The sequence below is a fragment of the Pleurodeles waltl genome, chromosome 9, assembly GCF_031143425.1.
Source record: "Pleurodeles waltl isolate 20211129_DDA chromosome 9, aPleWal1.hap1.20221129, whole genome shotgun sequence".
Taxonomy (NCBI): domain Eukaryota; kingdom Metazoa; phylum Chordata; class Amphibia; order Caudata; family Salamandridae; genus Pleurodeles; species Pleurodeles waltl.
Genome location: NC_090448.1, coordinates 586,918,812 through 586,990,900, shown reverse-complemented (window position 1 = coordinate 586,990,900; position 72,089 = coordinate 586,918,812).

Here is a 72,089-nt window from a genome sequence, read left to right as displayed (position 1 = left end):
AGCTGAGCCAATTAATAACAGGCTGGAGGGAAGGATTGTTTCCCAGAATCATTACCTCTACTGTCTCACCTTTAAATTTTAGACAATAACTTGCCATCCTGTTAGCCTCTTTTTCCAGACAGGGAACTAATAGTTGATTTCCCGAATTACAGCCATTTACAAGGGTACCAACTAACTGAGTATCATCCACATAAGAGACTAGGAATGGCCCACATTCTTGTGCAATATTGGCTTGCGGATGCATGTAGATATTAAACATAGTGGGATTCAATGATGAGACCTGTGGAACCCTGCACTTGGAAGGCAGGATATTTTGAATGTTCTGCCTTTCACAAAAGATGACAGCCATTCCAAGGCTTTATCTTGGATGCCAATTCCTTTGAACCTTTTTACCAGGATTGTATGACCTATAGTGTCAAACACTGTGCTTAGACCTAAAAGAAAGATAGCCGCTGTCCCTCCTTGGTCAAGTAAGTTTTTAAGGTCTTCCGTCACTACTAGGAGTGCTGATTCTGTGATTCGCTGTGCACGAAAATCCATATGAGTAGAGTGTAAAAGATGGTTGTCTTCTAGAAAGCATGGCAGCTTATGATTAACTTGCTTTTCTAGTAGTTTCCCTGTCCGTGGTAACAGGGAAATAGGTTGATAATTGCCCGGTAAAGTGGGGTCAAGATGGGCCTTCTTGAACAGAGGTCTAATCACTGCAGGTTTCCACTTTTTTGGGACTGTCCCTGTCCCTAATGACAAATTCATCAAGGTGACTGTAGATGGAAGTAGCACTTGCAAGCCCTTGGATAACATGTTCAATGGAGCTTAGTCTAGGAGTGATCCGGATATACCCCTGCTAATAAGTGCACAGGTATTCTCATTGTTTACCTCTTGGAAGTGTGATAGAACAACAATGGCAGGAGTGGGAAGGGAATACTCTTTTAGATCTATATGTACAGCTGCATTTGTCGCCATTGATTCATAGATATCCATGACTTTCTTTTGAGAGAAAACCACTAATTCATGACACCGGATTGGGGAGGGTGGCAGGAGGATGACGCCCTGTTTAGCAAACATAATTCGACAATCCTAAACAGCTCCTTCAGGGAGTTGGATGCTTGGCTGATCTTTTCCTCCTAGAACAGGGCTTTTTTAATTTAAGTATGGCAGTGTCTGGTAGCCTGTTTGTATTTGTTCTTTAACTTAGGATCATAATCTTTCCTCCATCTCCTTTCGAGTTTCTTGCCATGTTTCCTCAAAAAGACGAGGTGGCTATTGAACCAGGGGGCTCTTTTAGTATTAGACTTAGTTCCTATTCTTGTTATTGGGATGAACTCTTCTAATGATTGCTCAATCTACTGTTCCCACTGACTATAAGCTTTTTCTACATCCTTTTTAAATGTTGGTCTTGAGGCCTTTAAGGCATTCATCCAGTACATGGAAGAGAGCTTGGACCAAGGGCAAGCAGGCCGTGAGGCAGTGTTATGTGTGGGTCTTCTCAATGGTTTGTCTAGTCAGAATGGAATTAAGTTGGGGTCCGACCATGGTAAGGGGACAGGCTTTTTTACACAAATCTTCAAATCAATACTAATAATGAGGTCCAGGATATGTCCTTTCTTGTGTGTGGGGGCATCTACTTTTTGAATAAGTTGGATGCCCTATGGGGTCCAGTAATAATCTCTTAGAGGCGGAATTGTTTATCTTGTCTAGGTGTATATTGAGATCGCCTAGGATGGTAATATGGATTTTCCTCACCACTAAACTAGCTAATATCTCAATTAGGGCTCCCATAATTGTGGTACTGGTGCCTGGGGGTCTGTAGATTAGTACTTCAGGGAATGTATGAGTGCAGATGAGCAAGATTTCGAATAGAATATTCTCACAGGCAGGGATTGATAATGGAGATGTTAAACATCTATATTCATCTTTTAAAATAATGGCAATCCCACTACCTATTTTACCTATGCGATCAAGCCTACGTATATAGTAGCCCAGTCGAAGGGCCATCACAATATCAGGGTCAACATTTTCACTAAGCAAGGTTTCAGTAACGAATGCAACATTCATTCATTCCCCTTCTAGTGGTGATCTGATTTCTATCTTATGTTTAGGAAGTGAGCTAGTCTTAATTACTCCCATCCTCCAGTATTCCTCAATTGTTGGAGAATCACCTATCCCTTCCTTGGGCTCTGTGTTGGATGCACATAACTAGGTAAGAACACTTTACTGCCATCCACTGACATTTCTTTCTTCATGATGGTTGTAAATGATTGGACTACATGCATGTGCATGTGCATGACAGCATGAGCGGTGTATGCATCTTGTATGAGTCATTTAAGGATCTTGTAAGCACTGTGTATAGTACCACAGATCTTTCAACCTACATCTGCCTTTGCCAAACTGTAGTCTGGATTCCATATCCTAACTCATGCTGCCCTTCAGGTTGCCACACACACCACTTGCCAAATTGGAGATGGACACATGATGTACTGTCATGCATGGAAGTGATAGAAATGGAGTGATATGTAGGTTCTGTATGCTCAGCCTTCAGATTCTGGGGCCTCTCAAATGTGTCTCCCAGTAAGGGACATAGTCCAGGTTGGGGTTGAGTCACTGGCAATGCAACTGTGGCACTGTGCCCACTCCCCGTACACCAGCAGATCTTAGCATGTGGACAATATGATGCTCTAATGGCAAAACTTGCCCTGAATGCCTCAGGCCATTAGGAATGGGAACTGAGGTACATCCCAGAAGTAGTCCATTTGTGCAGTATTAATCATTGTCAGTGTGTGTCTTTGCCTCTTGACAGGCACCTTACTCCCACAGCTGTATTGTCACCTTCGCATAAGTCATATTTGACTTGCACAGACTATTTGCACTCATGACAGTCCCACAGTGCAGAAAGTGGTTTGATTCCTCGGAGGCCGTGATATGTGAGTCAGCACCTTGGTCACATAGTAGAAATTGTACAATGCATGCACTGTGTGTTGGATGCAATCTCTGTAGGATAGACACATATGTCCAAAGGAGTGTCCTGTGGTACAGGTACATACCACAGAACTCACCCCCTGAAGTGGCAGTAGTCTACATTTAGTAGGTCACATGTCCACACATGCATAAGGAATACACTTTCTGTACCCACCATGCCAGCCCCTTCATTGTCACTCAAGTGTAAGGGTGAAGTGTGTACTATGGCAGTTGTCTGTAAGGACTGTATGCAGTAAAAATCTTGCAGAATGTGAATATGTTAGTCCATTCAGGCCTAATGAGTTTACCCCTCAGAGGCTATATATGTGTTTAGTGATTCATTGTGGCTCACATCACAGTACATGTTGCTGGAGTGTGGGCTGCCTGATGTCAGTAGGCCTGGTTAATCATTGTAGGCCCTCAGCAGGGTAGTATTTTAGTCTGCATATGGATATATATGTCTGTGGTCATATCCCTGTGCTTATTGGTGTGTGTGCTTTTCACTTGTGGTCTGTTAACCAATAGAACAGTTCTACTTTTTTGTTTCTGACATGAGTGTTACTCAACCATTTGTTCCAAAACCTGATTCTAATCTCTAGATTTGTCTTTGGCATCCATGCAGGTAAATGCCCATCAGAACAATGCGATATGGAGAGCCATCGCCCGGAAGGTGCGGACCTTGGGGGTCCACAGCCAGTGGAGCACCCACTGTCACTAGAGGTGGGGGAGGACCTGAGATGCTGGGCCCGGAAGATTGTTGAGTTCCAGTTGGGGTTGTGCTCCCAAGGTGGATGTGGTGCACATTGGGGCATGACCCACCCAATAGCCCGCATTCTGGCGGTAGCCTATCCAGACCTTGATGGCTTTTGAGGGGAGCACGGCAGCCACCAGGGGGTGAGTGCAGGGCATAAGCCTGCCAAGTTAATGTGTTAGATTCTGACATCTCCCCCTGATTATTAGGGATGTGTCATGTGTGACACAGTAGATGAGTGACTGTTTGTGTAGATGTGTCATGTGGTGCATACTGATATGCCTTGCCTATTGGACCAGAGACCTAGGACACAACTGCGTACAATCCACAAAGAATTTGCTGTCCAGGGACAACATATGGCTGTGTACATTGATCAATCAAGTACAGTTTGGTGTTGTAGTGGGTGTAAATTCTATGCAACAGACCACTACTCCCAGGCCAAAAGAAAGGAAGTGATGGATCACTGTCCTCAGCCATGTGTCTGATCAAATGAGTATTTTGGCATCTGTCACCCAGAGGCTACTTGTCTTCAGTGTGTGATGGGTGCTTGTGCCTCACTACTGTCTTTAATGTTAAGATGGCCATCATACATGTGACAGAGCACACATTGTTTTTTGGGTCAGCTACAGATCAATACTTTCCCTTGGTAAGTGTGGAATGTCCATTGACATGATATGTGTGCCATCACTGTTACCAAGATTCCTTGTGCCTACATGTTAGCATGTGTCCCTTTCTCTTTTGACAAAATGTGTATGCTGCTCTTTCATGCATGGTCTACCTGTGTTCATGGGAGGATTCATATATTCCCTCACATATTTTGCATGCCAACCGGTGTGGTGAATTGAACATTTTCAATGGGAGTGCATTTCATGTGGTGCCACAGACAGGAGAATGTCACCATTGATAGTTGGCTCACACATTACCTCAACCATCACTGCATATAATTTGGCATTTACAACTGCAATAGCAATGAGGGACAAGGTGCCTGTGACTAGATTTTTTACCCACAATGTGAAATTCCAGGCCATTGATGTGGCATTGTGTAGCAAAGTGCACTGCACATGTGTAATGGGGGAGGTTTGTAACCTGACTGTTGGCATGCATCATGGAGTGACTTGCAGTTATGTTGAAATCACTTGTGGTTGGGTACAACTATTCATCCATAAACATCTGAGGTTGCACGGCCAAAATGGAGTCAGTGATGTAGCTTCCCATTGGGCAACATGTTGAGGGCCTTCTATAGGTACTTTAAAATCTCTGTGCCTCTCCGACATACAAAGGATTAATGGTGCCAATGGATGCAATCAGAGTATGCAATTGTAAGAGGTGTAAGACATTAGTGGTGATTTCCCTAAGGCTTGCTGATTCATTGTGTTGTGGATCTTAAGGACATATCTCCCTGTTAATTTGCACATGATGTGTACAGTGCACATCTTCATGCCAAATGCGCGCCTATCTGAGCAACATTAAGACTACCTCATTGGGTCCATTGGGACAAATTTAACTTGGTGAGGTGTGCATTGCTTATATTTTTCCAGTGTGATATGAATAATTCTATGTCACCTTCTCCAGGCTCCTGTACTGTTGTCAGCAACATGATATGTTCTGGGAGCATCATTTCCCATTGTTGTGTTATTGTGTATGTTACAAATACATGTCAGTCAGTCAAAGAACTTTATTCGGCAATTGCCATAAAAGTACATACAAAGACACATATTCGAATATGTAAATAGTATAAAACACAAAAACTGTAAAAACAATTTCTAAAAACACCATGTAAACATCCGATCTAAAAAACCCTTAGCATGTAACAGATAAGGATACTAAAACGTAATTAAGAATCGCTAAAACACAAAATTTACAGATATTATCTCAGAATAGAAATCTCTCACAAAAATATAGAGATTAGAATGGAGTAGACCTTTTCCTAATACTTAGAGAAGCTGTGACAAAATTTAGTACATGGTGACAAGTTTGGATGTCTGGCAATCTCTGAAAATATAATAGAGCTTCCTTATAATGGATAGGTCTAAGATGACATAAAATGGGTAAAATAAAAGCCTTTCTAGTAGCAGCATATAGAGAACAAAAGAGAAAAAAATGTGAGGTACTCTGCTTTGATTTGGAATCGCAGGGTGGTAAATCCTTTTTCCAAAAACATGGTTTGGGAAAGGCTACCTTAAAATGAATCAAATTAAATCTAAAAAATGTTAAAAGAGAGGATATTTTAGAACTTGAAAACCAGATCAGATAAGGTTCAAGACATGGGACAGTTACAATCCGGATATAGGGATCGAAAGATTTCAGTTTCAGGGAGCTATAAAATCTCAACTCTGATATGTGCTCAAAATAAGTTGACTTCAAGACAGACCTAGAGTTTGTGGTTAACAATTGGGGTTCTTCAAACATGAACCTAAGCCCTAGCTTCTTAAAGGAGTTTCGCAGGAACACAAGCCAGGGAATCCTGTTGGAGTTGTCCAATTGTAAGCACTCAGAAATGCAGTTTTCGAACAGGTTTTGCTGCAGGGTTCAACCAGCATCTGATCCAGAGCAGTAAAGGACCAATAGAGACCCTGTCCTCCAAAAAACGTTGACCAATTTCCTCATGACTTATGATGTACATTTTGGAACCGTCAACAGTCTATGCAGGAATTTATTTTCGGCACTTTGGAGAGAGGGTATTTTGTTGAAGCCCCAAACTCCTGCCCCGTATAGGGTTGCTGCAGCAAACTTGGAGTTATAAAGTGTTTTCATCTGTGCGGGGGGTCTGTGACCTAATTTACTAGTAAAGCGAAAAATCGCTTCATTATTCCTTGTCAGCTGTTGGAACTTGAAATTGATGTGAGTCTTCCAGGACAAAGAGAAACTCATATACATACCTAAATAACATTTTTTTTTAACCTTATTTAAAATATGTCCTCCCATAATAAATTGTTTAGACTTTGTATTACGTGGGCAACATGTCATAACAAAAGTCTTAGGGTAATTTACTTTCAAATCAAAGTCCAACATAAAATTGTAAAATAGGTCCAAGAGTCCCTGTAAACCATTAGCAGTACGAGCAATTAAAACTGCATCATCAGCATATAATAAAACTGGAGGCGGTCTCTGGCCCATCTTTGGTACAACCTTTCCATGTTTTTACCAACAAATCATAAAGCCCATTTATATATATCAAGAAAAGAAAAGGCGCTAGAATACATCCCTGTCTTACGCCCCTTGTTGAAGGAATAGGAGAAGTTCTCTGACCATATAACCCAGTCTGAACTGAAACCATTAAATCTGTATGTAGGTGTTTAATAAGCTCCAAGAGGGACTTATCGCAACCTAAAGCTCCCAGAATTTGCCATAACTTCGACCTATTAACCATATCAAAAGCACTAGTTAAATCAATAAATGCCATATGAATAGACTCTTTTTTGGCAGTCACATATTTACTAAGTATCAGGGGCCAGATGTAGGAAACTGTTTGCGACTCGCAAACGGCAAAATTTGCTGTTTGCGAGTCACATAACGCAGTTTCCTATGCAGAAATGCATTTTGCTAATCGGAACCGACTATTTGCGATTCGCAGTGGGATGCAATTCCATTTGCGACCGCGTACGCGGTCGCAAATGGAGTCGCAGTTACCATCCACTTCAAGTGGATGCTAACCCACTCGCAAATTGGAAGGGGTCCCCATGGGACCCCTTCCACTTGGTGAATGGACCCAAAAATATTTTTTCAGGGCAGGGAGTGGTCCAAGGGACCACTCCCTGCCCTGAAAAAATACCGAAACTAAAGGTTTCGTTTTTTTTTTTAAGTGCAGCTCATTTTCCTTTAAGGAAAACGGGCTACACTTAAAAAAAAAAAAACTGCTTTATTGAAAGCAGTCACGAACATGGAGGTCTGCTGACGACAGCAGGCCTCCATGTTTGCGAGTGCCTATACTCGCTATGGGGCCGCAATTTGCGACCCTCCTCATGAATATTCATGAGGTGGGTCATTGCGACCCCATAGCGAGTCGCAGTCGGTGTCTGAGACACCGTACTGCATTCCAAATTGCGAGTTGCAATTTGCGAGTCGCTGGGACTCGCAAATTGCAAGTCGCAATTTGGAAGTTTGCTACATCTGGCCCCAGATGCAGATTTAAAACCTGCTCAACTGTCCCTACACCGGGTCTAAAACCAAATTGAATTGGAGATAAAATCAGAGCCTCAGTCACCCAATCTTCTAAACGGGATAAGATCACACTTCCTAATATCTTTGCCGTTGAATCAATAAGAGAAATTGGTCTATAGCAGGAAGAGTCTTGTCTGTTTCCTTTTTTGAAGATGGGAACAATAATAGCCAATTTCCATGAAATAGGTACGTCACTATTTACCGCGCTATTCAACACATTTGTAACTAAAGGACCCCAAAGATCAATTTTCAGATTTAAAAAGATCAGCGGGATCCCCGTCAGGGCCAGGAGCCTTTCCCTGCCTTAGTCGATTAATTAAGTTCATCCCAAGCCTTAGACCTAATTTCTGATTTCCTTTTTTCAAGAGCAGCCTTATAATCGGCTCTAGCTAGTTTAACTAGTTGGCGGGAGGGGGGAACTGCTTTAAGAGCATCTTTAAGTTTTTTATAAGCAGAACATCACACAGAATCAAACCATCTATGAACCACTGGCCCCTTCAAGGGCCTGTCCACCACCAAGGCTCGTGAGATATCAGTACATAAAGATTCAAATTCATGGACTATACATTCAGGATCTAACTGCTGAGACAGACACACATTAATAGAGTCAGACCTAGTGCTTACAATTTCCTGATTAAATAATTTAGGATTTATTTTGTCCCATTTTAAGCGTAAACCGCAATTTGGATTATAAACAGTACTAGCTCTCAAATTTTTATTCTTAGGAACCTGGTTAATATTTAAATCCAGATTAATGCTGAGGGGATTATGGTCACTGGCGCAGTGAGGTGTGATCTTAAATTCTTGAATTAGATGATAATCAGAGGAGCCAATAAGTATATAATCAATGATGCTCCCCTTTGGTTTCCCTGTGAAGGTTGGTATATTACAGGCGTCAGCAGGCAGTTTCTCCGAAACGTGTACCAAATCAAACTTACATATAAAATAGTATAGGGCATCTCCTTCAGCAGTGTGAGTGAAATGGATTGATGACTCTCTGCCCTCATCAGGAAGGCACACAGTTCCGTGAGTTCCTTGCTACACAAAGGAGTGTTAAAATCGCCCACCCATAGTATAATTAGATTGCTGTCCTGTAAAACATTTGATGAATCAATGAAGTCTGCTACCTCCTCCAGGCATCCCATAAGGAGACCCCCGGGGATATTATTATAAAAATTTAAAATCAGAATATCTTTTTGTCCGCTGATAGATACTAAAACAACCATAAAATAAGGGGAAGACCAGATTAAGGACACGTTTAATCGAGGGAGATGTAAGGATATAAGAACTAAAAGGCCGCCACGTGCTCTCCCCATTGGGGAGGTTATAGCCTGCTGACACAAGGAAGTAAAACCATTCAGAAGGAACGTATCCTTAGACCAAGTCTCCTGTAGACAAAATATGTCATAGGAAGAAATAAAGCTCCTCCAATCCGAATTGTCAGTTTTAGACCGCAGCCCCGCTTTGTTCCAACTAAGCAGAGTTAGTGGTCTAATCCCAGGACATGGTGTTGGAACTCTAGTATTTGTAGGAGTTGACAAATCCAATACAGACTTTCCTGCGTCCCCGGTACATTCATTGTAAACATTCCCAGCTATTGATCTCGCCATATTAATAGGGCAGGGGTAAACCATGGCCGTCAGTCAGTCGTTCTCGTCAAGATAATTAAGAGCCAAAAACCGATTGCTAGTGGGTACGTTTACCTGCAATTGGGACCTTACTGGGTCAGGTGTGTGGGTTCTTAAGTTAGTAGCAGAGCGGAGTGGTAGGAGCGCAGGGTCATAAAATTGACACAGGGGATGTATTTGGATCCTATTACATGACCTATTGCATTGTTCGGAGTTGGTAAAAAAATAGTCCACTGAACAGGACTTTGCAAAATTTAAAACAACATAATGTCCCTCCTCCATTTTCTTTGAATATCCAACCCTCCTCACTCTGCAGGCCATAAGAATCTTAATATGATGAAAATTTGGTTTAATATTAGATTTCAACCAGTGACCTGCTTTCCTGATTAGGGATTGGGTATCTTCTATTTTAGAACTCGCCTAAGGGGGAACATTTGATAGAACCAATACATACGGATTGCAATCTGGAGGTAGATGTAAAGAGTCTGCATGGTTTGTAGATTTATTTTGACCCGTAGCATGCAAACTAGGGGAACAAACTTCCCTGGTCAACCCCTGTGCAGAATCGTCAGCTATGTTTCCTTGGCCAGAAACGGCCTGTAGATTAAGCGAGGGATTACTAGCTCCTTGAGGTAACAAAGTAGATAGGGGGTTGGTTTGATGAACTGGGTCTTGGCTGTGAGATTTTCCCGTACTTACTAATCCTGGCTTAAGTAAATGAGATAAAGTACTAGTCACGTTATTACAAAAGCAATTAAGCTTCCTAGTAATCATTGTGATAAATTTCACCTCAAAGGTTGCACAAAAGGATTTGAGTATGGAATCTATAACACTTGTAAAATCTTCAGGGGCATCCTTTCTCAGAAAACGTTCAGGAGTGGATGCCAGGGAAACTGGATCTTTAGCACTTAAAACCGAAAGGGTGGATGTTCTCTTTTTAGGGCCCAAGGCATTTTTTGTATTTTTAGACTTTTTCCCAGCTCTCCTCTTCTTCAGAGGAGGAGAATCAACCTGAGAACAAGAGCTTTCCAGAGGTGGATTAACAACAGGGGTAGGAGAATTGTTTAAATCTATGGGAGGAAGTATATTGTGGCCCAACTGTATAATACTAGAAGGTAGGGCCGGTAATAAGGGCCCAGTTCTTGAATTAGTGTTTATATGAACAATAGGTTCCAAAGGGGGCTGCTGAACAGTGCTTTGGACAGCCCCAATCCTTTCTTATACTTGCTCTATTTCAGATTCAATGGCCCCCATCACAGAGGATAAATAGCTAGTAATGGAGGACTGGAGAGAGCTGGGCCCACCTTCCCCCTTTTGCAAGTAAATCTTTCTCTTCTCCATTATAAATAACAGTCTCCCACAGCAACTTTATTAGCTTCCAAAGGAAATTACAGCAAAACGGGAGGAAGAAACGTTAGAGGGGGGGCCCAGCCCAGCCTCTTCCGGTCGATGACGGGTGAGGGAATGGGCCCGCCCTTGGCCCGGGCTTGGCCCCGGCACCGCCCGCGAGCGACCCGCGAGGCGGGAGCGCTCTGATGGATTAAAAGGGCTCCTGCCCTTTCAATAACTGCGCCTCCTCTGCCTGCTCCCAGTCCGCATCCCACAAAGCGGGAGCGCTGTGATGGATTTAAAGGGCTCCTGCCCTTACAGTAACTGCCGCCTCCTCCGCCTCCTCCCAGCGTGCTTCCCGTGAGGCGGGAGTGCTGTGATGAATTTAAAGGGCTCCTGCCCTTACAGAAACTGCCGCCTCCTCCCAGCGTGCGTCCCGTGAGGCGGGAGCGCTGTGATGGATTTAAAGGGCTCCTGCCCTTTCAGTAACTGCCGCCTCCTCCGCCTCCTCCCAGCGCGTGTCCCGCGAGGCGGGAGCGCTCTGATGGATTTAAAGGGCTCCTACCCTTTCAATAACTGCAGCCTCCTCCGCCTCCTCCCAGCACGCGTCCCGCGAGGCGGGAGCGCTGTGATGGATTTAAAGGGCTCCTGCCCTTACATAAACTGCCACCTCCTCCACCTCCTCCCAATACATGTCTGCATGACCTTGTTTGGGATCTGTGGGAATGAATTTGGCTTTGGCCTATTGTTGTATAACAACACGTAATTGAGGTATGCTCCATGAGGCAAAGTGCTGAAGGTAATGTGGTCTCCTACTCATTTAATGGTTACTGTGTTACACAATGTCAGCCATCCAACTACAGTTGTCTGAGATCCTCATTTTCTCATGGGAAACTGTTGAAGGTTCAGATGACATGCATGCATATGGGTATGGTACATGTAAAGGCAACTTTGGGGGCGTTTGTTGCTGGGGTCTACTTGACATCATGACAGTGTTTGCTAATCAGAGCTGTTGTTCAAGTGTGATCAGTAACATGTGCTGATTTTTTTTTCTCTTTGTATTTTCAGCATCATCCCAGGCAAGCAAAGGAATCAGGGTACAGCCAAGTGGGGAAGAATATGGCCATGGTACCTCCAGTCAAGACACCACCGACACAGGGAAACCTAGTGGCCCAGAGGGTGAGGGGAGTGCCATGGAGGAGATCGGATCTACATTTCCATCAATCGGATTCTGTTTTCAGTGGCTACTCCCCGAGGTGGTGGACCCATTGGGACGTACTCCTGTACCATCTTTGTCCGCTATTCCCAGTTCTAGCACTATCCTCCCCGTTGCTCCCCACCCACTTGGCCATGCCTGCTCACCCAAGAGGGTGGGCGTCTCCTTTGCCCCAGACACGTCCACCCCAGCCCCTGTTACCCTTGCTGCCTTGAGTGAGGAGGCTGTTGACCTCCTGAGGAACATCTCTGTGGGTCAGAATGTCATTGTGAATGCAATTCAGGGGTCGGCCAGCCAAATTCAGCAGACCAATGCTTTCCTGGAAGGCCTTCATAGTGCCATGTTTGGCCTACAGAGATCTTTTAAGACTCGGGCCTACCCACTGACTGCAGCCAGTCACCCCTACATTCTGCCCCCTCCACCTCCCTCTCCTAAATCCAAATCCCCCATTCCACTACCTACCTCAAGCACACAGACACATCTGCATGTACCTACCTCAACACACACAAGCAGCACACATAAACACAAACACCACAAGACACACAGCATGCAGCCACTCAACATAAACCCACACACACATCAGCCACCACGCCAGCAGACACCCCTACCACCCCCACTGACCCACACACCACATCAAGCATAACCACAGGCACCACCACAACAGGCAGTGACACATTCACCCCATCCACCATACCCACTGTCACCACCTCACAGACACAGATTCATCCACAACATCATCATACTTACTGAAATCACCCCAACAGACACACAGACATCCACCCTATCCATCATACCTGCAGACACCACCCCAACAGACACACAGATATCCACCACTACCAGCATATGTGCAGACACCACCCCAAGAGACACACACACATCCACCATTCCATCACCCAGCACCTCCACCTCCAAAACACACAAAAGCTCACACTCACACATGCAACAGACACTCAACAGACACCATCCAAACAAAAACACACACACACCTAAGACATCTACACCCAAACATCTGACAGCCTCTTCTTTAACCCCCAAATCGCCAACCCTTTCTGATGACTGTCTTTGTGTTCCAAAGTAGAGTTTCCTTTTTGAAAATGCCCATTCCCCTGTTCCCTCCACCCCATCCTAAACCCAAAAGGCCTTGAACCACAATCCAACCCATCCCTTCCACAACCAAGTCCACCCCTGTCACACTTGACCCCCAGGCAGGTACCCATCCCCCTCACCCCAAGAAGAATTCCACACCTCCCAAGAAAGAGTCCACTGCTCCCAAAACCAAACCACCAATCCCAAATCCATCCCCCTCTAGGGAGGATCCCTGAGGTACCTGCCTTCCCACCTGATGCCCCTTCTTGTGGAGGTTTTCTGGCAGTAATAGGAGTCAAGTGTAGGCACAGTACTGTACAATTACTTTATGATGGACTGGCCAATAGCCTTTGCTCATAATCGTTTTGTTTCAAATAAACTCAAATAGTTGTTTTGCTGGGCAGTGCTGGTGTCACCCAGGGCAAGATGTTGACTGTATGGATATGTGGTTATTAATGCAATTGGGGTGTCATTGCATTGTGTTCTGTTTGGTATGTTGAGTATTTCATCTTGTGTGGTCCAATGTCAGCATGTATGGTGTAGACTTGTCCCCCTGATATGGACTGTAGATTTGTCTCATGTGTGGCAGCTTGGGGTTTCTTTGTCTGCATATGGAGGGTGTTCAATTGTGCTACCTTTGCTTGCATTTGACTGTGCATGTATCCATTTTGCTGGGTGTACCTTGCAGCTGCTTAATCTAGATTTATGCCCCATGCAGCTGCTGTTGTATTAGCTTTCTTGACTTGCACTGCCACATTCTGCAGATAGGCATGTCACTTAGCTCTAGTATTGTTTGTCCCTGAGATACATGTAGGGCTAGTTCCTTTGTAAATGTTGTTTTAGGGTCATGTGCAAAGTGTGATGTGTCCCAGTGCAGCATCCTTCCCTTAGTGATCCTGATGCTCCCATCCCTGTTGTGCAGTTATTGTTTGCTTTGTGGGCTTTGGATGTTTGTCTCCCTGACTATCCTATTGTCCTTCCATTGTGTTGCAATGTAAGTGATGTGTGGATCCATACCAGGGCTGTTTAATGGGAGTGGTGTTTGTGTTCCATGCCACATTCATACTTATGTGTGTTGACTTTGACGACAGACCATGGCATGCGTGCAATGTGAGGGTGTCAGTTTTATTTGTAGATGTAATGTTGCTGTGTTGTTGCTGTTGTGTGAAAACAATGTTGTGTATCCTTCACTGTCCCTAAGATGTGCACACATACATTTTTTGTGTAGTGTTGCAGTGCAGCATGAATGACTTGCCCAAAGGGGGCATTTACTGGCTGTGAATGTGTCCTTCTTTGTGAATGATTCCCACAGTGTACTCAATGACAAGTGTACTTGATGCTCGTAGCATGATCCCAATATCATGTGGATGACGGCGCAATGATCTGTTATTGAGCTTAATGACTCAAGTAGGTGTGTGTACTTATGGTCAGTTGCATCCATGGCAGTGTGGATTGTGTGCACCTTCAATGAGCAGCAGCAGCAGGACGTGTATGATAGGCTCCTTGGCAGCACCGTATGTGTACCACTGCCTGCAGGTGAGTTGCACCCTCTATACTCTCCGTTTTCGCTTGCTGAGTCGTGGTGGTTGGACCACCACAGTCACATTGCCAATGTGCAACCTCATAATGTATCCGGCGGGAACACTGTCTCCGCTGGACCGTTTGTGCTGTCTCGTCACCCTGGTGGTTTGTGCTGACTAGTGATGCTAGTGGGACCTCAGAGGTCTTTGCTCCACAGGCCCACATGACCCGTAATACAGTAGTTCGACCGCCAAGCCAAAGGCAGTCGGACCGCCACCATGGTGGTGCATTTTTGGACGTAATCTGTGGCCAAGTGGAAACAATATAATTTAAATGTTCATCTTTAGTCAAAATTTGACAATTTATGTATAAGGTGCTCTTCATACTTGATTAGGTTGTGGTACATTCCAAAAATATTATTTTTTATGTCCATCATCTTGGGCCACCTTATTGCTCTGCTGGTATGGTAATTGATCCCTCTGGGTCTTACTAACCCTCTCTCATGCATCCTACAAAATACTCAAGGGATATCCACATTCAGAGAATCTCCTGATCATGTTTATGATGTTCTTGTTAAACTCTTCATCAGTTGAGCAAATCCATCTGGCCCTTAGCATTTGGCTATAGGGCATACTCCCTTCTGAAACTGCAGGATAGCCACTATTAGCATGCAAGATTGAAATTGTGGCTGTTGGTTTCCTGTGTATTTTTGTGATCAATCTGTTATCCAGTACATTCAGCTCAACATCTATAAAGTCACAGTGTGATTACTGTACATGTTAGTGAAGGGGATGTTAAGATCATTCAAATTAAATTTATCTATGAAACTTTGCAATTCTGCTTCACCACCCTCCCGAAGAACAAAAAGATCATTGATGAAACATGTCCATAATACCACATTCCTCACATATTGATCATTGTCCTCAGCCCATGATATTTCCTTCTCCCATTGCCCTGCCCTGTTGCTGTAAATAGCACATTGTGGGTAAGGCAAAATGTTCCAAATGTTCTATAGGTCTATCTTTAAGGAAGTACTCCCATGCTCGTATCCCTTGCTCATGATCAATTGAGGTATCTATAGTGACACCACATCAAGTGTCACCATGATATATTCTTGCTTTCAAGGGATCCCGTCTAGCTCCCTTAAAAAATTGGTGGAATGCTTCAAGTAAGATGGCATGCTTGTGACATATTTTTGTACGAATAGATCTAGATATCTTGAGCTGTTTTCTAAGAGGGACCCAATAGAGCTTACAATGGGCCAACCAGGTGGTATAGTTACATTTTTGTGGATTTTAGGGAAGAAGTATATAATTACCATTTTCAAATGTTCCATCTTCAAGTACTGATTTTCAACCCATTCCAACAGATTAGATTTGCCCCAGAATTTCAATTTTGAAAATTCCATCTCAATCCCTTACGTAGGCTTCTGTGAGAGACAAATGTAGTGTGATGTACTACTGAATTGCCTCTTTGCTTCTGTTAGATAGCTTTTCTGATCCATCAGCCCAATATTTCCTCCTTTGTCAGAGGGCTTGACAAATAAAGAGGTATTTCCTCTTTGGTCTGCAGTGTCCTTCGAATCCCTTGTTGTAAATTTTCTCAACTTTCTATTATTTTGCCACCTCTTTCTCAAGCCGTTGATATCTTCTACCACTTATTCATGGAAAAGGTCAATTGTGTTGCTCCGTGGTGAATGTGAACAAATTTCGGTCTTAGGTTTGCATCCACTTTCCACTGAAATATTTGTTGTGAACCCCATCTCATTTAGAGCAACCATGTCCAGAGTTTTCCTTTGTGGTTGCCGTTCCTCATATTCATTCTCCTCCAATTCCAGGCTACTCCTAATATGTACGGTGGGCACCTCATTTGTTTGGGATTGTAAAATTCTCAGGGTTCAGTGATATTTCATCAGCTGAATCACCAATTTGCAATAAACTTGGTACATCCTTTATCGTGAATATTGAGATTTAAGGTTCAACATTTGTTCCAGTGGGTACCTTCTTAGGCTTCATTTTGTAACAGTTATTCAATTTTAATTTCCTCACATATTTATATAGTTCAGTCCTGTATCTGTGATATTGCCAGACGTAGAGCAGAATGTTAATCCTAAATTGAGTATTCTCTCTTGATTGGGGCAAGATTTGTAGATGAGATATTCACAACCAAAGGCCTGCCCTCTGGGACCCATCATTACACAATGTTCTTTGTTTTGGCCCCTGTTCCTGCCTCACCCTCTTCCTGTTGCCCCCTCCTTGTTCTGCACCATCTTTTATAAAGTTTAGTTGTCCTGTACCTTCCCCTACTTGAGTGTATTAATGCGCAGCCAACAGAGTTCTTTTTGAAAATCCCCCTTCTTCATGGAAGACTAATGAGCACTTCATCCCAGGTCAGAACTGAGCTCACTGTCACTGACTTATCACTAGTGGGCTTATCCATCTTCTCTTTGGCCCTTAAACTATCATACTGCTTTTTGAAGGTATAAATGCAACCATACTGATAATCCAACCAATCCCTTGTAGATTTTCTCGCTTTTCTCTCCTTTATCTCATTATCACATTCTTGTGAATTCTTCTTCATCTTAGCCAACAACTGATTTTATACACACATATATATATATATATATATATATATATAATCATTACATAGTAAATTATAATATAAATTAAAATTATTATTTTAATAGTTTTACATTCTAGATGTGTAAATAAACATACACACATACATGTGTATGTGCGTTTGTTGAGATAACTATCAATATATATATTTTATACTATATAAATATATAGCATTTACAGTTTATGTCTATTGTATGTTAGTATATTTAATATTTACTATTTTAATATATATCTTAAAAGCAATATTTTTGTATAACTTTTTCAATACTACTTTAAAATTATATTTTATCGCTATTTTTGTATTTGCAATTATAAGTATAGGAAAACTATACTTTTGTGCTCAATATTTTTGCCACAATATTTTTGTATCACGATATTTAGGGTTTTGATATTTTGTCAGTGAACCACATATCCTTTGAGCCATCATCTTCCATTAATGAGTTAATTGAACAATGGGATGAGCAATGGGAAATTTCATACCTGATGGGTAAACCACATCATCACTTTTCTAATACAGTCTTCCAACTTGTATCTATAGTGGTGAGCCGGAGACTTAAAGCTTTAAATGGGCAAACTCGTTCTGACTGGGAAAGATACTCACTTTTATGGGGGGGCTCCTCTTCAAGTGTCATAGATTACGTTCTTCTTGATGTAAGGCTTTGGCCACTACTTAATGATGTGAAGGTTGTACCTTGCACTGAAAGGGATCATAATCCACTGGGTACTTCCTAAATAGGCGATGCTCTTAAGAGACCCCTAGTTGTTTTTCATACCCAGGTCCCTGAGCCTCTTCTAGCTAACAACTAACAGAGGGTCCCTTGGCCCTGAATACTGTCAAACCATATGTTCAAGGCAGAGATTTATCAGTGGTTTATATTTCTACTGACTGACTATGAGGAAACCCCAGTTTCTGCAGTTCCAATTTTAGATATACATGGATGTCTTTTTTAACAAATTGCAGAGTATCTTTTATTTAAAAAGAAAACTGCCCACATTAAAGCAACTAGTGCAAAGAATCCCACATGGTTCAATGAACAGTGCAAATTGACTAAAGCGATGTTGAAAGCGACGTCAAAGAGTGTGTGCGCATGGATATCGAGGAAGCACGATCTAAATATAAAGCAGCTCTAACAAGAGCCAGGTGTGAATGGGAGGAAATGAATTGTCAGGATCTGCTATGGGCCATCAAATTAAATGATAACAGATCCTTTTGGCCTATACTTTCATACAGGAGCCTAGATAGTAGAAGGACTCACTGATATCACATTGAACCAGATAAGTGGGTAGACCACTTCTCTGTACAGCATGGTCTTGAAACCTTATGTACCTGACCTTCCCATGTGGAAGTAGGAGACTTTATTAGGGAGGTATCAAATCGAACTTTTTGGGAGATTTCTGAGCCATTGTTTCTTAGTTTTGAGAACACTCTCCTTACAATTAATAAACTTAGGCCAGCCAAAGCTCATGGGCCAGATCAAATACCACACAACGTGTTTAAATTGGAACCACAGATTTGGGTCAGTTACGACAATCTTTTGGCTAATGCAATAGCAGCTGGGGGAGACAGACCTGAGACTTGGAGGGGGGCAGAAATAATTCCAGTTTTTAAGAAGGGTGATGCCTTCAGGCCTAATAGACAATCTGTAGAAAGTTGGAAAACAGATGTTGGATAAATTGCAAAGCTGGAACAATAATGAACAGGTTCTGTCCCGACTCCAAGCTGACTTTCAAGCAAAAACAAAAGTTCAGATTTGCTCACATTTATTGGAAGAATGTGTTACTTAGCCATCAAAAACTATGTGTGACCTTCATTGATCTGTGGCCACATTTGATCTCATTCCCCTGTAGAACATTTGGAGGGTGCTGTTGGGAATGGGGGCACTCTGTAACCTGGTTAGCATTATTGCTAGACTTCAGGACAAAAACTACGCCCAGCTTTGTTGGGGCAGTAGGGGTGAACTGACTCCTCACATTCTTGTTCTTCATGGAGTTCTTTAGGGATGTGTTTGCATCCCTATCCAGTTTAGTTTTACAATGACGTTCCAGTCAAGGCATCAATGGCATGTACAAATGGCTCCTCTGTCTTAAATAGTAAAAGAAATCCAATACTTCTCAAGGCAAATGATTTGTTACTAATCTCAAAGACCCCCAGATTGACAAGTTTCTTGAATTTTGTATGGCTAGGGGTCTTGAATTAAAGGCATTAAAAATGAAGAATATGGTTTTTGGCAAAAATACGTCCTGATGCAGCACTGTAAAAGTCACCCATGAACCCATTGAAAGGGCTTTTTTTTTGGACTACCTAGGAGTCAAACCTTCTGATAAGTTTAAATGGGAACCCCAAATTAACAGGAGAACTCTGTTAACAGCCCAGAGAGCTAATGCCATACTTCACTCGCATAAGAGGACTTATTCCCATTCAATCTCACCTGCCCTCATAGCATACCATGCTAAAGCACAAAGTGCAGCTCTCTGTGGATCTGAGGTTTGGGGTTACGTTGATGCCACCGTGCTGGCGACAGCCGAGAATAACTTTGTAAGATCATTCGTCCCAGTTCCTACCAGCACTCCTCTTATTCCATTTTTTGTTTACCTAAGTGTCAAACATGTGTCAGATGAGGCACAGTTCAAGCCTTTAGTGTACTGGATTTGTATGTGATCAACCTCTGAGCTACTAGAATACAGAGACTTTATAGGGAACTTCATGAAAATGGGTAATGCCCTGAAGGCTCCTTGTTTGCGCTTTGTTTTTTGGCTGGTTAAAGAAGCTAGGTCTACTTAAACTGAGGGAGGATCCAAGGAAAATCAGCAAGTCAGAGATTCCCTTTTTAAAATCAGCATAGTGGTCTATGTGTATGACCACCAAGCTACAATAGGAAACCATGGCAAATTCACTAATCAGTTCTTAGATTTTAAAGTAACCCTGTATTTTGAAATAGTTATGGATACCATCACTCCATACCTTTCTAAAAGTTTATATATGAGGTTTAGGCTGGGTAGTTAGCCTTTGAGGACATTTATTAGTAAGTGGGGGAAGAACAGATTTCTAATATATGTCCAACTTGTAATTTGACCTCTGAAACTGTGGAATATTTTCTGTTCTTATGCATAGGAAATCATGGTCTGTGCAGGAAGTGGATGCAACTGATATGTTTGAATTTGGGGATTAATCAGTATTTAGAAGCCCAGCGAATCCTAACTATGGATACTTCTGGCCCAGTTGTATACTTGGGTAGCCATTTTTTATTTGTCTTGTTTAAATGAGAGAAGTTCTAGATCAAAACCTCTTTTTAAATTGTGATGTTTTTGAGGAATTAGCACTTTTATCTTATTTGGTATGTTGTGTTAGATTTTCTGTTACGGTCAGATCATCTAACAAATTAATTGCTGGGTTGATATGATGTAAAAAAAATGTATACATGTTTGTACTCATCCATTTTTATAATATGTAGTATTGTTATGTTTTTGTTTTAGAGTATATTATACTCCTTTTATAATCTCTGCAGTCTATGAATCATGCACTTTACTGAGATTTGCTGTGTCATATTTCACTTGGCAAATAATCTGATTTGAAACCTAAGGAGAGAGTATCTTGCTTACATGCAGTGGTTGCAGCGTTACTTGTTTTTTGCTATTATGTCACTATTGATTTTTGCTGTGAAGTCTATCACAATGCTAAGTGCAGTAAGAATTGGATTTTGATGATTGAATGCTTATTTTCTTTTATTTAATATCTACTTGGATGTTCACGTTGATGGTTTTAAAAAAAACAAATAAAGTATTTTTGATGAAGATGACATGCCCGCTTCCAATTCCCTAACTTGTCACAATAATGACATGGATTCGATCTCTTCAATGTTGCTACATTAATCCCAGTACTCAGGTCAATTGGAACATCGCAGCCTCTACCTTGTGCAGATAACCATTTCCACCTTGCATTCCAGGAGCACTCCATTGGTACACACCGTGCATAGCGCCAACACACCCTACATATGCTGGATTCTGACTTCCTTTCAGTGCTGCTTTCATCTGGGCAAACACAAGCTTCTCTTTCAATAATTTCTGTTTGATTTCCAATTCATCACTACAGTATTTCGCATACATCAAGTTCTTAACAACTGACTTATTCTGCCAACAAATCAAATATGCTGAATCATCAAACTAATCTCAGGGCTCAATCCTGTCACAAACAGAGATACAAACTTTCCTAAATCCTTGGCTTTAATACTCTCCATCCCACTGTGCTGGGTAAGCACTTGCATGAATCTCTCATAAAAAGTGTGCAGAGATTCCTTAGGATCTTAGGTCGTTCTGTCAATCTTCCCCAAAGCAATGTCTTTCAGTGGTATCTTCATTTTCAAAAGGTAATCAATTGTTGGTACTTTTGCATCACCAAAGGCAATGGGGCATGGAATATGGGATTTCTCTGAGGTTCTTTCTCTGGACCATGTTGTAGCCACTTTACACTCTGACCACAAGTCACTCAGTACCACAATGTTGAAAAAGGTATTCAATCCACCCACAGTACTTGTGAGATCTTCATAAACCGATCAACTTGGGTATACCACTCTACAGATTTTTTTTCTCTCAGTTCAGGGAAATCATTCATGAATGATGCAAGATTACTCCTATTCCATGGCACATGAATGTAAGCTCCACTGGGCACTTCTCTCAATTAAAAATTTGAAGTGCTATCTCTGTCCATTAAACAGGGGGGTGGGGGTGGCTCCCCTTTTTATTTTTTCCGATCTTTCTTCTTAGCCCATCTGCCTTCCCACTAGTCCAACTCACTGCATTTCTGGGTGCTACCAATAAATTCCATAATTTGCATTTTCATCCCTGACATCCTCATACTAATAATGACATTTGCATCACAACATTCACAATAGCTTTTCTGCAATGATTTGGTTCAGCTTAAATGTATATCATAACTTCAAGGTAATTCAGACTGCTTACCTTGAGCTTGACCCGCACATTAAGCGACATATATATATATATATATATATATATATATATATATATATGTATATATATATGAGCGCATTCTCTAGATAGGGATCTAATCCAGAATGATTGAGATTACCTAATATCATCTCATCCAGTTCTAATTTCATTTTGACCACATCTACTGTGTTCTCCCTTCCAGACTGAATTTCTCTGCTCAATCCTGAACCCTCACCTTCTTGTGGGACCACTGAAAAACCTAATCAAACCATCTACTTCTCATGAATGAACACCATTTTGGACTCCATAAGTATTAGGGCCCATATTTATACTTTTTGACGCAAAACTACGCAGACGCAGTTTTGTGTCTAAAATATTACCGCCGGCTAACGACATTTCTGTGCGCCAAGCGGGCATCAAATTTATACTTTGACGCACGGCGGTGCAAACCACAGGTGTGAGTTATTTTCTTTGACGCACACCACAGCGTCATGTCGTAAAGAAAAACAACGTTAACGCGGCGGAAATGACTGTGAGACGATTTACGACACCGCACACGGGATATGAGGCGTTTTTTTACGCAATAGCATCAAAATACGCCGCAAACACAGCAAGTACTGAAGAGGAGAGCCAAAATGGATCCCAGATGCATGCACAGACCCCAGGGACATGACAACAGACCAGGAACCAGCCAGGAGGACCCACACAAGACCCAGGACAGGGAGAAGAAGAAAATAAAGTGTTGCTTCAGTGCAGAGGAACAGGAAATTCTGGTTAAAGAGGTGACGGAACTCCAGCACCAACTGTTTGTCACCTCAAAGTTGCCAATCAGTAGGAGAGAGGCAATATGGCAACAAATTGTTGACAAGAATAACAGTGTGGCAGAAGTACGCAGAACAGTCATTGAGTGCAAGAAACGATGGCATGACTGCAAGCACAGGACCAAGGAATAGATGGCCAGGAACAAGAAGGCAGCACTGCAGACTGGAGGTGGGAGTCCAGCACCACAGGAGCCCCTGGACCACATGGAGGAGATGGTCGCAGCCATCATCCCTGAGGAGATCATCACAGGGATTCAAGGACAGGACAGCGCAGACTACCAGGAGACAACGCACATGCAGGGTAAGTCGCATGGGGAATTAAAATGCACTAATGTGAACTGCAAGCAGGGGGGGATACCTACTACACAATGCATGTAAGTCATCATATTCAGGGAGCGGCATGGGTAAAGGGGCACAGCACTGGGCCATGGCCTGTTCAGAGGAAACCTGGGGCACACCACTACACAACACCAACAACCTTCCCATGGGTGTATGCTGCCATGCCAACTATGTTGCAAAGGTAAATCCAGGCCAGGAGGGAAGGGCACAACGTCAAACTGGCATCCTGTAACACGTCAGCCACTATACTCCCTAGATTAACTAGGGCCCAATTAACAACCTCTAGCCATACCGACAACTGGAATGTAACATTGACAACAGTTGCCACTACCACCTCCGCTGTGTGTTCTGTTCAAGTAGGTAATGGCAGGAATGTCCCCATGGATCAAACACACCCAAATTAGAGGGTTCAGGATGACAACGTCAACAATCCCCTGAAACAAGACAAATGTTCCAGTCCTGTCAAATGTGAATGTTCATAGTAGCCGCAAACATCAGCCAATGTCATCGACATTAGGAGGTACACAGCACTAATGTCATACCCATGCTGCATATGTCAGGGTCCATCCTGTGCCTGGGTCACAATGCAACATCCCAAATGTCATACTGCTCAGACAACATCATTGAGGGAGAGCACACATGTAACTGGTTACAGAAATACACCTGCACAGTCAGAGGAGGAAATAGGACACTGCTACGACTATCAGGGCAATCCAATGTACCACACATTCCCTAACATCAGCAGTACACATTACCAATGCTGACATCCATACTGTGCCATTACAATGCTATCTATAGTATACCCTACATTGCTACTACATATAGGTGGATGTGAAAGATCAGAGACTGGGGCAGGTCCAGATTGTTAAGTGTGCTGCTAGTGCCATCAGAACACCCACAGCCAGTGAAAGGCCTCACGATGAGAATGGAAGTAGACAGAGGGTTAAGTAGGACAAGAAGGTGGCAAATCACTATTTGGCCAGAACCAACACCTAGAGGAGATGATGCTGACAAGTCCACAAACTGACCACAATATATGTGACATGCAGGTGGGGCATAGGACTGGGAGAATGGCCATCTGAAAGACAGGATCAATGAACAGGAACCAAGATCACAATGTGTAAATCATCACAAGGCAGGCATGTCACATTACAAAGCCCACAACACTGACACACTAATTGCAACGTATTTCATTGCAGAGGACGATGGATCTCCTGCGGATATGCCTGTCCAGGACTACTGTGATGACATGGATGACGAGCTGACAAACATCAACCAGCAGACCCTCCAAGAGGTCCTTGAAACCCTCCAGACCCCACCTTCAGTCACAAGGGGGAGCACAGATACAGCAGCCATCCCAGAGGGCCCACCACCACCCCAATTGTACGACCTGCCAGCTCCAATACAGCTGAGGACTCTGATGACACTGGCACCAGCTTTGAGAGAACTGTAGCAGGAGTACAGCGGGAGCTGGCCAAGGAGGTGTGGGTGGGGATGCTAACTATGGCAGCCAGCCTACAGGGGGTGCGTTCGTGCATGATGTCAACTGAAGAACAGGCAGCAGCTATGCAAGGGCGCACAACTATCTTGCAGGAAGTAGAAAAAAGGCTGAAGGAAATCAGCACAGCTGTAATACAGTTGACCCAACACCTATAACAGCAATCCTGTCAACGCCTGCTGCCTACCATCGTGATGTGGCTGCTATTCTTAAGAACCAGCAGATCCTCCTTGCAGCAGTACTGCCCTTAAGACCCCCACAGGTAGCAGCTACCGGGATGTCTGACTCCATGTCTACACACACACTGAGGTGTGTGTTGCCCCTTCACAACCACCACCACCAAGGGCAGAGGAGGAAATACACACATCAGAAGATGAAGACCAGGAACAGATCACCTTCACACGTAAGAGTACCCAGTAGCACTAGTCCCTGCCACATGGCCACCTATTACCAAGGTCCTGCACTTTGTAACATGCCAGTCTTGCAACAACTGTACTCAAGCACTGTTCTGCAAACCACGGTTTATCTTGTCAGCCTGCCCTGTGGTTGTCTCTCACTAACTCATTGGCAAGTCCTGTCCCTCTGCACTGTCTGACACTTCACCCCAGCATGTCCAATGACATGTCCTTTTGCACTTGTGTAGGATCACAATGAACGATGTCACAATAATGGACTCACAATCATGGACAATGTACATATAGCACTACAGCACTTTTCAATAAATAGCACTTACACAACCACTTTATCTCTGTGTAATGTGACACATCAACCGTGCAGTAGATCAGTGAATTTTGCCTCCAGTTATCATAGATTGTCAATACAACTGTCCTGAAATAATGTGGGCTGATAACTATGCACACTGGCCTGGATTCTACCATACTGTGCCCTTCCTGAGGGTTATTTCTGAGGAAAAGAGAAAGTCTATACCATAATGCTGTGTTGGACAGAATAATGCTTCCTCAAGGGATGTCAAAACCAGAAAAAAGTGCCTTCAAATTGTTGCTTCAATGCAAAACTAACGTATGTGACATTTCCCACAAATTTAAGCTAACACACACCAAACTGCATGAATGGATGTGTATGCGTTTACATCCAAATAAGTAATCATGTGGAACAGTGTAACAAATGATCTATGTGAGTGATGTACACTATACTACAAGAGAGCTTACTACCACACACCTTATAAGGATTTCCTTGGACATCAGACTGCAGTCAGACTTAACAAAGTGTCCTCAATACTAAGGGGGTCATTACAACCCTGGCGGACGGTGGTAAAGCTGCGGAAATACCGCAAACAGGCCGCCAGACAAAAAAAGGGAATTACGACCCTGGTGGAAACCGCCAACAAAGACAGCCACTTTAACACTTCGCCCACCACGGCGGTACAGACAAACAGCGTGGTGGTCAACGCCAACAGACAGGTGGGAGACAATGTACCGCCCACAGTATCATAACCTACCAATCCGCCACATTTTCCGGGGTGGATTCACCGTGGATAAAAACACGGTGGAAACAGCTTTTGCTATGGGAAAACGCTCACCTGAACACACTCCACGAGGAACAACGACTCCATGGAGCCGGAACTCCAAATACTACCTGCCCTTGTCTTTCTGCTCCTCTACGAACAACAGCGATGTAGGCGCAGAACATACCGGTGAGTACTGCATCTACGACACGGGGGAGGCAAAAGTTAGGAGGACACCCACTAAACACCCCCCCCACCCTCGCATATCACAACATACACACCAATGCAGTCAAAAATATCACATGAACAACCCACAATTCCCCCGGAAGAATGCAAAGACAAAGCGAATTGCGGTCAAACATTGTAATGTGCCAATATACATGTCATATAAAAATATACTGAATCATATATCGAAATCTGTCATAATTATATATACAATACAAGAAGTAGTGCAGATATGTACACAACAATGTCCGTGCACCAACAGTCCAAAAATGCATGGGCGAGGCCCACAATAGATACCTGACCAAAATCCAAGAGAACACTGCCGGGGCATCAGATAGAAACACTACAGGCACCTCAGGGGGAAGGGAAGGGGGGGCACCTCAGCAACATGAATGCGAAGCCAGATCCACGACGGGTCTCCATGCCCATTGATGTATCCTGGGGAGTGCAAAGCCACAGTCTCTCAAGTCTCTACAGTGGGTGGGTTGCCCACTGTGCCATCCTGGGGAGTGCAAAGCCACAGTCTCTCAAGTCTCTACAGTGGGTGGGTTGCCCACTGTGCCATCCTGGGGAGTGCAAAGCCACAGTCTCTCAAGTCTCTACAGTGGGTGGTTTGCCCACTGTGCCATCCTGGGGAGTGCAAAGCCACAGTCTCTCTAGTCTCTACAGTGGGTGGTTTGCTCACTGTGCCATCCTGGGGAGTGCAAAGCCACAGTCTCACAAGTCTCTACAGTGGGTGGTTTGCCCACTGTGCCATCCTGGGGAGTGCAAAGCCACATTATCGCAAGTAGATGCAGTTCTCAACTGGTACTGGGTGGGACTGGTGCCTAGACTGGATGAGTCTCCCCGTGAAAGTTCATGTCCTGTCACTGTCCCAGCTGCACATGGGATAAGGATGCCTGATGTGGCGGTACATTCATACCCACACAGTGTTTGCCCTGTTCAGCGGTATTCACCACGGCGGTCTTTGCCCTGTTCAGCGGTCTTCACCATGGCGGTCTTGGCCTTGTTCAGCGGTGCTTAGCCATGGCAGTCGTTGCCCTGTTCAGTGGTGCTTTGACATGGCGGTCTTTACCCTGTTCATCGGTCTTCACCATGGCGGTCTTGGCCTTGTTCAGCGGTGCTTAGCCATGGCAGTCTTTGCCCTGTTCAGCGGTGCTTTGACATGGCGGTCTTTGCCCTGTTCAGTGGTCTTCACCATGGCGGTCTTTGCCCTGTTCAGCGGTCTACAACATGGCGGTCTTGGCCTTTTTCAGCGGTGCTTAGCCATGGCAGTCTTTGCCCTGTTTAGCGGTGCTTTGACATGGCGGTCTTGGCCTTGTTCAGCAGTGCTTTGACATGGCGGTTCGGATACTGACATTGGTGTGTGGCATGACGAACTCCACACTGGACATTGGTGTGTGGCATGACGAACTCCACACTGGACATTGGTGTGTGGCTTGATGTTCCATCATCGCCCAGCGGGGCTGTGGGAACCTGGTCCCTCCTGGGCACTGACTCCGGCGGTGGTCTCCTGACCAGTAACGATACTTGTGCCCTCCTGGGCACTGACTCCAGCGGTGGTCTCCTGACCAGTAACGATACTTGGGCCCTCCTGGGCACGGGCACTGACTCCGGCGGTGGTCTCCTGACCGGTAACGATACTTGGGCCCTCCTGGGCACTGACTCCGGCGGTGGTCTCCTGACCGGTAACGATACTTGGGCCCTCCTGGGCACTGACTCCGGCGGTGGTCTCCTGACCGGTAACGATACTTGTGCCCTCCTGGGCACTGACTCCGGCGATGGTCTCCTGACCGGTAACGATACTTGTGCCCTCCTGGGCACTGACTCCGGCGGTGGTCTCCTGACCGGTAACGATACTTGTGCTCTCCTGGGCACTGACTCCGGCGGTGGTCTCCTGACCAGTAACGATACTTGTGCCCTCCTGGGCACTGACTCCGGCGGTGGTCTCCTGACCAATAACGATACTTGGGCACTCCTGGGCACTGACTCCGGCGGTGGTCTCCTGACCAGTAACGACGGTGCTGGCGGTTGTGTCTGGACCGCCGGAAATGATGGCGCACTTCTCCGCCGTGACACTCACAACAGGCTGGGCAGACTTCCTCGGGACCTTCCCCACCTTCTTTGGAGTTACAGCTGACTCACCAATTGCCTTCGATCCCATTTCACTTGTTGTCCCACCAGCAGTCTTGACACGGTCCCGTCGTCCACTCTCCAATTTTGGAGCCTTTACAAGGGGTGGGCTGCCAGTGCCTTGGCTCCGGGTCCTACTGCCTGCCCTGGTGGACGGTGGACTCCAAAAACCTGGAACACGCACCACTGGCACTGGAGGCGCTACGACGGGACTGATGAACTGGAGGGGGGGTGGGGGCAAACAGGTCAATTTGACAGAGGGACAGTTTCTGACGGACACTGGGATGGGTAGCTGGAGGGGGTCTGGGAGTGGAGGTAGAGGAGGTGGTTGTAGGAGGTGTCACTTTAGGTGTTTTGGGTGCAGGTGCAGGTACTGGAGGCTGTCGTGAGGTGGATGGATGTTGGGTGAGTGATTGCCGGCATTTGGGTACTTTGGGAGGGGGCGTCACAGACACACTGGGAGAGGACACAGGGGACGTGTAAATGGCAGTGGAGGTGGTGAGTGCAGGTGAGCGGCTTGTGGTGCTGGGTGTCCTGGTGCGAGTCCTAGTGCCTGTAGATGCGTTGCATGCAGATGTGTGTGTAGACGACACTGGAAGGGAGGAGGGAGAAGAGGAGGAGGGGGACACAGTGGAGACAGTGGATGTTGCTGTGTCTGTATGGGTGTGATGCTTGTGTGAGTGCCTGTGTTGTGTGTGGTGCCTATGTTTGCTTGAGCTACCTTTGGGTGTTGAGGTGTGTGCCTGATGGTCTGTAGGTGTGCTTGGGATGGGATGGGGTACAGGGGATTGGGTCTGGGTGGAGGAAGTCGGAGGGGGGAGGCTGGACACAGGGACAATGGCTGCCATCAGTGCTGAGGCCAGAGATTGCAGGGTTCACTGAAGGACAGCCTGACCAGAATGAATGCCTTCCAGGAATGCATTACCGTGTTTCAACTCTCGTTCTACACCCTGGATGGCATTCACAATGGTAGACTGCCCAACAGTGAGTGACCTGAGGAGGTCAATGGCCTCCTCACTGAGGGCAGCAGGGGTGACAGGGGCAGGGCCTTAGGTGCCTGGGGCGCCGGTGATGCCCACCCTCCTGGGTGAGCGGGCACGGGACACACGCTGAGGGGCTGCTGGGAGGGCGGTGCTGGTAGGGGAGGTGGCGGTTGTACCTGTAGAAGTGGGGCGCACAGATGGTGCCGCCACCACAGGGGAGCTCACATCGGCGGACGAGTCCGTGTCGCTGGTTGGTGATCCTGTGGCCGACGTGAAGCTCCCCTCGCCCTCCGTCCCACTGGTGCATTCAGAGTCTGTGGTGTGGCCCTCCATGGCCATGTGGGATGGAGCTCCCTCGTGCTCCTGTGCCAGTGTACCTCCGCCTGATGATGCTGATGTACAAAACGACAGGGAGAGCAGAAAAAGGGGGGGGAGACAGAAGAAAGAGAGTTTTAGTGCATGGCATACCGCTACCGTTGGCGGACAAGACAGACGCAGCAGCCCCATGCATTACGCTGTGCTCCTGCCCTCTGCACATGTAATTTCTGGGATATGGCCTATGTGGCAATGGTAGAAATCTGCGCACATGGATGGCAAAGGGGCAACTATACATCAACTTGCCTCTGTTCTGAGCTGGGGTAGAGTCCCACATGGCCTACATAATGGAGGGGCCTTGCCCACCTAACTCGCCCTGGCCTAGGGACACCCACAGCCCACCTCCCCCACCCAGACACCTCCACTGCACGCAAAGTCCACAGAATGAGGTTGTACTCACCCCCTTGTGTCTGCTGTGATGTCCTTAAGCGCCCATCCAACTCTGGGTAGGCCACCACCAGGATCCGGAACATCAGGGGGGTCATGGTGCGACGGGCACCCCTCCCACGTTGGGAGGCCATCCCCAGCTGAGCCTCCGCCGTCTTCTTGCTGCAGCGGCGAATGTCCTCCCATCTCTTACGGCAGTGGGTGCCCTGTCTCTGGTGCGCCCCCAGGGTCCAGACTTCCTTGGCGATGGCACGCCAAATGTCCCTCTTCTGGTGGGCGCTGACCTACATGACATGCACAAGGAAAGAGGAACAGTCATTACCTACTGCACCGTCAATGTGAGTGGCCCACTCCCAACTCTGGCCATGTGGCCCATTCATCCCCATGCATAACTGTTCTATGTACTCTGCCCCCTTCCCTCTTCCACCCAGCCCTCTCCACCCAGGCCTAGCCCATACAACGTGCTCCCTCAGTACTAACCTGTTTGTCTGGAGGACCGTAGAGTAGCGTGTACTGGGGGAGGACCCCATCCACAAGTTTCTCCAACTCCTGTGCAGTGAAGGCAGGGGCCCTTTCCCCAGACGCAGCAGCCATCGTCGCTTCCAGACCGAGGTCACAGCAGCACTAGCAGGGTAGGTCCTCTCCTGTCGAAGGTCAGGTATCTAGTGATTCAACAGATAGAAAATGGTGGTGACGTCCGCGGCGGTGACGTCCGCGGCAGGGCGCATCATCGCCGCCAGCGCACCTGTTCATTGGATCCTGGGACCCATAGGGTCCAATGTTAACCAATGCAGCATTGCGCCACGCTCTACGACCGCCTACCGTGACGATGTCCAACGCCAGCGCAGTTACCCCACACTTCCATTGTCCCAGTTTAGAGGTCAGACAGCCGCCATTACAGGGGCCCACATGGCTTCATTTACTACTGCGTCACACATACCGAGCCCTACACTCAAAACATTTCCCGGATGGGTTAATTGTCTGTTGTAGTCTTGTGTGTGACTGTGGGTACATACCTGGAGGAATGCTGACAGTTTCTTCGCTGTTGTCCTTCTTAGGCATCGTCAGTTGGGACATATTGGAAGATGGCGGAATCCGCCGGTGTACAGACCGCTGGTGGGCCTGATGACAATGGAAGAGAGACATTTGATCGTGACCTACCGTTTCGACCGTGCCACAATCCAGGAACTATGTACCCAGTTGGAGCCAGACCTGATGTCACCGATCTGCCATCCGACTGGAATCCCCCCTGACGTGCAGGTGCTGTCAGTGCTCCATTTCCTTGCAAGTGGGTCATTTCAGACAACAGTGGCCATGGCATCAGGGATGTCCCAGCCTATGTTTTCCAACGTGTTGTCCAGAGTGTTGTCTGCCCTGCTGAAACACGTAAGGAGATACATCGTTTTCCCTCAGTTGAAGGATTTGCCTACAGTGAAAGGTGACGTCTATGCCCTTGGACATATCCCCAATGTCATAGATGCCATTGATGGGACTCATGTAGCTCTGGTCCCCCCCCCACAGAAGTGAACAGGTGTACAGGAACAGGAAGAGTTATCATTCGATGAATGTCCAGATGGTCTGTTTGGCAGACCAGTACATCTTGCAGGTTAATGCTATGTTCCCTGGCTCTGTGCATGACGCCTACATCCTGCGCAATAGCAGCATCCCTGATATGATGGGTGAACTCCAGAGGCACCGTGTATGGCTATTAGGGGACTCTGGTTACCCCAACCTTTCCTGGCTATTGACCCCAGTGAGGAATCCCAGGACCAGGGCAGAGGAACGGTACAATGATGCCCATGGGCGGACTAGGAGGGTGATCGAACGCACCTTCGGCCTCCTGAAGGCCAGGTTCAGGTGCCTCCATATGACAGGTGGGTCCCTATTCTACTCACCGAAGAAGGTGTGCGACATCATCATCGCCTGCTCGATGCTCCATAATTTGCCATTGCGACGCCAGGTGCCTTTTCTGCAGGAGGATGATCCAGATGACGGTGTTGTAGCAGCGGTGGAGCCTGTGGACAGTGATGAGGTTGAAGCTGATGAAGAAGAAAACGACAACAGGGAGTCAGTCATACAGCAAAATTTTCAGAGAGACACAGGTGAGTACATTTTCATGTTTAACATAATATTAACTTGCACACGTCTACCTCTATCCTGTACCTACATTTCACTCATTATTTGTTAACTGAGTTGTCCCCTTCCATTTCAGTTTCACTAATGTGGGAACCTACGTGTCAACAGCTTGCACCCTTGAAAGGCTTGTGATGTGTGACATTGGTATGTTGGCCTTCCAATGGGTAACCATTTTTGACACTGTAATTGACAATAAAAAGTTCAAAATCATTGACTGACTCCAGTTTTATTAGTGTTTCCAGGATGTTTATTTAAGTGCATAAAAATGAAGGGGGGTTGTGAAATGGGGAAGGGTTATGGTGGAAGAATGTCCATGGCAGAGTCCAGTCTATTAGTCTCACAGGTACATTGCACATCTGGCCATTGGAAGTGGAGCTGGGGCAGTTCCGATTTGGACAGGGTAACAAAGTGGTACAGTGGGGGGACAATCAGGGCTGTCTTATTTCCTGGCGGGGGTCTTGCCATCTTGCTCTGTCCTGTTCCTGGATCTCAGGGACCGCTTTCGTGGTGGTTGTCCGTCTGCAGGGGGTGGGGTGCTGGTGTGTTGGTCCTGTCCACTAGTGCCGGCGGAGGTGGTGGGCATTTCATCGTCCTGGCTAGTGTCAGGGGCCCCTTGGAGTGCCACGGTGTCCCTCAAGGTCTTTTGAATGTCCGTCAGCACCCCTACAATGGTGCCCAGGGCGGAGCCGATGGTCCTGAGCTCCTCCCTGAACCCCAAATACTGCTCCTCCTGCAGACGCAGGGTCTCCTGCAACTTGCCCAGTACCGTTGCTATTGTCTCCTGGGAGTGGTGGTATGCTCCCATGATAGAGGAGAGGGCCTTGTGGAGCGTAGGTTCCCTTGGCCTGTCCTCCCTCTGTCGCACAGCAGCCCTCCCAGTTCCCCTGTGTTCCTGTGCCTCCGTCCCCTGGACCGTGTGCCCACTACCACTGCCCCCAGGTCCCTGTTGTTGTTGGGTGTTGGGTTAGCCTGGGTGCCCTGTAGTGGTGGACACACACCGCTGATTGACCTGTCCTGGGTAGGGAGGTTTGGGCCTGCTGGGTGGGTGCTGTGCTGGTGTTCCCAGAGGGTGGAATTTCGGTGTTGGGCTGTGGCTGGGCAAGGGGAACTGACTGTCCTGAGGCCCACGATGGTCCGGGCTGGTCATCAGGATCCAGTAGGGCAGAGCTGCTGTCTTCACTGTAGGCCTCTTCTGGGGGTGGAGTGGTGTTGTCTGGACCCTCTGGTGTGGTGACGTTCCTTCGGGTTCCTGCGGGGGTATGAGTACATTATTATTGCATGTGTGTGTTTCATGGTGTGCAATGGTTGGGTGTGCGTGTACACCAGTGCAGGCATTCCTGTGTGGGGGCTTGTGTGTTGATGGTTGGGGGGTGTTGTGGGTCTGTGCAGTGGGCATGCTTTAGTGATCGGTATCCATGCTTAGTTATGTCATGCAGGTCTTGGTGTTGGGATGGGTGGTTGGTGTCATGGGTAGATTATTGAGGATTTGGGGTGATAGGGGAGGGTGTGAGGGTGGGGGTGTGTGATAGCATGCAGATAGGGTGGGGGATATGATAGTTAAGATTTGACTTACCAGTGTCCGTTCCTCCACTGACTCCTGCGAGGCCCTCAGGATGCAAGATGGAAAAGACTTGCTCCTCCCATGTTGTTAGTTGTGGGGGAGGAGGTGGGGGTCCGCCGCCAGTCCGCTGTACCGCGATGTGGTGCCTGGATACCGTTGAACGCACCTTCCCCCGTAGGTCGTTCCACCTCTTCCTGATGTCCTCCCTATTTCTTGGGTGCTGTCCCACAGCGTTGACCCTGTCGACTATTCTTTGCCATAGCTCCATCTTCCTGGCTATGGATGTGTGCTGTACCTGTGATCCAAATAGCTGTGGCTCTACCCGGACGATTTCCTCCACCATGACCCTGAGCTCCTCCTCGGAGAAGCGGGGGTGTCTTTGGCGTGACATGGGGTGGTGTGTGTGAGGTGTTGGGTGGTGTATGTGTTGATGAGTGTGGTGAGTGTAGTGGTGTGTGGTGTTTTGTGCGTGGGTGTTGTGTGGGTGATGGTGTAGTGTGCCTCTGTGTGATGGGGTTCTCTATTCTGTGCTGTCTCTCTCTGGCCTTTGCCCGTGAATTGTGGTCATAGGGGTTTGTGTGTGATGTGGGTGTGTGTTTTATATTGTGTTGGGTGTGTGGGAGTGGTGTGTGTATGTGTATCAGGTGTGTGTATTTTGTATTGTCCAATGTGGTGGTGTTTTGGAGCTGTGTGTGTATTTTGAGCACGGCGGTGTGTATCGCCAATGGAATACCGCGGTTGAAAGGCCGCCGCGTGGATTCGTGGGTCGTAATGGCATGGGCGTGTTTCTGTTGGTGTGGAGGTGGAGGAATTGCTTCTGCATGTTTATTGCTGACCTTTGGTGTGGCGGTATTGTGTGGGTGTCTGAATTTCGGCGGATTCCAAGATGTGTGTCATAATAGCTGTGGCCGAATTCTGCGGCCGCGGCGGTGTGTTTGCGGTCTTCTGCACGGCGGTAAGCGCCTTTTACTGCCAATGTTGTAATGACCCCTTAAATCTGGAAGCACAGTATGTGACATTGAAAACATACATTGTAATGAATGGCCGAATCTTAGCCAAGTAGCTTTGGGGTAGTTGCCAATGTTACAGCTAAGTTGGGATTTGCTTGCAGCATAGGACACAAAATCTAATACAAAAGAGACACTGTACACTCATTCCAAGGCCCTGATCTACAAGCATTTGCCACATACTGTAAAGGGTTACCTAGATATTTATTAAACAGTAAAAACAGAAGTGAAAACTCCGGGAAAGACCTTACCTACCCTAATCTACTCTAACTACTCATTACCCACAACTGTCCCTGACTAACCTAAGCTAAACCTACTTATCACATTTAACAAAAAGTTCTAAACATCAACCCCCACCCCCCTTATAAGATGGGACACATGGAGGACAACAGATTCTACACACATAAAAATAAACTGTATAAATATTCAGGAACCCCCACCCACTAACACTAACTAAACTAACAGTCTATACTAACCTAACACTAAGCCCCCTAAACCCACAAAGTATAAGAACAAGGAAAGAGGAGGTAGGGGAGGGACTCATGTCCGTCAACATGTCTATAGGTTGGCCCTCCGGAGGGTCTTTTTGATGGAACATTTTGAGTTTCAGAAGGTCCGTATGGCAGTACATCTGTTGTGTGTGCGTTAATTTGTCACAGTGCGTATGTGTAGGAATGTGCACTTTCCATATTGTTCCATCAAGATGTGTTCTTCGCACAGTCCACTTGCCTCTTGGTAGTGGGCAATGTGAGAGTAGGAGTGATGTGAGATATTGGAATGGCCTCAATGGTTGCATGTGACCTACAGCAAATTACATTCCACACAGTACGTATTGGCTGGAAGGGTGTTTGATTGGGTGTTATTGATGTGTTATTGGAATTTTATCTTCGCAAATGTAATGCTAGTTGGCACCATGTGTTTGTCATTGTGTTGTTTTACATTTTCCCCTTGTGTCTGTGGAGCGGCATCAGTTGTTATTTGGAACGGTCATTTCTCCCTAGGTGTGTCTCCCATTGGGTGAGGATATGAAACATGCCTAGCGGTGCCACAACCTCAGTGTGTTCCTGTCCACATGTCGCTGTCGTAGTGTATGTGTTGTTTGTCCTAGAGGGTTGCTGTGCAGTGTGTATATAAGTAGGTTTCTGTACTTACAAACCAGTAGTCCATTTCCATATCGTCCATCCTGGAAGTGTTGATTGATGGTACCGTGACGGAAGATGAATGAATCATGAATCATGAACACTCCCAGGATATTTTGCCACGATGTTGGTGATCAATCCCTGGTGATCCACAATGGCCTGCACATTGATGGAGTGTGTGTGCTTCCTGTTGCGGTATAGATGTTCAGTTGCAGCAGGTGGCACAAGGCGTACATGTGTGCAGTCAATGGCACCAAGGACGTGTGGGAATCCATTAATGAGGTAAAACCCTTGTTTGGTCTCCTGCTGCTTCTGCTGTGTGTTGGGGGAAGCAGATGTGGCAGGGTGTGAGTGTGATGATGGCATCCAGTACCTTGGGCAGGAAGGCGGAAAATGATGGCTGTGAGATCCCAGCAACCAGGGCGCCAATAGTTAGAAAGGAGCTACTTGCCAACATATGTAGTACAGCTAGCAGATTGGTTTCTGGTGGGATGATGCAGGGTGTCTGCAAGCTGGGTGCCAACTGTGGCTCAATGTTGCGCAGCAGCTGCTAAATGGCTTGCCAGTTCAACCTGTACCTCTGGATGATGTCATGTTCCCTGAGGCCATGAAGGGTTGTCCTGGTGCAGAATATCCTCTCCTGCCTTCTGCGTTGCCTTTGGGTCCCTGCTGGTGTTGTGGATGCTGCTGTTGCTGGTCCTGTGCTCTGCGTCTATGTGCACGCTGGATGAAAAGCACCTCCATGTATTCCTTTTGGAGCTCTGCTGTTGCTTCTGTATGTTTTGATTAAATACAGGTGTGTTTGCCCCATTTTAACACCTGCCCTGACCCATGTGTTAATTTTTGACGCAAATTGGGCTGTGCGTCATTTTCCGAATCCGCCTCCCGGCCGTGCAGGATTTTTGTGCGATAGCAAAAATAAGCCGTACGGGTGTTTGTGTCATTTTTTGGACGGGAACGCCTACCTTGCATATCATTAATGCAAGGCGGTTTCCCGCATCCAGAAAATGCCGCACACAGAGGAATTTTGACGTCCCCAGGCTCAAAATCCTGCGGTGCACGGTTTGCGCCGAATGTGCGTCAACATTTTTGACGCACATTCGGCACAGACGGGGTATAAATATGCCCCTAGACACTATCCCTTCTCAGGGACTTCTGCTTGAAATACACTAAGGTGAATTACAAACAGACTGGTTAGAATTTTGTGACCTTTGAGTTGTATCTCCTACAGGGTTGGGTCTTGTCTGATTCATTGTTGATTCTACAGCGGCAAAATAGGGTGGAGTCACCTGATTCAGAACTAAAGGAATTCCTCCCAATCCTCCCCATCGGGGGATGACGGGAGCAGTAATTGACATATTTACTCCAGTAGGAACTGTCAAAGCATGAGTTGTGGTTCCTGACGACTCAAGTTTGTATAAGAGAACTGCAGAACCAATAGTAACTCAGGCGGTTATTGCATGTGGGGCATTAGGAATAGGAGAGTTAACAGGGACACTAATCCCTGAAATCTCATCCATCAAGTTCTGACTCATATTTACTTGGGCGATTGATCTCTCAGAGTCTTCACTAGTAACAACACTAGTCATTCCTTTGGGTTGGCTTATGTTGTAAGGAGGTGGATGTGTTGACAGTAACACATCCAGAAAATCATCACTAGAATCACTATCGGTGACTCTGCCTGAAGCCTCCAGGCTCTCTACTTCATCTTCCGTTTTCTTCTTTTTCTTCTCTTTCTCTTTCTCTGCTTCTTCCTGAGTTACTCACTCATCAGTGCAGGGTATACCCTAGTTCCCTCAATTATATCAGCTCTCCATATTTTTCTGCATCTTCAGCACAGCTACGCACCAGCTTTCGGACTCTTCCATGATAGTTCTACTTTTCTTTAACATGAGTTACATGCTCCCAAGCTTTAGGTGTTTCATACTGTTTGGATCTCAGAGGTGGCTTAATTTCATACAATACCCTTCTGAGACTTCTAATGATTCTCAAATTAAAGGTGCCACAGCATGGGAACATCAAAGCACCTTCTTTCTCAGTTTTCTTACACCACTGACTCAGCAAAAGGCACATGTGGAGTCCCACATATATGGCAATATAATGGCCTGCCATTTCCCCTAATCAAATCTCATATAGCATTACAAAACATAACTTTTCTACAATAATATAAACAGTCACAAATAGAATTTCATTTCAAACCAGGAAACAATTTCTTAACAACCAATAATAGCGAGGCACTCTATTATATAGTCATCCAATAACAGCGCTGTACTAACGTCAACCGGCCAGTCTCAGCACAGCACACTGTGATGTTTTCTCACTCCTCACAGAGGTTCACCCTCCTTCACAATTCTCACAAGCATCTTCTCTCAACTCTAAGCAAACACAAACAAAATGTTTGGCAGTTTCAACATAGCTCTGTCTGTTTCACTAAAGAATTGAAAGTATTAAATCCCACAAGAAGTGGTCCTGCGCGACAATTTACGGCCTATTCAAACTCACACTTAAGCAAAACATTGACCAGTGGGGCATCACCTGTACCAGTGCACCTTCACTTTTGTACAATAGGATCTACCACACCAATCACAACCTACTTTCACACGAAGTTATATGTCTCTATCTCAATTGTGCAGCCAATGGCACCTCATGACTAAAACCATGAAACACATATTCTACACTGATTACTTATTACAGATCCTAGAATCTTATGCTATGACCAGCCCAATAACTGCTTCAACTTCTTAGCACTAAGGACATCCACATCCCAAAACAACTAAAACATCACCGCATCACACCACACAATCTCAGCACAATACCGCAAGCTAGACACACACAATTCAAATGTGTGACTCTATTAATACTCACTTCTCTGCTGCTACAAGTCCTTACCAAACCGCTGAAATGCCAGTGATCCTCCAAATCCAGACATGGGCTATAAGGGCTTAGGACTGGGTTTGGGCAAGTTGAGGGCTCTCACAGGGATACAGTAACTCGTTTTGCTTCAGTCACCTAACCATCCGGCAAGCTACCATCTGAGAGCGTGCAAGGAAGTATAACGCAATCTCATAGTAAAGTCAAAGATTTTCCCCCATTGACTTTTATTTGTTGACATGAAGCACTGAAAAGGAGCAAACATTAAAAATACATTCCACTCCTGTGAAGCCAATATAACTCCACAGTAAGGGCCAGAAATCGACAAATGTAGTTAATAAGAATCTATTTTAGGTTATTAATCAATCCGGTATATAGACATGCCAGGGATTTATTCAAAAGATACATCAATACAGCTGGCAAGTTGAAATAACTCAATACATTCAGCTGTAGCAAAATAAGGTACAGAATAGTAACAGCTACTGCAATAGAGGAAATTGAGAATAAGGAATTGGTGTTCCATAAAGAAACTTCTGTTCTTTCTCCTAAGCATAGAATAGCTATAGAATCATCTACTCAGGGCTCTAATGTGTTAGTTAGGAAGGTTTAAGAAGGCGTCAGCAAAGCGAAGATTTCATGGAAGTCTTCATGAAAAAAGGAATGGGGGCATATTTATGAGTACTGACACAATGCTAAATTATGTCAGCAGTGCGTCAAAAAAACTTGTGTTGTGTAGTGCCATTTACTTGCCACATCGATGCGCCAGAGTTATGAATGAATTTACTTTGTTGCAAGCTATGAATGTGAGTCAAAGGTTTTGATGCAACTTCCAAAAATATGCTGCAACATGTTTAAAGGCAACTGGTCCTTATTTGATGCAAAGCTAATTTGTGTGTCATAAAGAATTTGTAAGTGCCTCAAATCATCATTGCGCTACATAGGAATGTGTTGTGTGGTGGGATGAGTACAAAAACAATGCATTTCAAAAAACTGAACGGCAGACAGAACAGCAGAACAAAATATTTTTAAAAATGGAGGGAAGACCATCCACCAGTCAGGAGAGCAGCAACCGTAATCCCAGCCAAGATGACAAGACAGCAGGCCAAGGAAGGAGGAAGAAGAGGACCAATTTCAATGAGGTGAAGAACCAAATATTAATAGCTGAGTTGACAAAAAAATTAACACCTTCTCTTTGTCACCTCCAAATTGCCAATCCATACTGCAGAAAGTCAACGGTATAGGGCAAACAAAGAGGACAGTGCTGGAGTTAAAAAAGAGGTAACATGACTGTAAGTGCAGGACCAAAGAGAAACTGGCCAGGGACCTTAGGGAGCCATGAGGATCTGAGAGGACCTGATTTCCAGGAGGAGTTGTACCAATTGAGGAGCAGTTGGTGTCACTCAACCCAAAAGAGTTAGTGGCAGGAGTTGCTTAACAGGACAGTGCTGTGGCCGAGGACCAGGAAGAACTACAGGGTAAGTGACAACAAGGAACCATGGGGCATATTAATGAGATTTTTAACACAACGCAGAGCAGCAAGGGACTCTGCTCTGCTGCGCTGCACTGTGTGCATGTGAAAGGGCAGGAATGTCTCAGATATGAATTCATGCATCACATAACTCTGAAATAATTGCCCTGTCACATATTTTTATTGCCAGCCCTTCCAAGATTAACCGATCTGCGTGTGATGTGTTGGTCCAGTCCACGTTGTCTAATTAATCCGGGACTTGTGGTCTAATCTACAACATGATAGACTTGGACTACAAATCCCACAATACAAAGCAAAAAAACTGTGACTGAAGCAACACATCATGAAATGATGTTGGAAACTGTGCAGATATTTCAGAGTCAATGCTGGCTCCCTTGCACCATGTAGCAAGTATGCTTGTCTTGGAGCTATGCAGCCAAAAGCTGAATGATGGAATGTTTAGTAATGTGGTTTGTCAGAGTGCTAACTTCTCATTCAAGAGGGTATTCAGATGCTGAGTTTGTGCCAGCTCACCAAGTAGGATCACCTGAAGAGCCAGGTGTACAGTCATTAGAACTAGTGCACCCAGCTATCCTGACATGCTTGATGAGGTTTTTATAAGTGTTGGCTGTCATGTAAGAGACCACCCTACCTCCTTTCTTGCTCATATTGCCATTAAGGTTAGTGGTTAATTAAAGTGATGCACAGCAGAGGTCCATGATTGTTTGTTGGAAACATAGATGGTGTGTGAACTAGGTGTGGCCTTGTAGGAAAGTACCATCCTTCTTGGAAGGTTACCCGCAATTTCTACCTGTTGGTCAGAGTGTTTTTGCTGTATCACTGGGATCCTGCTAGTCAGACTAAGAATGGGTCTTCCTGGGCTGGAAGGGTGGAAGGCCTTACACTTACATTTCAAAGGACAGTGGCCTGCCTTCACACAATGGACTGCCAGACCCCCTACTGAGACTTTGGTAGAAAGGGTTGTACTGAAAGGGGTCTTTGTGCACTTCAAAACCACTTTTTGAAATCTCCTCCACTTCAAAGGCACTTTTGGGTATATAAACTGGGTCCCTGACCCTACCAAAACAGACACTTCTTGGAAGAGACACTCTGCACCAGAATCTGCAAACTGTCAAGAGAAGCTGCCTGGCTGCCCAAGCAACTCACCTGGACTGCTTTGCTGTAAAGGACTGCTGCCTCGCTGACCGCTGGCTCTGCTGAGAAGTGCTCTCCAGGGGCTTAGATTGAGCTTGCCTCTTGTTTCCTGAAGTCTTAGGGCCAAAAAGACTTCGGGGCATATTTATACTCTGTTTGTGCCGGAATTGCGTCGTTTTTTTTTACGCAAATCCGACGCAAAGCTAACTCCATATTTATACTTTGCCGTTAGACTCGTCTAGCGCCAAAGATCTTGGAGTTTGCGTCATTTTTTAGCGTGGACACCTACCTTGCGTTAATGATATGCAAGGTAGGCGTTCCCGTCTAAAAAATGACTTCAAGGCATGTGCGCCTTATTTAAACTCCCGTGCAAAAATGACGCACAGGAGTGGGCGGGTCAAATAAAAAATGACGTCCAGCCGCTTTTGCATCATTTTTTATCGCCTGGTCAGGGCAGGCGTTAAGGGACCTGTGGGCTCGGAAGGAGCCCAGAGGTGCCCTCCCATGCCCCCTGGGACACCCCCTGCCACCCTTGCCCACCCCAGGAGGACGCCCAAGGATGGAGGGACCCATCCCAGGGAACTTAAGGTAAGTTCAGGTAAGTATTTAAAAAAATAAATAATTGTGGCATAGGGGGGCCTGATTTGTGCCCCCCTACATGCCACTATGCCCAAGGACCATGCCCAGGGGACATAAGTCCCCTGGGCATGGCCATTGGGCAAGGGGGCATGACTCCTGTCTGTGCTAAGACAGGAGTCATTTCAATGGGGGTTGGGAGTCAAAAGAAATGGCGCAAATCGGGCTGAGGCCAAAATTTTGCCTCAGACCTGACTTGCCCCATTTTTTGACGCCCAAGCTCCATTTTCCCCTACGCCGGCGCAGCCTGGTGTGGGTAATTCTTTTTTACGCACACCTGTCAGCTGCGCCGGCTAACGTCACTCCATAAATAAGGCGCCCGCATGGCGCTTTGGAATGGCGTTAGCCGGCGTTAACATTTTTGACGCACAACTGCGTTGGCGCAGTTGTGCGTCAAAAAGTATAAATATGGCCCTTCATATCTGCAAAGAAACTCCTTGTGTAGTGAAAATCAATGCACAGGTTCCCAGAATCGATGCACAGAGCCTGTCCAGCGGTAAGAAAATCACTGCATTGCTGAACTGGAACGATGCAGCCCGGCTCTCCAAGTGGAGATCAAAGCAGCGCCAACGTTGCGACCAGAACTTCGATGCACAGCCCAGGCCTCGCTGAGCCGGAATGACGTAGCCTGACTTCCTGTGAGAGGAATCGACGCAGCGCCAGCCGTGCAGCGGAAATTCTGCCCCAATGTACACCTACCTTTTTCCAATCATCTCCTCTTCTGCGGTCCTCGTGCGTGTAATTTTGATACAAAACAGGCACTTTGTGCTTGCAAGAGACAATTGTTGCTTTTAAACTTTTAAGAACTTAAGACTCTTCTTATCATTTCAAAAGTGATATTTCAACTTCTGATTATCAAATCTTGATTGTTTGTACCTTAATTTAATCAGATTAATATCCTATATTTTTCTAAATCTATGTGCTAGCTTTTTGTGGTGTTCTCACTGTGTTATTGCATGATTTATTACACAAATACTTTTCACACTGTCTTCTAAGTTAAGCCTGACTGCTCTGTGCCAAACTACCAGAGGGTGGGCATAGGATAATTGTGTGTGACTTACCCTGACTAGGATTGTGGTCCCTCCTTGGACAAGGGTGCCAACTAGAGACCCCATTTCCAACAGTAGTTAACCAAAGTGAGTTCCATGAAGTACCACAGTAGGCAGTAGATAATGTCAATGCTGATGGAGGTTCTCCAGGCAGGTGTAGATAGACAATCATAATTTTACACCGGTCAACCACTATGAGCCACTTGCACAGTCCAGACAGAGTGCCACAGTTGGAAACTATCTGCTTTGTACTGTGTGTAAAATCACCCAAAGAGGACAACTTGACTGCCTAAAGAATGGTTAAGGGTCTATACTTGACTCAAATGTGAGTTAAACTAAAACTTGCCCATAGGCCTCTGACAAATCAAAATATATGTTCGAAGACTGAAGGTCAGTAGCTACATCATGTACTCAACTCAATGTATTCAATGATAACAACTCTTAATAATGAAATGATGGTGAAGTTGTAAAAAGTAGAACTACCTGTCCTACACTAACCTTAACAATACCTTATACTATTTTAACTTATCTTGAACTACCTACACTTACCTATCCTACACTAACTAACCTTAACATGACTAAATTATCTGAACTCAACTGAAACTAAAGCACTATACACAAATGACAATTTAAACATCAACCCTCCACCCCCCTTAATTCACATATATTGGTACAATACAAACAGCAACTACACTTAAACATATACTAACTATACATGTAAAGCTAAACAAAAATATTTGTTGTGGTGTTTTTGTTTTTCAAAATACTAAATATCAACCCCCACCCACTTCAAAACGTAGAAATATAAAAACAGATTCGTAAAAAATGACCTACTAAAATATGTAAACACTGACCTTAACTACACTATGCCTATATTAAACCCAACCTAACATTATGCCTTAATAACTATACAAGAAAAAACAACAGAATAAAAAAGGGAGTGGTAATGGTCAGAGGGACAGTTTACAGCAGTTACGCAACCCGCACCATGGCCTCTTGTAGATTCGTTAAAAGTTCAATTAGACCGGCCTGCTCTTTTTTATGGTGTCTATCCTCTGATTGATTTTCTTTGGTTGGGATGGCAGCCGCTGCAATTGTGAAGTGCCCATGGTAACCACAAATGCTGCTTGTTGGCCTGGCTTGTCACTTTCCAGGACCCCACCCTCTTAGCCCTCTCATACAGCTTGCCCCTCTTTTTTAAGGTCTTGGAAATATGCCTAATGTGGCGGTAGCTATCCATAGGTCCTTTATAGGTTTTTGTCTGGTCAGCTGTCAAGATGTCTAGGAAGTAAATTTAAAAACGTTTAGCTCAATCTGTAAAAGTACATTATGTTTGTAAAAATAGGAAGCCACTTTGATACAATCATATGTGTCTGTCCAGAACAACTCAAAATAATGAGAAAGAGATATGGACACTGTACCTTCAGTATAAAGACATTTACTTGAGCAAGGCTAACTGAGTCAAGTGAAGTAACGGTAGATCCACAATACAGACATGTAGTCACAATATGATTACAACCATATCATTCAGACTAATAAGTGACACTCATGATTATGTGTTTATTTGAAATTAGACACATGAAAGACAAAATTAAACTTCAAGTCTTGGTATTGAAATGTGCTCATCTACACTTGTGAAATTTGACAGGGTAAGGCAGTTAAGGGCGTTTTTCTCTGCATTGCATAACCTATCATGAGTCACACAAGAAAGCACACAATGCAGACTTTACTTACTCATTGTCACGTAGCCAAAGCATGGATGTCCACAAAATTGTACTGGTGTACATTTCACCAATTTAGCCTCAGACAAATGGACTGTAATCTGACATATAGCTTCTGGTATGCACTTGTGCCAAGAAGATGTTGACTTTTACTCATACATATTTCAGTACACTCATTCTCCCAGTGCTGCATTCATCTGCACATATTTTAAATAAGACATGGCATTTCAGTAGTGTGTGTGCATGTGCATCCTAGAGTATTCATCTGTGTAAGAACTTTGTGGCATATAATGCAGGGAACCTTATGCCATGATGCAAGTTGACTACTTTTGTGCTAATCAGTCTAATGTAGTCCACCAGTACGTGACTCTCTGCATCTTGACATTTTCACGATGCAGAAACTTTTTGATGTACCTTGTATTGGATGAATCTCACCAATAAATGGGACATGAGGGATATATAGGGCATGAGTATGGCATTACAATGCAAATCCATGTGTAGACTAGTATGTTTTCTAGCTGTCAAGAGAATGCCTATTAGACTGAATCAATGAATTGAGGCCAACAGACACTCCATAGGTTTTACAGCAAATGCAGTTGCAGAAAGTCAAATCGCAAAGGGTGCACTGCCATAGAATCTGCACAAGCACAAAAGTAAAGGGGGTAGTATACCCAGAAAAGCTAACACATATAGGCCCTCATTATGACATTGGCTGTAAATGCCGCTTACCGCCACAGTGACGGCCGCCAACATACCACCGCTGTGGCGAATAGCTGTTCACCATATTATGGCACAAACACACACCAATCCCACAGAATACAACCACATACACAAATCCGCCAGCCCAAAGGTCAGTGCAAAATTGGCATTCCCAACACTGATGAGGAGTTAAAGGTCATGGTGGAGGAAACTTTTAGGGTAGAACCACAGCTGTTTGGAGCACAGGTACGGCAGATCTCCATTGCCAGGAAGATGGAGCTATGGCGGAGAATTGTGGACTGGGTGAATGCCGTGGACAGCACCCAAGAACAAGGTATGACATCGGGAAGAGGTGGAACGACCATACGGGGAAGGTACATTCCATAGCAGCAAGGCACCAGCTCACCATACAGAGGACTGGTGGTGGACCTCAAACCTCCTCCCCCACAGCTCACAACATGGGAGGAGCAAGTCTTGGCATTACTGCATTCTGAGGGACTCACTGGAGTAGCCGGAGGACTGGATACTGGTAAGTCAATATTTACCACTTATCACCCCCATACCTGCATGCCATCTCACACCCTCACTCCCATCACTCCACCCAATCCCACATACTGCACCTAAACATATGACTAACCACAATGCCAAGCTCTGCAAGCTATACCAATGCATGGACAGCCCTCCCAGCCCTGCATGGACACCCATCTCAAAAGCGTGCACAGCATAGGGAAACTAACAATCCCACAATACATCACCATACACAAGCAAAAGGTGGCAGGGCAGCACCAACAATAGAGGGGAAGCCAGGGATGTACAATATGTCACACACATGAAGCATATTACATCACTTACATCCCCACAGGTACCCCAGCCAATATCAGCGGAGAGGCGGTGTCACAACTATCCAGTCCCCCAACAGAAGATGCCCCCAGTGATGACAGTAACTCTAGACTTCTGGATCTGGAGGACCTACCTGACCCATCAGTGGCCACTGGACAGCCTGTCACTCAAGCCCACTCACAGACAACCACAGAGCCTCCCCCTTCAGTATCCAACACCACAACACCCACCCAGTGTACCCACACCTCTGTCCCCAGGACACGTCAATCAGCAGTGTGCCCCCCTGTACAGGGACCCCAGGCCACACTTCACCCCCAAGGCAATCAGGGACCTGGGGTCAGTGGGCACACCGTTCAAGGGACAGAGGCACTGGCCAACACAGACATTGGGAGGACTGCGGTGCGCCGGGGACGACAGGACCAGGGAACCGACTCTTTAGGCAGCACTCTTCGAGATCCTGGTAGCCCACCAACATTCCCAGGACACGATGGGCCAGATCCTTAACAACGTGCAGGTGTTCAGGTGGCTGCAGGAGGGACAGTATCAGGGGATCAGGGAGGACTTACAGGCCATTAACACCACCCTGATCTCCATAGCAGGGGTGCTGGCAGTCATGGCCAGCATCATGAGGGAGCTACAGCGCACCAGCGGGCCCCTACCACTAGCCAGTCCATTGACCAGCCTTCCACTTCCGCTGCCACTAGTGGGCAGGAGGCCCTGCCACAGGACCCACAGGCCATCTGCATCCCACCCTCTGCAGAAGGTGAACCACTGCCGCAAACGTTCCCTGTGACCCAGACCGAAGCCAGCGACACTTGCCAAGACCCCCGCCAGGAAATGAGACTCTCCTGATTGTCCCACTTGTGTCCCAGTCAGTCACCTTGTCCACTTTGAATTGCCGTTGCTCCCCTTCCAATGGCCTCTAGGACACTGCACCTGTGCTACAAACAGACTGGAACAATACCCTGGATTTTTCTCCATTATCACCCCATTCCATTGCACATTCCCCTCAGTTTATTAGCACTACAATAAACACCCTTGAACACAATTTGACTACTAGTATTTTATGTATTGAAAATGTGTATTTATGGAAACAGTCACATCCACTGCAAATGTACTGTACACTGTGAGAACAAAGAAATAGTGACCCATAGCTGGCTGCAGTCAGCATATCAGTACACAGTTGTTATATCACCAACATCTGTAAAATGACAAACCATAGGTGATAATAAGTTGAGATAAAAGGTAGTTAATGCCATCATGCTACAGCCACAAGGAATATACCAGTAGTCATAGGAATGTGCAGTTGCACTGTCTCACCTGTGTGTCATTAGAAGTACTGATGGGTAACTGATGTTCTGTTGTCATCATCCTCATCCTCACCCTCTCCATCCTCACTGTCCTCAGGGTCTACTGCTGCTACATGGGCATCTCCAGTCTCCTCCTCCTGCAGAAAAGGTACATGGGGGCATTTTTATACTCCGTTTGCGCCGGAATTGCGTCGTTTTTTTTACGCAATTTCGACGCAAAACTAACTCCATATTTATACTTTGGCGTTAGACGCGTCTAGCGCCAAAGTCCATGGAGTTAGCGTCATTTTTTAGCGTGGACACCTACTTTGCGTTAATTATATGCAAGGTAGGCGTTCCCGTCTAAAAAATCGACTCCGAGGCATGTGCATCGGATTTATACTCCCGGGCAAAATTCACGCCCGGGAGTGGGCAGGTCAAAAAAAATTACGTACGGCCGCTTTTGCGCCATTTTTTAGCGCCTGCAAAAGGCAGGCGTTAAGGGACCTGTGAGCTCTGAAGGAGCCCAGAGGTGCCCTCCCATGCCCCCAGGGACACCCCCTGTCACCCTTGCCCACCCCAGGAGGACACCCAAGGCTGGAGGGACCCATCCCAGGGACATTAAGGTCAGTTCAGGTAAGTTTTTTTTTGTGGCATAGGGGGGCCTGATTTGTGCCCCCCTACATGCCACTATGCCCAATGACCATGCCCAGGGGACAGAAGTCCCCTGGGCATGGCCATTGGGCAATGGGGCATGATTCCTGTCTTTGCTAAGACAGGAGTCATTTCTATGGGGGTTGGGAGTGAAAAAAAATGGCGCAAATCGGGTTGAGGCGAAAAAATTGCCTCAACCTGACTTGCCCCATTTCTTGACGCCCAAGCCCCATATCCCCCTACGCCGGCGCTGCCTGGTGTATGTCGTTTTTTTAACGCACACCAGACGGCGCCGGCGGCTAACGCCGGCTAACGTCATTCAATAAATACGGCGCCCGCATGGCGCTTCAGAATGGCGTTAGCCGGCGCTAATTTTTTTGACGCAAAACTGCGTTAGCGCAGTTTTGCGTCAAAAAGTATAAATATGGGCCATGGTGTCTGAGGGCCAGGTTGTGCAACATACAGCATGCCTCTACTATATGGCAGTCCTTCTCGGTTGAGTAGCACAGGGATCTACCTGTCAGATGGAGGCACATGAACCTGGCCTTCAGTACGCCAAAGGTCCTTTCGATGATCCGTCTGGTTCCCCCATGTGCCTCATTATAACGTTCCTCAGCCCCTGTCCTGGCATTCCTCACAGGGGTTAGCAGCTGCAATAGGTTTGGGTAGCCAAAGTCACCTGCAAGTTTTGAGGGAGCACATTTAGCCTCACACAATCCTATGGGGTTAACACCAGAAGGCATACACTAACACACAGTGGGTGGGGAACAAGGCTCACCTATTAACCACACCCTGTGCCTCTGTAGTTGGGCCATCACATTTTGGATGCTGCTATTCCTCAGAACAAAGGAATCATGCACTGATCCAGGATACTTAGCATTGAAGTGGGAGAAGTACTGGTCCGCCAGGCACACCATCTGCACATTCAGTGAGTGTAAACTCTTACGATTCCTGAACACCTGTTCATTCTGGTGGGGGGGGGACAAACGCAATATGCATCCCGTCAATCACCCCAATAATATTGGGGATATGTCCCATTGCATAGAATCCGACCTTCACAGTGGACAAATCTTCCACCTGGGGGAAAGAAATGTAGCTGCATATGTGTTTTACCTGGGCAAACAAGACTCTTGCCAGCACAAATGAGAACATTGGCTGTGACACTCCTGCTGGCAAGCCCACTGACACTTGGAAGGAACCAGTTGCCAAGAAATGGAGCACTGATAACACTTGCACAAGAGGGGGGATCCCAGCTGGATGACGGATGGATGAGATCAGGTCTGGCTCCAAGTGGGCACACAGCTCTGTGATTGTCGCCCTGTCCAGTCTATAGATGAGGATAATGTGCCTGTCCTCCAGTGTAGCTAAGTCCACAAGGGGTCTGTACACGGGGGTATGTCTCCACCTCCTATTCATCCAAAGCGGTAGGTAGCTATAGGACACAAGAGTGAGTAGGCTGTCACAATTGGAACAATTAAACCACAACTGCAGTCTACATGGTGCACTTATGTAATGGGACAGTGTTAATGGCGAGGTATGTGCCAATCTAATCTGTGACTCTGTGACGCAGTTATTGTCGATATTACTGTTCCCCCCACTGAAATGGCAACCACCTGTATGTAGGGACAGGTGGAAGTGAGGTAATTCCGCTGACGTTGGGCGTCGTGGCAGAAGGCGATTTTGCACCGCCATGCAATTACTCATTGGCTGATATGGGGCTCTGTGGAGTACAGTGGCCAATAGGGATCTGCGCCGGCAGTGACAGTGTCCACCACCGCAGACGTGACCGCCATTTTCCATCTGATTCCTCACTTGTTTCCTGACCTTCAACAGGAGAACACCTACACTGGGTGTGCTGCTGTGACTTGTGTTTGGAACCTACCATGGGCCATGTGACCGGGGAAAGGGCCCCTGCCTACACTTCGGAGGAGTTGAAGTGACTGGTGGATGGGGTCCTACCCCAGTATGGACAGCTGTATGGGCCTCCAGACCAACAGAGGAGTACACTTTGGGCACGAAGCATGTGTGAAGGATTCATGGAGTTGTGTGTGCAAGCATCGTGTAAGGGGGTAGAGGGAATGTCTTGTGGCGGTGTACTTGCTGTGCTCTGGGCGATGTGTCTGCCAATGGTGATGGAAACAGGTATGGTGGGCTAATTGTGTGACAGACTGGACTGTGTTTAATGGTGTTCTCCTGTCTGTATTGCCTCCTCAGGTCAGCGCTCATCAAAAGAAGGGAATATGGCGTGCCATCGCCAAGGACGTGCGGACCCTGGGGGTCTATGGCAGGCGGAGCACCCACTGTCGGAAGTGATGGGAGGACCTAAGATGCTGGGCACGAAAGACCGTGGAGGCCCAGCTGGGGATGGCCTCCCAAGGAGGAAAGGGTGCCTGTCGGACCCTGACCCCCTTCATGGCCTGCATACTGGCAGTGGCCAACCCTGAGCTGGATGGGTGCTTGAGGGAATCACAGCAGCCACAAGGGGGTGAGTACACTGGGTATCATTACATACTTTGGCAGGTGGTATTGAATCCGGGTGGTGGATGTGTGTTAGTGGGTGCCCCTAAGGCCAGTCCAGACATTGCAGTGTGGGTCATCTCAAGGGTAATGGGTGTACGGCAAATAAAGGTAACCTAGCTTGTTAGCAGTCTATTTCAGACAGGGTATCTTGGGTCCCAGGAGTGCTGCAGTTGGCAGTGTGTGGCCCTCATCTTGCCTTAGTAACTAGCCATATAGCTGGTGGTGAAAGCTCCTCCCACCGTCCCTAAAACGTTTTTCCTTGCCCAACTTGTCCTCTTCCCTCCTCCTTACCCCCCATCCTGCCCGTATGAGCAGGGTACCAAACACCCAGCCCAGCACCTCAGCCAAACAGTCCTTGGGGACAGTGGGGGCACCACCTACTCGTGGTGGTAAGGATACCACACCTCCAGGCAAGAAGGGGAAGGAGCCTGCACCTTCAGGGAAGAAGGGGAAGGAGCCTGCACCTCCATCCAAGAAAGGGAATGAGCCTGCACCACCATCCAAGAAGGGGAAGGAACTTGCACCTCCATCCAAGAAGGGGAAGAATCCATCCACCCATGCCAGGAACAGTAAGGAATCCATGCCCCATGAAATGGAGGAGACAAAGCCCACTACTCCAACAGAGGCTGTCAGGGTGACACCTCCATCACCACCAGCGGTCACGGGCCCCCACCACCAGCTGAGGAAATGCAGCCATTTCCACCTGCAGAGGCTGCCCAGGAGGCTCCTCCATCCACCACCACACTGCAGCCATCACCAACTGCAGAGGCTGCCCAGGAGGCATCTCCATCCGCCACCACACTGCAGTCATCACCACCTGTAGAGGCTGCCCAGGAGGCACCTCCATCCACCACCACACTACAGCTATCACCAACTGCAGAGGCTGCCCAGGAGGCACCTCCATCCGCCACCATACTGCATCCATTACCAACTGCAGAGGCTGCCCATGAGGCACCTCCATCCGCCACCACACTGCAGCTATCACCACCAGCAGACTCTATGTAGGCCACCCTCCAGGGGCTGCTGTATGAGGGCCCCCCTCCAGAACCAGTGGGGAAGTCTCCCACCTGAGAGACTATGGCCTTGCACTCCCCAGGACAGAGCAGTGGGCATGTTCCCCCCTCCAGAACCAGTGGGGTAATCACCCCCCTGAGTGCCTGTGGCCTTGCACTCCCCAGGACAGAGCAATGGGCATGTTGCCTCCTCCAGAACCAGTGGGGGAGTCACCCACCTGAGAGACTGTGACCTTGAACTCCCCAGGACAGAGCAATGGGCATGGAGCCCCCTCCAGAACCAGGGGGCTTGTTCCCCCATCCAGCTGAGGTGCCCCCCCTCCCCTTCATGTGCCTGCCCACTTGCAAACTGATGTCCCTGCAGAGTTCTATCCGGATGAAGTCAGGATTTGAGTTGGACCTTAGACTCTGCCCTGTGGCCATGTGGGCCCTTTGAACATTGGACTGGGCAGTGTCCCTTTGTGTACATGTGAACATATCTGTTTCATTGACAAATCGATAATTTTTTAGATGTTGATTTGAATACAATCACTTTTGTGCATTCCTGTTTTCCTTGCATTATTCTGCTGTGTATCGGGTGCAAATAGTTTTTCGTGTCCAGCTAGTTGTGTGTATGATGTGTGTGTTGTGCGTGTGTGTCACTCTTGTTTTCCTCCTTCCCTCCCTTGTGTGCTAGGCGGCTGTACTCACCGTCGTCGTCTTCATCAGCGTTGGTGTTCCATGTGGAACATAATATAGAAGATCACCAGGAAACTTGCAGTTCGGGTTCCATGGCAGCGTTCTTCTTCCCTGTGTCTCCAAAGGTGAGTCTTTTCCCTTCAGTGATGGGTTTCCGCCAGGCTTTTGATGACGTTGATACCGCCCTGGAAAAGGTGGCGGTTTGTAGTGTCTTATTATGGTGGGCCATATTTTGGCTCCAGCCTGGCTGTTGGCGGCTACTGCCGTGGTGAGTGTTGTTTCAGCCCTGGCTGTTGGTGTGGTACATTGGCTGTCTATGGGAGTTATCACCTCCATGGTCATAATTTGGCGGAAATTAACGCCAGCCTGTTGGCGGTATTACCGCCACTTTATCACTAACTGCCAGGGTCGTAATGAGGGCTATAATGTCCATGTCGAATGTAGACAGGTGCCTAGAATGTATCAATCACCCTGTCAACATGGGTGAAAGATGCCCACCCCCAAAGAAACTCCAGAGGAGTACCACAGCACACTGTTAATTGTTGTTATTTCCAATGGTCTCACAGTAGTCTTTATTCAAGAAGATGACTAATTTTCCAAATTTCCAGAAGGAGCTTTGTGGATTTATCAGTATCCTCAGAAAAAAGCAGTCGACAAATGTTTTGTCCCTTGAAATTCTTCAAAGCTGCAAAAAAAAATATTTAGAACCAATACTACTACTCAACATCACTACTTTTGTAGTAATAAAGATACACTATAAATAAACAAAAGATGACTAAAAGAAAACAGAAAATCAAGAGAAAACAAAAGACATACTAATAATTAGCCAATAAGTAGTTCCAGTTGTATACTTGACCAGTGTGTCCAAATGCTCATTACAATAGATAACACACAGTGAAAGCCACCGTAAGCACCCATAGAGTAATAATAAAAATCAAAACATTGAGGACAGAATGAGAAATCATGCTACCCATGGTCATGCAATTCACCAAACTACTGTATAAAAAAGCTTGTGAAGATGTGAAAACACAGAAAGCATAACCAAATCCAGTGCCAGTCTAATAAGTCTCCAGGTTGGAGAGTGTAGCATGAAAACACTCAAAGATCGTTTTGCACCACATTAAGGTACCTATGTTTATGCATACATTTTGGAGAAGTACAGCAAAAAAATTGCAGAAACCACACGTATGTACAACGATTATTGGGGAGAAAAACAAACCATGATGAAGACCGCACAGTCGGAAAGGGACGAGGATGATGAAGTAGTGTGAGACTTTTCATCCTTGGCGTGGTCTCCCTTAACTTTTTGCCTGTTTCCCAGGTTGTTGATGTGTGCTGGACTCTGGTTTTGCTGTTTTTGTTACTGTGGGCACTTTACCACAGCTAACTAGTGCTAAAGTGCAAGTGCTCCTATACAACATTTGTATGTCATTGGTTCATCCATGATTGGCATATTTGATTTACTGGTAAGCCCCTAGTACAGTGCACCAGAGGTGCCCAGGGCCTGTAAATCAAATGCTACTAGCGGGCCTGCAGCACTGTTGTGCCTCCCACAATAGTAGCTCTGTAAAAATGCCACTGCAGACAGAGCCTCACAAAAACATCAATTGAATCGGAGAGGGGAAAGAGAAGACTCACTCATTCCGGGCCAGACGGCAGCACTTTTGGAATATTTCGGTACCTCTTTGCCTCGTTTCCAGCCCCCGGCAGGACACCAACCTCAGGATCATTCTAGGAGCCCTTGTGCGCTGGACACATAAGTGAGAACGCTCTTTTATGATATCTGACTTTACTCTTTGAGTAGACTGCTAAATATTGATTATTGACTTTGATTGTGTATCTAATTTCCTTGGTTAACTCATCTAATTTATCTAATCGGGGTGGTGCTCCCTTGGTGTTGGTAATTCAACCCAATTGGTACACTCTATACATCCTCATTCCTCCATATTGGAATTAAAGTGATGTTATATAAAACATGGGTAAAAGAAAGCATTCAACATTGAATAACTCCTCAAATTTCAAAGATAGTACATCCATATTAAAATATATCTCAGGGGCAATGAGGATGATAGACAAACAAATTGCCAATGTAGAAGGAAAAATGCTGATACCCAAAGAACATACTACCCAACCACCAGAGAATACTGGGATACCTGACGATTCTAATCAGAGTGATAACGGGGCAGTGAATAGAGAAGCAAGGTATTTAAACGGTTGTATTAAAAATACCTCAGACTTAATCTATTCCACGGACGATCTTTAACCTGTAGCTAAACGCCCAAGGAAGCCGGTGGTAGAGAAGGCAGACGATATTCCTAAAAAAGTGACTAAGAAAGATTCAGTATTTACACTTGGCAGACAGCCATTAAAGAAACCATCACGAAAGAAACTCCCAAGTAACTCAGCAGACACAACTCGAACCCTTCTTGCAAATCTTTACGATTTAGTAAATACTTTGAAATAATCAATTGGGGCTTCACTGGAGTCCTTGACGGAGCGCTTAAAAGTGGTGGAGAGTAAGGTTGAGGCAGGTGTAGGAATTATAAAGTCCATACAACTTGAGGGCCTACACCATGCGAAACAAGATTCTAGCATACCTTCGTCGATTCTAAATCCTGTGAGCAATACACAACTTACCATGCAAGACAGGGCAGATGATCCATATCTGACCTCAAAGACCCTGACTAAACTACAGCCGCCACTAATACTATCAAATACCAGTCACTCACACCTGTCCTCAAAGCCTACGACCAAATTACAACCCTCTTTAATAGAATCAAATGCTAGCTATAGATCAACTATGATAGCACCTAATATTCCACCATTAGTCAGGACAAATCAGTCCCAGCCAAACTTAGGAGGGAGCCAACGTAGTGGAATAAGACCTTTGAAGTCTATACATACCCCAAGCGACCTTCTACACCTTCCTCCGGAGGCAACTCCATACGTGGTGGTCTTGGCAAATGTTCCTCCTATAGGTGACCAACAGCGGGAAATGTGGGCGGCACTGAAGAATAATGCTTTGAACTGGATAGGAACACGTTTGGGTTCCGGAAGGACAGGGGCCCTCTTTGATGATATAAAAATGGTTAGAAGAGTCAAGTGGATAGGAAGTAGGGAGAAAGAATTGGAAGGAGACTGCGTGGTCCTTACCTTCAAATCCCCAAATTTAGTGGACAGTATTATTCGTGAATTAGGAGCTAGACAAGCCACCTACCAAGGAATCTCCCTATTACCCTTGGGATTTTTCTATCAAAAACCTCTAGGGCATAACCTTCGGAATCTACAATCAGTAAGCAACCAATCCTTAAACAGTCCAGCCCACTTTTTTTCTAGTAATAGATTCCAACCTCTTACAACACTAGAAGGTCTGAATTGACTCAGCATGAATAATAAAGACTCCTTTTATGAAGTGGTCCCAGAAGCAAACACAGATGGGCCTAGTATGAACAGGGGAGATACACTGCATGCAATGGTATCCGATAAGAACACCGCAGAGACCCAGTCGAACCAGAGAGATCCCCTTTCGACAGCAATCTATACAACAGATGGCGACATACCCCACCAATTACAGATAATGCGTTTTCCCAATTTCATCAGAATATGGAAATAGCCATACTTTATTGGAATGTGGCAGGCCTAATTAGTAAGATTAATAACGAGCTTTGGGTGAACTTTATAGAAGAATTCTCCTGCATAGGCCTCCAGGAGACCTGGGTATTAAACCCTGTTCACATAAATGGCTATAAGACATTCCACACACCAGCAGTACAGACCAAGCATGGTAGACCAAAAGGAGGTTTATGCACATACATTTCCAATAAGCTGTGGCTACAGAATTTAAAAATGCAAATTACGAGACCACACTACCAAATGATAGAGAGTAACCTGGATCAGAATACTCAGCTAGTAGTTATTAATTTTTATAACAATGCATCACCAAGAGAAATTCTTAATATTTTAATGGAGATGGGAGAGGACCTAGAGAAAATATGTGCAAATAATAGACATGAGACTTTTATTATATGGAGCAGTGATTTTAATGTTCATCTTTGTAAAGAACTTTCGGAAAAGGTGTGCAGTTGGGACACTGAAGACACTGGCTTAAGGCCTCATTTCTCGCATACCATCCAAGGGAATGCGATGAACTTAGTGGCCCAAAAACATAACCTGTCTTTTGTAAACAAATTACATTTCAAAGAAACACAGTTAAAACAACTTTTAATAGAAGGGGCGCTGATACGGTGATCGATTATGTTTTAATGTCAACCCATTTTTCACATTATTTTACTAACTATACAATTCATGATATTGCAATAAGCGACCACTTCCCTCAGAGTTTGGAACTCTCACTAACTCCTGTTACATTGGCTAAAGATGAGAAGGTTGCGATGGTAAACGACATTGAATTAGCCCCGAGCAAGGGATATACATTAAGATGGTCTCAGATAGATTCACAGGCTCTATTGAAACAGCTATTATGAAAATATAACCAAGCCTTCGTAGAAAGCCTTAGTGAAGACATAGAACCAGGAAAATGTTTAAGTGCTTTTTCTCAGATAACGCAAGGTGTGGAGGAAGTTCTTACTACCAGGCCGGGAAAGGAAGGGAAAAAAAGGAAAAGTGGCTGATTCGACCATGATTGCACAAAAGCACACACAAGATTAAAAAAAGCTTTAAGTGCCCCAATAAAATGCCCGATTGAAATACGCATGTGTAGACAGGCATATAAGACAGCCATAAAAAGAGGAAATCCACCCTGAGAGAAAACCTGTGGGAAAATTTACATAAAGCTAGCCTTGCGAAGGATAACATCCTCTTCTGGAAAATAATAAATACTCCTGTGTTAGGGAATAGAGATATCCCCAGAATGGAAATTGCAATTTCGGAAGAGGATTGTATTGTATATTTTTCTAAGATATACCGCCAACCTACTGATATAGACTCTGCGGTCTTCTTAAAGGCCCCAGATGCTCAGGAATGCCCACGTTCGGCTGTAATACCCCAGTTTAGTTTAGAGGATGTGGTGGAAGCCATAAATATAAGCAAAGCGGGGAAAGCGCCGGGCCCCAATGGCGTCCCAATAGATTTATACAAGGCAAACATGCACCTATGGGGCCCTTTAATGACACAGGTACTGAGGGCCTTTTGTACACAAGGCACCCCATCGACGTGGCAAGACTCCATCAATATCCCTATATATAAAAAAGGTGACCACCTCAACCCAGCTTGCTATAGGCCAATCCCCCTGCTTGACACATCAGCTAAACTAGCGGGGAGAATAATTTTAAATAGACTCCAAACATGGGCGGAAGGAAATGACATCTTATCCCCAGTGCAGTATGGATTCCACACAGGAATATGTACAGTGGAACAGGGCCTGAATTTAAGCCTCCTAGTGGGGAAGTACACAAAGACCAGAGAGGGTAACTTGTACCTGGCCTTTATAGATTTATCCTCAGAATTTGACTGCATATTACATGAGAAGTTATGTGACATTTTAAGTAGCATGGGGGTCGAATTAACAATATTTCAGTTTATACAGGACATGTATACAGGATGTAGAGCAAGAGTAAGGTACGGGATGAGAGGGGAATGCACTAGACCTTTCGGCATATATAGAGGGGTGCGCCAAGGCTGCGTTCTAGCTCCACTCTTGTTCTCACTATACTTGAACAATCTAGAACGTGAACTGATAAGCAAATATAAAGACCTTCCCCAAATAGGTAACCGTGCTGTCCCTGCACTGCTTTACGCAGATGATGCAGTACTTATGGCTAGGACACCATTAGCCCTCCAAAAACTTTTAACTACCTGCATAATCTTCATGACAGATCTGGGATTTACAGTCAATCGGTCCAAAACTTTTATAATGAATTGCGGTAGGCAATCAGTAAGATTTATAATACTACCATCCATGAGGACAAAGTAGAGATAGCTCGTAACTTTTAATATCTGGGCATAATGTTTGACAAACAGGGTTCCTGGGCACATTGTGTGAAAACTAAAAAAGACCAGATCATTAAAACAACAGCAGCTCTGAAGATTTTTTCTAAAAGGCTAGGGGGGATAAACCCGCCGACATGGTAAAAATCTACAAAGCTAAGTGCATCCCGGCTGCCATGTATGGATCAGGTATTTGGGGGTATACTAATTGTATTCCGATTCAGACGGTGGAGAATGATTTCCTCAGATACTTGTTAATGGTACCAAACGGCACATCGTCATACATTAGCCACGTGGAATTAGGGGTTTCTTTTGTAGCTGATTTGATAAAGATACAGCCATTATTATTATGGCACAAAGTGTGGACCCCGGAGCACACTGGATTAAACAAGGCCATCCTATCTGATTGTATGAGGCTAACTCACTCTCTAAGAGATTCTTGGTTGAAATATAGTATGTTCTTTTTTGGAAACATGGGTTGTAAAGACTATTACACAAACCCAGAATCATTGGGAAAAATAACCAGGAAAGAATTGAGGGCCATGACATTGAAGTACCTGGAAGACCAGCGATGGGAAGCTGAATCGAAAAAGCCCAGTGTTATGTCCAACCAACTAATTCTGTCCACGGAAGGCATGCAGCCTTACCTAGCAAGCGTGACAAACCCTCAACATCGTCTTGTCCTTACAAGATTACAATTAGACACCTTCCATCGTCTAGTTACTTTCCTGACTATGAATGACTGGAGTACAGTCTTAAGAGTATGCCCCTGTGACTCAAAGGCAGCCCAGTCTACGATGCACGTGGTCCTCTTCTGTAAATTTTATGACAAAAGAGAAAACTCTTTGTATTGCCATTTCTAAGATTGATTAACTTGCGCCAGTGTCGTGATGCGTATTTTAGCTTACAGGTTTTATCTTCTATCGAAACGTGTGGAATTTTGGCAAATTTTTTATGCTTAGTACTAAGTGCAAGGAAGTCCAGGGGCGCATTGACCTAAATTTATTAAGGGTTTTTAAATATTTGTATACAGATAAATTAATGATGTGCATTTTTATTTTTACTAGTTATTATTTTATCTATTTATTGTGTTTATGTACATAGATGTGTTTTCATTTGATACTTTTATGACTTGTTGAAAGTCGAATAAAGTCTGTTTGATGATGAATGCCACTGCAGTGTCTGTGTGTGCAGTTTTAAACTGCCAATTTGACTTGGCGAGTTTACCCACTTGCCAGTCCTAAACCTTCCCTTTTCTTACATGTAAGATACTCCTGTGGTAGGCCTAGGTAGCCCCATGGGCAGTGTGCAGGAATATACTAATGTGTTTTATGTGTCCTAACAGTGAAATACTACCAATTTTGTTTTTCACTGTTGCAAGGCCTATCACTCTCATAGGTTAACATGGGGGCCTGCCTTTAAATATGATTAAAGTATAGATTCCCTTTGGGAGCGGATAGACATGTGGGATTTGGGGTCTCTGAGCTCACAATTTAAAAATACATCTTATAGTAAAGTTGATTTTAAGAGTGTGTGTTTGAAAATGCCACTTTTAGAAAGTGAGCATTTTCTTGCTCATTCCATTCTGTGACTCTGCCTGTTTGTGGATTTCCTGTCTGGGTCAGTTTGACAGTTGGCCTGTTTGCACCTCTCCCCAGACAGTGACACAAAGGGAGCTGGGGTGTAGCTGCATATCCTGATGAACCATCTGTGCTGGGAGGGAGGGCAGGAGTGGTCACTCACACCTGAAAGGGCTGCGCGTGCCCTCACACAATGCAGTTTCCAACCCCTGGTATGTGTCTGGGGCCTGGCCTTGGCAAAGCAGGATTTCACAAACAAGAGGGACTTTGCTTTGAAGTAAGCCTACTTCAAAGGGCAATATGGGTATAAGAAGGGCACCCAAAACCACAGACTTTAAATCACTTCTGGAAACCCAGAGGAACCTCTTCCTGGAGAAGAGCTGAAGAGCTGAGGAAGAGGAGCTGCCCTGCCTGTGACTGTGCTTTGTGGAGCAATACTGCAGTTTCTGCTTCTGCCTGTGCAAGAGGACAAAAACTGGAATTTGTGTGCCTTCCTGCTTGTGAAGAACTCTCCAAGGGCTTGAAACTGAGTTTGCCTCCTGTTGTTGAAGTCTAAGGGGCATCAAAGACTTCTCTCTGCCAGCACCTGGAGTCTCTGCTGAGACTCTTTCCCTGCCAAGTGGTGCCCTATCCATTTCAAGGGGCCTCGACAGGTGAAGCTGGTGGACCAAGGTTTCAAATGCGCGCACAGACCGCCGTGCGGGGAAATTTCCGGTGCCAGCTCTGACAGCGGCTGAAGAAATGACACGTCGCCGGCTCAGTGGCTGAAATTGATGCAGCGCTTGCAGTGCGGCTGTGAAATTGACGCACACGGCTGTAGAAACGATGCTCGGCATCACTGACGGAGGCTGCAATGACAAAACATCGCTGGGCGTGGAAAAACAATGCAAGCCTGCCCGGACCCGAGGTGTTTTGTCCGGATAAACGCATCTCTCTCCTGCGGGGAAAGAAACAACGCACGGCGATCGGACCGGAAAAGGAGAAACGATGCATGACCTCGCTTGCGCATGAGAAATCGACGCACCGCTTTCCTTTTTCGATGCACACTCACCTGTGCGGGTTATTTTGACACAACCCAGGTACATTTTCACAGTAACAGCGTTAGCATTGTTTTTAAAAGAACATGAAGACTCTTTTTGCATTTTAATTAATAACTTGACTTGTTTATGGTGGATTTTTGTCGTTTTGGTCTATTTTCTATTTTTCTAAACATGTGTTGTGTCATTTTGTAGTGTTTTCATTGAATTACTGTGGGTGTTGTTACAATACTTTACACCTAGCACTCTGAAGTTAAGCCTGCCTGTTCGTGCCAAGCTACCAAGGGGGTGAGCGGAGATTAGCTGAGGGTGACTCTGACGAGAGTGAGGGTCCTTGCTTGGACAGGGGGTAACCTGACTGCCAACCAAAGACCCCATTCCTAACAAGTAGCATAAGGAAATTTTCAACAGAAAGTGAACAGTAAATATAATGATGGAGTGGGTGAGCGAAAAGTGTCAATTCCTCAATGTAATGTTGCGTTCAGTATAAGGTAAATGGTCATGGTGAGCATGTAAACAAAGTGTAAAAGGCATAATATTGAGACATCAAAAAGGGTGCCCTGGAAATTAAGCCTAATATAGCAGTGAGTCATAGTCCATTAACTAAAGTGGGAACTTGTATCACTATCCAAGTTAGTGAAAGATAGTGCTGGACGAGACACAAACATCAATTCTTCAATTTAATGTGGGGTTACGTATAAGGTGACTGGACATGATAAGGTAAATGGTCACGATGAGCTTGTAAACAAAGTGTAAAAGGCACAATATTGAGACAACTAAAAAGGCTGTCATGGTAATTAACCCTCATATAGCCGCTTGTCATAGTCCCTTACGTTAAAAGTGAAAAGTGGAATCATATTGTGACCGAAGTTGATGAAAGCTAACACCGAATGCGGCCTGTCAATAAATATTCCCGCAGCACCTCTGTTCCTGTTAAAAATAAGGAAGGACTGGTAGGTGGTCGATTTGGAGAGAATTGGAGGTGGCCATGTTGATAGGGAAAGCCTTCATTAATGCTTCATGTCCAAATGTGAATAAAAAAATTTAAAACACCTAAGACTATGAACCTGATTTAGATGGTGGTCGTAATGCCAAGCCATGTCAGTGGTGGGCCTGAAAAGACTGTAATGTCAGCTGTCTTCGTCAGTGGTATTTAAATATATTGCTGCAAAACCAAAGACCACCACAATACAGTTTACTCCTCCCACCAGCTGTATCCTGCAGCCAGCACGCCGGATTTCAGTGTAGAACTCTGACGTCGTCCTGGCGGTGGCATCTCGCCAAACCTAGCCAGATCACACAGTTGTGCTGACGGTGTGACAGCGGTGGGACCATGACGGCGCGGGTCTAACACCAGACCCGTTTAGTATAGTACCATATCTGTTCCCATTTGTTGGATGCCAGAAGCCCACACCTCTTGTAAATTGGACAATTGTAAACACTTGCAAAATACACTATAAAACACACTCCATTTCCGACCATGATCCCTTGCCATTCCACTTCAGAAAGCAGCCAGTCAGCCAAATCCACATCAAAGGAGACAGTTTTTTTAATTCTGTTTACCTCTCCCTCAGTGTATTTTTTGTTAAATCTATTTTTTACAGTATCCTTTACTTTTTGGAGCACTAGTTTTGTTTCAAAATATTTCACAATGCCAGGGAGAAGAAATCCTCATTTCACGAGGGAGAATTGTCTGTCGTGGTGAATGAAATCATTTGAGTAGAGCCACAATTATTTTGGAGCACAAGTCCAAAATACTACAATTTCTCAGAAAAGGCAAATGTGGAAAAGTATAGTTGGCAGGGTGAATGCAGTAGCAATCAACCTGCACACACAGGAGGAGATTAGGAAGAGGTGGAGTGACCTATGGGAGAAAGTTCATTCATTGGCCTCTAAGCATCACCTAGAGGCCCAGAGAACTGGTGGTGGCTCTCCTCTTCCCACATTACAACTCTTTCCGTGGGAGGAGAAGGTCCTGCCAATCCTCCATCCTGAAGGCTTGACTGAAATCTCTGTGGAGTGCAGACTGGTAAGTCAGACTAATTACCAATGGAGTCCCTTCTTTAAGGTAGACTTCTAGAATAATGCAACAACCTCATCAATCAGATAAAGCTAATTTTGAATAAGTCAAATCTGTTGTGTCACACAAATTACCAGCAGCATGGGCGTAGTCCTCTTTTTAACATAATGCAATATGGGTAGTCAGATTGTGTGTAGTTCCCCAGGGATCATCCCTTGCATATGCTGTGCCCATTACTGTCTATCAGTGTATGTTGTTGTGCTTACACAAACAGGTCTAAAACTGCACCCATTTTCACAGGAGAGTGTGGTGTTCCTAAGTTGTATTTTCTCCTAGTCACATTATATACATATGTGTTTACCAGTGCAAATGTGTTTTTCATCTCTTAGATTGTCTTTGAAAGTAAAATGTGTAACTTATTTCTCAAACATGTATTGTTCTTGGTGTCAACAGACTATATCTACCATGATGCTTTGTTATTGGACCGGAAAAACAATAGTGGAAAATAATGTTGTTACACTGTTCTTTACTTCCATGTGCACCCACATTTCAAAAACTAGTGCATTTGTCAGTGACCATGTCATGCTATAGATTAAATATCACTTCTTGTGTGTCTCAACCATGGTGACACCTGCGCATAGCAACACTGCATTGATGAAAATGCTTACATCATTTATTGTCTGTTGAATCCAAGATATCCAAAAATGTGTTGTGGCATGCTAAATAAAATCAGTAGCCACACACAAGTTAAAATTCACTGCCATATGATGACCAATTACAGTATCATGAGCATTATGAAACCACTTTGTATCCAGTATTTTGCAGCTTGCTAGACTTTGGAAATGTCCAGTACTCCAATCTAGTCACCACTGTTTTGGGTTCAATGTCTGTCACATGTAACCTACAAATCTGAACTAACACCTTTTCATTCCATTGCATATCTACAAGGATATGCACTGGAGTTGCCATCTATATAAATCAGGCTGCATGGGTAAGACAATGAAAATAACTCAAAGGCCCAACCAGTCAATCCCACTCTTTCTAGGTTTTAGGCTGGCCCTTCTGTAGACAAAGACACATAAAATGCACAAACAATATTTTAAACACATATCCTCTGTGTACTTCACAGGGCAAACCACCCGGCTCAGTGCACCATAGTCTGACAGCCAAGACACCTAAATTCCAGCCCAAGAGCAAGCCTTCAGTGAGGTCTCCAATGCTGCAAGTCCAGGTGATAAGGAGGAAGCTGGTCCATCTGGTCTGTCTGGCCACACAGCTCCAGTGAGTACAACCAAGGTCATAGCTACTCCTCCTACCACAGCTACAAAAAGACCTCAGTGTGAGGACTCCTCCACTTCATGTGCACTGTGAAATAGCACCAAAACTCCCAAGACATGATGGTCCAGGTCCTAAATGAGCTCCAGGACAATAAGCAGGTGCAGAGGGAGAACAATGCGGAGATGCAGTACATCAATTCCAATTTGGGCTCCTTGACTGGGGTGATCAGTGACACTTATCACATTAGGGGCAGGGCTCTTCCCAGTTCATCTGCCCTGTCTGTGGTCCCTCAACTTCTGGCCAGAGTACAACACTGCCAGCCACATACAGGGAGGCCCTTCCACAGGATGGGCCTGCCCTTCCATCCTAGTCCCCTGCATCTGTACCCCCCCCTGCCTGGAGGGGACAGTTATCTGGACCAGCAGCAGATGAGAGCAAGACCAACACCACCACCTCCAAAAAAAGCCAAACCTAGGGCCAGATTTGATAGAAAATGATGGTACGTGGTGCTGCGCCAAATTTTCAAAATGCAGGGATGCGCAATGTTCACTAGAATGCGGTGCACCTTTGTGTTTCCTGCAGCACCAGACCAAAATTTGCTGCTGTGGGCTTACGCAACTACCCTTGCACCGTAGTGCAAGGATGGCTGCGTTGAGGGAGACATTGTTTTTGTGCAGGAAGGAACACCTTTCTGCCCCAAAACAATCTTAAATGTCGATTTTCTCTTTCTGTGTGTGCTGCAGAATGCAGCACACATAGAAAGAGCGTAAAACGAGGAGAAATGGAAGCATTTTTCCACATTGCGCCATGCTGACGCCACCCCTGGCATGGTGTTAGACTTTGGCGCTGCCTCAGGTTTACTAAAACTCATAAATCTGAGGCAGTGTCAAAATCCAATGGGTGATTTTGTGGCATGCCACAGCAACACCCATTGGATGCCCCTTCCACTCAAAGTTCTGCGTGTGAAGGGGCCGTATTTACTAGGTGGCTTTAAGCCACAAAAAGTGGTTTAACGCCATCTTTTAAATATGGCGCAGGGCATTGCGCCACTGGATCATCATGAAAAGTGACGCTCCAATGGCACTAGGGGCTCTTAAATATGCCTCCAAGTTTCCTCTTTGTGTGCCTACCATTTACTCTGTGGACAGTTTCATGGTCACATTTACCTTTTCAGAGGACATTGGATTTCAAACTCCATTTGGCTCTACTACCTTGTTTCCATCCACCTTGATAGACTCTTAGTTTATTTCATCTTATCTTTTATCTGTTATTTAATCAGAATAAATGTAACAGACACAGAGTACAAGACTCTTGTTTGAATATTTGTTGCATTTCCTTTGTCATGTCCATCTTTCAACATCATGGTGGGCAAACTATTGCATCTCCATTTAGGAAATAAATGTTGCAATTACAATGAGAAAAAATGTCAACAAATGTATTGAAAGTAAACAGACTGAGAATGTATGTGGAACATACTCATGCTAGGAAGCGTCCCTTGTAGAAATAGAGTCTGGGTTACAAATAATCACTCCTAAACCCAATATCTGTGACAATCAGAGTTATATGCTCCACTACCTTGATATCATGGAGGAAAGGGAACATGCAATGGAAACAAATTAAATAGGCAAACTATCACTGATGCATGACCTCAGTTGGAGCCATACATCCTGCCCACACAACAGGAATCCTAGATCAATAACACCAATAGTCCACATCATGGCAGTGGCAACATTTGAGGCCACAAAACCAGCACTGGACACTGTGAAAATATCTGATGCAATGGCACATTCACAATTCAGTGTTGTGCTAACAAAAAGTCCTTTCACCTTTGATGAAACACATCAAAAGCCATCCCTGCAGTCCACATATTGAAGATTTAGCCAATGTGAAGGGAGAATAGTATGCTAGGGCTTGACATACACATGAAATGAGAGCAACTCAAGTGGCACATATTTCCTTGATGGCACCATCACAGGAAAACAGGTCAGATACAATCTTCAGAACTTCCGTGTTAAAGTTGTCTTTGGAAATAATTTTTCCATTCCAAGTGGGTGTCTGTCCCAGGATCAACACATGTACACTTTGTACTTCAAAACAGCAACATATCACAGCCAACGGCACAATGATGAAATGTCCAAAAGGAGATGACATGGTGAAGGACCCTGGAACAAAATAACATGGGAAAATATATTTTACCACATATCAAATTGAAATCACTTGACAAGTCATGAGTACACACATACTTAGCGCAAGCACAGTTCATCTATGTCAATGACTACATAACCCAATGTTGGGAAACTCTGATCCACTAACATCTTTGCCTTGAACTTTCCTGCACTGACTGTTCACAACAAATTACCATAGCAGACAGATGAGTTCCCTAGGGCACAAGTTGTGCTGACCATGGAGCTTAACATTTTATGAAGGGATACTTACACTCAGCAGAAGAAGTGGGCAATCACATCTTGATGTAACAACTCCTTCTTCTTCACCACTGTCATCTTCATAAGGCATTTCAACATCCTCTACCGGGGTCTCATCATGATCTCTCTCCTCTTTAATTATAGCGATTTCTCCAGTCAAAGTGATGTTACGGAGAATGCAACAGCCAACCGTGATTTGGCGCACAATATCAGGTGAGTAGAGGAAGGCTTCTCCGGTCTTGTCTAGGCACCTAAAACTTGTCTTCAGGAGTGCAAAAGCCCACTTCACTGGCCTCTGTGTTCTTCCAAGGGCCTCATTGAAAGAGGACTTCCCTTGGCCTTGTTGGATTCCTCAGCAGTGCCAATAACCATGGTTGGGTTTGGATATGCTGCATCTCGCATCAACAGATCAGTCACATATCAAACCATTGTCCCTTCCTAAACTAGGATTCAGGCAAAAGATCAACAAGTCATGTTATACTTACCAACAAACCAGGCCCTCTTTGATCCAAGTTGTGACATCTGCATGAGTATATTTATGTTCCTTAGTATGAATGAATCATGTGTTGACCCAGGGAAGAGGGTACACACATTTGAGATGCATAGGTCTGGTAAGCAGACAACTTGCACATTGATGGAATGAAAGTTCTTGCAAGTGCGGTAGACCTGTTCTCTGTTATGTGGTGGCACTACGACAATATGCTTGCCATCAAATGCTCCAACCACATGTGGTTTTTCACCCAAAACATAAACTTCTACCTTCCCAATGGCTAAATCCTGTGAATGTGGGCCCTGGATGTAGCTGTTGATGCTTTTTATCAGGGATGCAAGGACTTCTTGTAGCACACCACTGAATGTTGCCTGGGACATGCCCCCATTACTGACAGAGTGTATTGAAAGGCGCCATTGGCTACAAAATGCAGTATTGCCAAGAGTTTTACGATTGGTGTTAGGGCTGTTGGATTCCTATTGTGAGACAGGCGATCAGGCTCCAACTGCTGACACAAATTCAGGAAAGTTTGCCTATTTAGTTGAGATTTCTTGATGACGTCCCTTTCCTCCATGGTAGCAAGGTCTGAAAAGGGTAGGAATACTTGGGGCTGTCATCTCCTACTCATGGCTGGGTTCAGACAGCTGTGTTTATGGAATTGAAAAGACCAGGTGAAATGGTCTCTCCATACTTTTAATGTCAATACAAATCAGAATTCTGGGTAACAGTAGAAATGCCATTGGGTAATACATGTATACACATTGACATCAAATATTTGGTCCACTAAGATCTTACAAAACATATATTTAGGATTTTATGGACATAATGTGCAAATTACACATTTGAACTGTATCATTTCCACCTATTTTTTTTAAACAATCCAGATTTTATTGTGGCATATCTTGCCAAGAAAAGTGCCCTTTGTATCTGACATTTAGAAATGTACTAGCCTCCATTTTGGTTCTGGTGACGCAAAAACAGTTGTAAAATGCACAGTTTTATAACCTAAAATGGTGGCTGTCTGACCTTGCCGTCAGAACATTGGCTACCCGGGGGCCGTCAGTGGAAGTTGACCGTGTTGTAGGTGGTAAACTCCACAATGGGCCCTTCCATAGGCTAATGTGTGTGATAGCTGTGCACGAAAGCCAATGGCTGTGTCCATCTCTGTCACGGATAAAGTCCGTTGTGTACTTGTACTCTGTGTTGAGAAAAACACTCACTTGCCTCCTAACACTGCAGTCATCAAAACCTCTTAGTTGCTTGCTGTTGTTACCGACCTCTGAGAGCCTGGATGCCCAGCAAAGCAAGTGACAGGGCCCATGTCTTCTCCCATAAAGAGCTGTAGCTCCTTGCCAGGGATGTCTGTCCCTGTACAGCCAACTTTATAGGACACTAGAGGAACAGGTACATGTCTGATTGGGGAATGTCTGATTGAGTAACCTCTTCCTTTCTGATTCACAGGGTATGTGGTTCCATTTTGGTAATGTGGGTGGTGTTGTGCTTGGAGTTGACAGAATGATGTAGCTGGAATAGACCTTTGTGACAAATGTCTGAAATGTCTGTGCATGGTGATGTTAAATCATCTGACAGTAAAGTCTGTAATGTGTGTCCATGTGATATACAAATCCTATTTCATTACACAAACTGCAGGCCACTGACTACCGGTGGTCAGTAGACAGTGAACTAGTAATATGTCTTACAAAATACAGCCAATGTTAAAATGACAGTGACGTTGAGTTAAAAAATGTGGAGGGTCTGGAGTTGTCTGATGCTGTACTCTCACGTGGGATTCCAGCACATTTTTGTATCGGTTTTCTCTGTATGGTTTAAACCCGTCATGGAGTCACATATAGGTAGACTTATTTTAGGTGCAGCAAGTTTAGATGAAACTGGCTCACCATCATCCATCCCATTCTGTTCCATTACAAATCATACTTGTTCAAACAACCCACAAATCCCTGCTCTCATTGACACATGGCAGCCCTCATTTCTTGCCCTTAGTCACTGTGTGATGCAAACCATGGGTTCTGACTCTTTGGAGCTTAGACGGGAAGCCAATGTAGCTGTAAGTATGATTATGTGCAAGGATTCGACAGATTGTTTGGCCTTCAGCAGCCGACACTGATTGTGAGTGATTGGGTGGCTCTCACAACAGAACTGAATGCATAGTTCCAGCCAAGATGATGTTGTGGGTCTGATCAGATAACATGAGAATCTAGCGAGTATTGATGGTGGACATAAGTTCAATGCAAATCAGTATTTCCACTCTACGTATGACAGTTTTATGGCAAAATAAATCTAGGCCCCAATTTAAGAGGGCCTAGCGACACTTTAGCTCTGCCTTAGCATCATTTTTATGATGCTATGGTGAAACTAAGGTGGCCTTTACCCCACACCATATGTACAAAGTAGCGCAATGCATTCATTGCACTACTTTGTAACCCTTTGCGCTACATTAGGTCTGCACCAGGCATAATGTATGTAAAGGGGGCATTTCCCATTAGGAGGGCCGAAACAAATGGAGCAAAGAAATCTAAGAGATTTCTTTGTGTAATTTCTTTCAGCACTTTTAACACCTGCTCAGAGCACGTGTTTAAAGGGGGTCACATTATTGTTTACAATGGGCCCCTATGTACTGTTCAGGGTGAGCTGAAAAATTTCGGCACAGACCCTGAACAGCACATCAATAGCGTCAAATGTTTTGACACTATTGCCCCCTACCCTGGGCCATGATATGTTGTATCCTAGATATGGCGCACACATGGTGGCACTGGGCGCCGCACCACTTTCCTTAAATCTGCCTCCTGTAACTGCCTTATAAATGTACATGTTAATTCATGAACAATGGTGTCACAGCATTACTGCTCAGCAGTGAGACCAAATTGTGTTTTCCTGTTCTTTTATGACATCTATACAGGTCAACACCCATCAGAAGTTTGATGTCTGGAAGGCCATTGCAAGAAGTTGCAGACCCTGGGGGTCTGCTAGCAGCGTAGCCTACACTGTCGGAAAAGGTGGGAGGACTTGCGTCGGGCTGCCAGGCAATCAGCCGAGAGCCAAGTTCGGCAGTCCTCCCAGTGATCCAGGCAGAGATGCTGCACCCTGACCCCCGTAATGGCCTGCATCATTGTGGTGGCTTACCTGGAGCTTGATCAGCAGTTGAGGGCCCAACAGAAGCAACAAAGGGGTAAGTTATTCTATGTAGATATCATTGTGGTTTGACCTCTTTACTTTCCAGCTATGTTGTATACCATCAACTTTGAGGAAGACACACATCCAAAGGACATGATGATTTCTTGAGGCATGAGTTGATCAGACAATGTCTGACTATGTGTGTGGTGTATTGCTTTGTGCTGTAGCATGTCACTAGGTTCTTTCTCACAAGACAAGTACTGTTGTGGGTAGACACATGGCTGCATGCACATAAAGGGATTGCCATCATTTTCACAATGACTTGAGGAACCGTTTCACGAAACATGCCCAACATCATGTTTGTGTCAGGTTTTATAATACATCACAAATGTGTGTAGTGAATGTAGGCTTCATTACTGGTGACTATGGCAAATTGCACAATTATGAAGCAGCTGATATATCAGACTTGGCTGCTTAGTTGGTGCTATGACAATGTGAGCGTGTGCATCTGCACCAAAAGTTGATATTCTTTGTACAGTGGCAGCATTCCTTATCTGACACATGTTTGAAAGCAGTTTCTCCAGCAAACTTATGATACTTCATGTGGACAGTAGCTGGTAGACCTGAGTCCTTACTCCTTCACAAATGTGCATGTAAGCCAGTCAGTGATTGCCAACATGAATATCTATGCTAAACTGTATTGTAAGCAACAGACAGGAATGTGTCCACATTGGTAAGAGAGTTGTGCATCCCACAGACTACATTTTTGTGTGCCTAGGAGAGAACATGATGATGGAGAGAAATTTGTTACTGAAAGGGACATTTGCATGTGGAAGGTAATATCACATAGATGTTGTGTGTCCCATTTTGGGCAGACTAGTTTCATCCAAAATACCAGTTGGGAGAATGTAACCAATTATAACTCTGGTCTACAGTGGTTCAGAGATGCATCCAGGCTTGTGTCCTTACTCATTCTGTTGGAACACTTTGTTATGTAGTGGACTACAGGTGTATACGTGGCAAAAGGATACATGATATGGGAGATGAAAGGGGGGATAACTGAACTTGTTGCAAATGCTGTGAAATGTACATCGATAGCCAATTGTATTTTCACAGATACACTACAACTATTGTATCTTTTGTTTCATCATCAGCTGGGCAAGGCAAAGGTGACAGTGGCAACATTGGTGAGGATGAAGCTGGCCACTGGGTATCGGATCAAACACTGAGGGACTCAATGACACAGAGGGTAAGGGGACTGGACAGGAGGCCTCCAATGAAGACCAGTGCCTGGTGGGGGCGTACCCTGGAG